General features: G+C 40.3%; 3 protein-coding genes across 3 annotated transcripts; all 3 read left to right on the top strand.

Moving 5' to 3' along the window:
• The first annotated feature begins 8,021 nt into the window (after nucleotides 1-8,021).
• LOC145391038 (cytochrome P450 2J2-like) lies at nucleotides 8,022-19,930 on the top strand. Its single transcript, XM_080265771.1, has 11 exons — nucleotides 8,022-8,106; nucleotides 8,897-9,020; nucleotides 10,022-10,152; nucleotides 11,674-11,843; nucleotides 12,669-12,814; nucleotides 13,823-13,910; nucleotides 14,596-14,716; nucleotides 16,097-16,277; nucleotides 17,859-17,977; nucleotides 18,894-19,034; nucleotides 19,740-19,930. Exons 1-11 carry the CDS (start codon nucleotides 8,022-8,024, stop codon nucleotides 19,928-19,930), a joined length of 1,497 nt encoding a protein of 498 aa, XP_080121897.1.
• Nucleotides 19,931-27,628: 7,698 nt separating this feature from the next.
• On the top strand, nucleotides 27,629-39,537 carry LOC145391037 (cytochrome P450 2J2-like). The gene is made up of 11 exons (XM_080265770.1): nucleotides 27,629-27,713; nucleotides 28,497-28,620; nucleotides 29,576-29,706; nucleotides 31,230-31,399; nucleotides 32,220-32,365; nucleotides 33,383-33,470; nucleotides 34,135-34,255; nucleotides 35,651-35,831; nucleotides 37,400-37,518; nucleotides 38,502-38,642; nucleotides 39,347-39,537. Exons 1-11 carry the CDS (start codon nucleotides 27,629-27,631, stop codon nucleotides 39,535-39,537), a joined length of 1,497 nt encoding a protein of 498 aa, XP_080121896.1.
• A 4,677-nt stretch (nucleotides 39,538-44,214) lies between these two features.
• LOC145391036 (cytochrome P450 2J2-like) lies at nucleotides 44,215-57,776 on the top strand. The gene is made up of 11 exons (XM_080265769.1): nucleotides 44,215-44,299; nucleotides 45,089-45,212; nucleotides 46,142-46,272; nucleotides 47,758-47,927; nucleotides 48,761-48,906; nucleotides 49,923-50,010; nucleotides 53,067-53,187; nucleotides 54,321-54,501; nucleotides 55,695-55,813; nucleotides 56,734-56,874; nucleotides 57,575-57,776. The coding sequence occupies exons 1-11, from the start codon at nucleotides 44,215-44,217 to the stop codon at nucleotides 57,763-57,765; spliced, it is 1,497 nt and encodes a 498-aa protein (XP_080121895.1). The 3' UTR covers nucleotides 57,766-57,776.
• The last annotated feature ends 4,418 nt before the right edge of the window (nucleotides 57,777-62,194 follow it).

The raw sequence follows: 62,194 nt of genomic DNA, 5'->3' as shown, positions 1-62,194 counted from the left end.
CGAAGTGAAACTGGGATTCTGTCTCTTTTTAGTGTCGTTTTGTTTTAACTTCTTCAGTCCACTGACGTATTTCGTTTCACTCTTATCTTCAGACAATTTTATTCAGCTTGGGAGAAACCTATAGAATGAGGGGGTTTATTATATAGCTTTCACTGACCTCCCTCACAACAAAGTTCTCCGCTAACATGAATAAAAATCATCAGGAAGTAGCAAGGAAGTAGCAAGCATAAATCAACAAAATGTCATTTGACTGAAGGGGTTTAAGTCAACTTTGTATGTCCAGTTGGGGACAAAAGTTGTGTCGGACAGTAAGTAGTGGAGGAAGTAAGGTCAGGATCAAAACCTGTGATAGTAGAAGCTCAGCTGCACTGACACTGACTTGCGACACAACTTTTGACTGCCGCTGTATTGTATATTATATACTGTTTATCTCTGTTCATCTATACAGGTTAACTGAAATATATACCGGTACCAATTAATTTTTATCAGTATATGTATAGTGTTTAGCATTCACGTGTGTGTTCTGTACACATTGTAAATTTATGGTCACAAATATCAGTTCCTTTAGTACAATTATTTGGGACAGCTGAGCAAGCTATGCTCTCAGTCTTTAACAAATGATGATTAATTAAGCGTTTTTACTTGTTCCTCAGGTTAACAGAGTGGGACTTTTTTTCATAAAAAAAAAAAAAAAAACTGAGAAAGTGGACTGTAGCCCACACCGGTAGAATGGATACGTGAGTAGGGGTAGGAAAATGTGGAAATACAGTGAATGGAGGTGTATTATCGTGATGATACGCAACAAGATGAGCGATTATTCACAAATAATGAAATGTCGAAAAAGCCGAATATAGCAGGAAGAGTAATATAACTATGTTCGAATTTTGATCTTGATAGGATCAGACATTTTTGATACAGCGCCTATCCCTGACACTGAATTTTAACCATTAACATCGACCATCTCTCGATCGACACCAACTCGGCTTCTTTCTAATTCATAAACCCACATACGTTGTATATGCCGGTTTTGGTTCCGATCGTATTAGGCACGTATGAACTACTTTATTAACACACATACATACATATACGCATATATAAAGTATAGAAATATCTGTACAGCACATAACAAACCAAATCTATCACAATACTCGTAGCTAAGTCTCTGGAAATGATTGTCAAATAGCTGAGGGAAAGCAAAAACAGTACAAAAGACGCTATCGTGGTGAATATATGCATACATAATTATATACTCACATATAAACACACACACACACACACACACACACACACACACACATATATATATATATATATATATATATATATATATATATATAAAGTTAAGAAATTCATCACGTACACAAGGATAAATGAAGGCTGTACCCAAGTCCTAACCCTATTCCGAGCTTTATTAAACAGGGCAAGGGTATCATGAGTAGAATAAAAGACACCAGATAAGATCAAGAACGCAATAATTAATCTGGGGATGGCAAGGTGCCAGCTACCTGATATGGCTGGTATGTTGTAGTTTGTATCGTATGTATACATTACATTTGTTTTATATTAAACAGCCATGAACTCTTACGGATATGCCGAGTCTTAATCCTCCATATGCCTTTAACTGGGGATTTGAGAGTAATATAGAATTACGAAGCAGCTCTCTCTCTCTCTCTCTCTCTCTCTTTATATATATATATATATATATATATATATATATATATATATATAAGCAGCATCTGGGAAAGTTCACTCATAGTTTGTATTTTGCACTTTGTATTGTGTGTATCTTGAAAGTCGTGTGTTGCACAATCATGAACTTTCTATTATATTCCAAGTCCTATTCTGAAATATATCTTTAACTAGTGCTGTGAGAATTAACTAAAATTACGAGGAAGTATAAAAGCCCGACAGACAACTTCTGCCGGAACAGCTGGATGTGGCAACTCTGACCCCTCGGCCTGTTCGGAGTGAGAGAAGTTGCTGAGTGTGGTGTTTTGAGAGGTGCACAGGGTGGAGGACGGGTGCGCAGTGGCAACAGTTGCATTCTTTGGTGGATGTGGGAGAGAATTTCATCAAAACGGTAAGGTGATTGCATTCTAAGTAGTTTGGAGATTTTTTTATACCTCTTGCAAAATGATTTATTGTGCACGTCGGGCCTACACCTCAATATCCTCTTCATGATACTGATGAAAACTTTACTTTTTTTTTTTTTTTTTTTATGTCCGACTCTGGGCATAGGCTTCACAGCCTGCTTCCAAGGCCCAGTTGTCCTCCTACATACAATACACCTCTACATGTCACCACTTCGGCGCTAACACCTACCGTCCATATTGAATACATGCTAGGGCTGTCTCATACAGGACTGGTGTATTGGTATTAGCGGGGGTATTTTTACATGTCGGCGGGTCTTCTGGTAGATCAGTAAAGTCTGATTTTTAAGAAATTCAAATCCTTAAACTGTTCCCTGCCCAGCCGGGATTTGAGCCTGGGTCCGGTAGGACTGCAGGCCACTTCTCTACCGATTGAGCCACCGCCTCCCCACTTGTATTCTAAGTGGTTTGATGGATTTCGTCGTACCTCTCACAAACGGATTTATTGTGCACTTTAACCCTAAACATCACTATCCTTTTGATACTGATGCAAACTGTGTCGATACTGGAACGATAAAAATAGCATAGATGACAATTATCAGGTGTAGGCAAAATATAACACGAGGGAAGATGTGTTACTAAGCCTCCTATAATTATATGCCACCTACAGTAGAATACAACATGACCTATTGACTACGGTAACGTTTTTCCATTTCATTCTATTCAATTCAGTGCAATGAGGTTTTTTGTTTTTTGTTCTGCTGTTATCTCCAGGTGAGTCTTGAGAAATTAGTCGAACTGAAGGGGGTAGATACAGCCTTTATTCAGCCATTCAGTACGTCATACCACTCCTAAAGTGAGAATCATCGTCAGGAGGTAGCAAGAATAATGTGAAAAGGAAATCCTCGGGTTGAAGAGATTATCAAACAAGATTAGGACATTGGTTCCTAATTCTTCAGTCTGATGGTGTATTTCAATAATTTTGTATTTTATTCTTGCTATCTCCAGCTAATTTTATTTACCTTCGAAAAGCCTTACAGAACTGGCGAGGTTTGATACAGCCTTCATTAAACACCTTCTCTATACGAGGTGGTGGTGGAAAGAGAAGAGTGTGCGTAATGGCATCGATATAACTGGGAGGCTCCGCTGTCCAGGTACAGTATAAAAACGTCCCTCAACTTCCTCCCAAACCGCAAAAATCAGGGTGGTGGGCCGCGGTAGGACAAATTTACCCTACAATTCACTGGGTTAGCTTGCCAATGAGCCGGAAGCATAAAAAATACCACATTAGACTTCTCCCAGGCTGAATAAATTAGTTTGGTAACAGCATAAATAGACCACAAATATACATGACACAAATGAAGGAGTTAAACTACGAATAGGTAAATGGGACAGGTGGATTGTGGGTGACTTTGAAAATAATAATTTACGAGAATTTTTGGAATAAAGGGTGTATAGAGTTGATCATAGGAGGCCTGCTTGTGCCCCTTCCTTAGCGATTTGTTTTGCATATTGTACCGTATTATTCTCTCATTTATTACTAGTAGTTATATTTTCCTAGCGCCTCTTCCTTGGCGATTAGCCCATTATACCCTATTATTCTCTCGTATGTTAATTATATCTTCCTGGCACCTCTTCTTTAGCGATTTATTTGGCTATACGCGTATGTAAGGTATAATCTTTTCCATCTAGACATCGAGCGCATTAATAACATACAGTACTGTATTAAAGCACATTATATATCCAGAAATAAACTGATAAGGGAGAGGTACTGTTTATTTGTATTGATTTATTTAGGAATCGTACCTTATCCGACGAGAGTGCGGTTCAAGATAAATAGTTTCCACAGCTGCGAAATATGTTGGTCATCAGTGGTAGTTCACCGATCAATACAGCCGCCGGATCTTTTGTTTGGTGCACGCTCTCCCATCCATAAGTTACAGAGCAGATTAAGACCATAAAATTAAATGACTATGTCAGACTAAAAGTATTTGTCTGTTAGGCAGCAGCAACAGCAGCAGCAGTGGAAGCAGTAGTAGAAGTAGCAGTAGTAGTAGTAGTAGTAGTAGTAGTGGTAGTAGTAGAAGTACAGTATTAGTCTATCTATCTGTATACCTATGCTGCTTCTCCCAAGGAAAGGGAGGTAGCCGAGACAGGACGACACTCTCCCAATTTACTCATCCACTCAGACACATTCATTCCCATCTTAGCCCCAAGGGGAGGAGGGATAGCTCCTCACCGCACCACACCGCATGAGGGTCAACTGCGCAGTGCAATAAGTGACCTCCGCAGCAGGGCCCGACTGCAGAGCAGGTTTACTACTAGAAGTAGTAGTAGTAGTAATATAAGTTCAATTAAAATAACAAATTTTATCATAGTACCCTAGTTTTAAGTACATTATTATTATTATATACAGTAATAATCAGAGCAATTTAAATATAAATTCAGTATAATGGGGCTAATGTATACTCCATAAAATTACAAACTAGAACTACTTACTCACCCCTCACAAAATTCTCTATCACAATCTTGTTATTAAAACCAATAATAAATAAATCTTGTTAATGCCAATGTTCTTAACTAAACAAAGGTGACTCTTCCTTATCCCCACAACACACCACAACCACACACCACATATCACCTGTCACAACACCAACACACACACACACACACACACACACACACACACACACACACACACACACACACACATACACACACACACACACATACACACACACACACACACACACACACACACACACACACACACACACATACACACTGCCGCTACGCCACAAACCATTCTCACCCCTACACCGTAACGCCTGAAGACTCAGTACCAATACACAAGGCTCCACAGTATTGCACCACACCCATTGGCCACCTATTTAGCCTTTAAACAAAGAAACGTTGTTTTACTTCATTTCAAACTTTAATTACATATAAAAATCGGTCCAATTGATTATTAGTATAAGACAGATTAGTTAGATATTTAATGATATGCAAAACTAGAGATAAACGAGCAAACTACTTCATAACTTCATCATATTATTTTCAAAAATAGAAGTAAAACAAGCACATATTTCCATTTGTATCAAATCAAAATCTAAGAATCAAAAAGTAAAACAGTAGTTCTAGTAATATTATATATTTTCATTTAAAAGTACTACAGAAATTAGCCATAATTATTATTATTAATTTGGTGGAGGATTAGTGCCCCTCCCTGTAAAACAATTAACTCTAAGCCATTGGCCACCCCGTCTGGGATACATGGCGTCTGGCAATGAATGAAAATGAATGAATTCTAGACCACAGTATAAAAATATTATTAACACCATGGCCATGCCACAGTATTGTTGTCAGTGCTCCAGTAGGCAGCATAGGTGTATCAGGTGGTCACGTGCAACAAATAGGTCGCCGTGTACATACTGTAGGCTGGGACCTTTCTGTATGAATGTGTTAGGGAATAACAGCCCACCAGAAGCTGCACGACCGCTTCCAATGCGACAGAATTGCGACATGGAAACTGATGAGTCGGTCACTGACATTATGCACGATCACACGGACATGCGTGGCGGTGAAAGATCCCGTGGTGAAGCGAGGGAAAGGGATAGAGGCCAAGATGTGAGAGATGTGGAGGTGCTGGGTGGATTAAACCTCCATGGGGAAGTGAATAGTAGTGAAGTTGGGGATGAGGAACATCATGAAGTTTATAACAGTAATGAAACTCAGGATGAAGACCACCATTGAAGAGTGCATGAAAGAGGGAATCATTCAGGTATTATACAACCCCAGAACGGTAGTCACACAAACAATGAGGAAGCAGAACAGCCTCACAGGTCTACGCGAGAAGGTCATCTCACATGCTGGATGGGTAAATCCAGAGAAAATGCAGTAACATGGTTGAATACAACATATAATGAAATTGTTGGATGGATGTCAAACACCCTTTTCAAACCTCCCAGATGCAATGCTACAACTGATATAATCAAGGAAATCACCCGCCTAATAGGCAATTACAATAATAACTCACCCATTGCCCCATTCTCTCTTTAGGTCCTTGCACTGGTACCACATCTTTTCCTCAACAAGACCAGCCCAAGAACAAGCACTACAGAAAATATGAAGGCCATCCAAAGGCGGGTTGAAACATGGAAAAGAGGTGAAATCGACAGTCTTCTTAAGGAAGCAAAGGCCTTGCAGATGAGAATAAGCAACCGAGACAGAAGAAACCACAACACCAACGATGTGGCAAAGATTTTTGACAGCAAGATGAGACAGGGGAAGGTCCCGATGGCAACAAGATCCCTGTCAGCTGGATCACTAAACGGAGTATTTGACCTGACGGGAGAAACGGTGCAACAACTAAAAGAAAAAGCACCCAACTGCACGACCATCAAGTGCCCAATCAAAGCTTGACGGGAGCTACACCCCACCCAATCCCATCATATATGACAGGATAATTGGACATATGGTGTGGAGGACGGCAATGCATACACAGGGAGATGCAGGACCGTCAGGCCTGGATGCCAAATCTTGGCAAGTAATGCTATAAAAAAAAAATAGCAGTGGTGGTAGCGGTGGTGGCTTAACGTCATCATTACACGTACTTTTTCCAGCTTACGTCAGACTGTTTACTTGATGGTGGGGGTGGATTAATCTTTTTTGCATTATATTTCAGTTAACATTTGATGAGGCTACTTTTTACAGTTTGTGTTACTGACGTGGTTCTCTTTCCTTCCCTCACTTCCTCCCGCTCTCCTTTCATCTCTCACTTCCCTCCTCCCAGTCCCATACTCTATCTCCGTCTCTGCACTTCATCCCTCCCCCTCCCTGCTTCTCCCACTCAGATATCTTTGACTGTCACACGAAGGTCACTTACTTAAACTGCTTTCTTTCTGTCGTTCTTTCTTTCCTTCTTTCTTCAGTGATGGTATGGGTGACTGAGGTGATACTGTGGAGGTGACTTAACGTTTTTAATTTTCAGCTCTGATGGTGATTTTGGGTAAACGTTTCTAATTTTCAGCTCTGTGGTGGTGGTGGGTTAACGTTTCCCATTTTCAGTTCTGTAGTAGTGGTGGGTTAACGTTTCTCATCTGCATCCTAAACGTAGTGCTGAGGTAACGTTTTTGAGTTTCAGCTCTGTGGTTGTTTTGGGTGAAGGTTCTTTTTTTTTTCAGCTCTGGTGGTGATAGTGGGTTAACTTCTTTTTTCATTTTGTTATGGTTAACGTCAGACTATCGTATCCAGCTTAGATCGCCGTGGTAACTGCCCTTCCGTTGTCCTGGTGACAATGTTTGTTTTTGATGGTAGTGGTTTAAGGTCTTTGTTGTTTATATCAGCTAACATTTTCAAACCGAGGTCCTCTTCTGATATAATGTTGTAGCTGACTTCAGACTTTTCTTTTTATTCAGTGTAGAAGACTACCATGGTGACTTCCTTCTTATTTTGTGAGGATTATTAGTATTTTTTAATGCAGGGAACAAAGAACCAAAGACTAGGAACCCTTCAAATTGTTCCCTCCAATGAAAAAATAAAACAACCAAATTCAAGAACCGTTCATTCGAGATACCTTGATACATTGCGTTTAAAAGATTGAAGGTCATAGGCAGAAAGAAATACAGACAGAGGAGGAGAGAGTTCCAGAGATGATCTGTTGCATATATGAAGGGCTGGAAGTATCGGTAGTTACGAGAACCCTTTAAGACTTTTTTTGTTGTTGTTGTTCAGGTAAGATTAGCCTACTTTTACATGTCTTCCTCACTTTCACCCTTCTTCTCCTTCCTCTTCAGATATGTTGAATCAATTCTAACGCTCATTTTCAGTCCTAGCATTTCTCTTTATCATCACAGTTTCCTCCCCTCATCCTGTTCTTGTTTCCATATTCAGAGACTGCAGAGGTGACGTTCATTTCGTGGTTCTGTGAGGATGTGGCTGACAATCGTCCTGGTGGTGGTGGTGGTGGCTGCCCTGATGCTCTGGGCCAATGCCAGACCACCAAACTTCCCGCCAGGTGAGTCATCTTTACGTCTCTTTCAATTCTATAACCCAGAGGTTCCCATTCTGAGTTACATGTACAGTCGACAACAGAAATTCACTTGAATCATTTCTGTATGACATGAACCTGTTATCCGGTAAAACTATTGCAAAGAAGTGACGAATGTGCTTTTAAAATCTATGTATAAACCTTACTTCACTACTTGTTTAAAACACATTTCTTGCATGTGGTGTTACGAAACCAGTCACCTAGGCCCATATTCTCGTCGGTTAAGGAAGCTCCGAACACTATTTCCTAAGCGATTTACACTGCGCATTACATCTTACTGTCCTCTTCTGTGTTACATAAATCCTATCAATATCACCATACACTGCATAAACAGTGTACAGACGGATGTTAACCACCCATATCTAAAAATAAATTCCTTAGGAAGATGTGCTAGGGAGCCTCCTAACTCGACGAGAATAATGGCCTTAAAATACGAAACCAAATTTAATTCAGTCTCCACCCTCGTTTCCAGGACCCATTGCGCTTCCCTTCTAAGGCAACATCATCTACATCCTCCAGATAAATAAATCGCCGGAAAGAAGAAGCTAAGGAGCTTCCTATGCCACCTAGAATCGGGACTAACTTGATCTCTACCTTCTATTCCAGGTCCCATTTAGCTCCCCTTCTTAGGCAGCATCATCCACATCCTCTCTTCCTCTACAAATAAATCAGTCTCTAGAAAGACGGTGATACAAAGCTTCCTATGTCACTTATAATCCGGACGGAAATCTAACTCGATCTCTACCTTCATTTTCAGGCCCCATTTCGCTCCCCTTCTTAGGCAACATCATCTACATCCTGTTTAAGACGCATAAGGTGGCTTTCAGTAACTACAGGAAGACTTACGGCGGAATCTTCAGTTACCAGGTCTTCAATAAATGGTGAGGGAGTTACAATTGTGGAAGGGGATTATGGAGATATGTAGGTAGGTAGGTAGATATGTTAGTAGATAGGTAGATAGATAGACAGATAGATACTTAGATAGTGACTAATTGATTAATGTCTGACAGGTAGGTCATCACTACGGCGGGCGCGCAGCACTCGTCTGGTAACAAACTCTCATCCCTTCTCTGTTCAAAACGTTAATGCAAGAGTTAATCGTTACTCCCAGTCGTTCATGAATGCAACAGGTCAACTCTGGAACTGTCTCCCTCTGTTTGTATTTCCTACTGCCTATGATCTCTAGGCTTTCAAACGAAGTGTGTCCAGGCATCTCGAAATGAATAGAACTTGAATTTGGCTCTCTGTCATCCTGTTTTTGTTTCTGTTGGAGGGAACAGACTGCGGACTCATGGCCTTTAGTTCCTTCATCCTTCTTAAAAAAAAAAAAAATCAAACTATTTTACTTTGCTTAGAAATTTTTTTACGAACTGAATGGGTTAGATATTACCTTCATTAATTATTCTCTACTCTGTAATATTTAGAGTAATATTGACTGAATATTTCTTTCACTTTTCAATATCCTAATAAATAACACTTCCGTATGGGGTGTTATTCTTCCACATTTTAATGTCGGGTGTAATTTTTCACCTTTCTTGGTATGTGGTGTAATTCTTCCACCTTTTTTCATATCAGGTGTAATTCCTCCACCTTTTTTAATATGGGGCGCAACTCTTCCACTTTCAATACGGGGAGTAATTTTTCCACCTCTTTAATATGGGGTGCAGTTCTTCCACATTGAATATGGAGTGTAATTATTCCACTTCTCTACATCCTAATAAATATCACTTCCTTATTGAGATATAATTCTTCTTCTTTTCAATATGATCCATTACGACTCGTAGAATTGTTGGGTGGGAGAAGGGCACAGGAGAGAGCCTGAATTCTTTATTTTCTCTAAAATTTCGGGCTACGCAAAACCAGTCTTCGTTATTCTTTCCAGGGCCGTGGTTATCAGCGACCCAGGCCTCATGAAGACAGCCCTAGCCGACCCAGCATTCTCAGGACGCCCTGCCCCTATATTATTCAGCAACAGAGACAAGCTCATCACTGGAAACACGTCCACACACCTTGGTGAGTCGACAGGATTACATACCCCCTCTTCTGCGACTTATTGTACGTTCTGCAGCTGATTATCAACTCCTGCTTTGTTGATGTAAAATATCCAGGTACTAAAAATGTGTAAAATGGTACAAAAAGAAGATATCAAGGTGCAAAAACTATAAAAACTCCTTAAGAAAAAAAGGCCTACGAAACCTATAGTGTCACTCAGAAAACGACGTGTGACACAGGAGCCTTCCTAGTACCTCTTCCTTAGCGATTTATTCCGCATATTACGTCTCTTTATTACCTTCTATGTCAGTGATTCAAAATTATGTCGATAGTTAAACGAGATAATTAACATACACGAGGATGGTGTTGTGTAAAATACAAAATAAATCGCTGGTAAAAGCTGCAACGAAGCTTCTATATGTCAGTGATAAAAGGTTCTAAACTATTCTTGACTGACTACTGATACTATAGCGCGTTTGCTGTACCCTGGCAATAATCCCTAACCCTCTCAGTTCAGTTGATGGCCAAGCGTAGTCAGATTGTAGGGTAGATTTAACTGTATTCTTTTTACTCTAGTTTGGCCCAAGTTTTGGTCCTTTTGCAAATAGTGTCACATACCTCAGTGGCGGGAAACGACAATATTTCAGCTCCACTTTTTTCCCGCAACATTCTTTCGTGACTAGTACCCTATTCTAGTATTAATCAAGTATTCAAGGTGGCGAGATGGCAATTTTAGGCCAAGTTAGAGTAAAAAGAGTATAGTAATCAAGGAGACTCATTCCTACTTCATAACCAAGGCTCATGTTATCGAGTTTCAAGAAAGAATGACTCAGTACTGAAGGTTTTGGAGTGGCCTTGTTACGTTAAGCGAAAAAAACAAAAAAAAGAAGCGTTGCCAAGGCAAAGCAAACCCATCCCCGGCAGTCATTTTAGTGCTGCCGCGTAAACACAACAGAATATCTAGTCAAAAATGTCACATACCAGAGTTGGACTAAATCGGGTGAAAATTTACAAATTTATGCCCATTTGATATTTTAGACCCACCAGACCCACCTGACATTGACCCCCCTTCCGCTAACTGGAGGAGTGACCCCGTGATGTAATGAGGCATGTTATGGGATGTAGGTGTGAAAGAATCACCTTTAGGTTTTGCTTTCATGTCGATATGACTAATATGAAAGGAGTTATGACGAAAAAGCAATTTTAACGCATCCCTCGCCCAGCCCCCCCCCCTTTTTTTTTTTTTTTTTTGCATTTTCTGGGCCTACAGCCTAGGCCTTGGCCCAATTTAGCCCGAACTTTAATCAGGTGATCACAAGGTCATAGCCCATCATCTGTGTAATCTTAGTAAAAATCGCACCAGGAGTTATAGCGTAAAGTTGTTAACAGACAGACAGATAAACAAACAGACAAACCGAGTGAAAACAATACCTGTCCCTGAGCCCCTCCGGGGCGAGGCCGGATAATCATAGTTACGAAAGGACAGATCTACAAATTCTGTACGTTTATGATAAACGCCTTAATCATTCAGTCCTCCTACAGGTATCTTGACCGCGAGTGGTGAGGTGTGGAAGAACCAACGTCGTTTTACCCTTAGGACGTTAAAGGATCTGGGATTAGGAAGACAGACGCTGGAGCCCATTATGCAGAACGAGCTGGAGGAGCTGCTGGAGTATTTCAAACGTAATCAGGGAAAGAAGATCGATATTGGGGTAAGTTAGTTGGCTTGGGCTGACACGAACTGTAGAAGTTCGAATCGTTTTGTAGATGGAATAGGAGGTTTTGTACTACCCCTCCGTTACCACTTTATTTTGATTTTTAATCCTTATCATTGTCGTATTATATATTATGTTTTAATATCGACGTGGTTTACATCAATAACACACAAGAGGATGCGAGAATGTAATGTGCAGAATAAATAGCAAAGGAAGAGGTGTTGCGAAATCTCCAATGCCACTCAGAGTACGATATTGATATTGACAGAAAGATTTGTAACACATTTCTTGTTGTTCCCGGGTCGAGTATTCTAGTCGGTAGCAGAAGAATATCGCCATTGGGATTAAATGAGCCTGAATTAACAATATCACTCCTTGTCGTACCCCCACCCCCAGTCAGCCTTTTTTAAAGTATGAGAGTGAGTTGGCTAGATTTGTTTTTTCAACGTTCTATTATTTTGGTCGCGTATCAGAAAAAGATCGATTACGGGTGATTTATTTGGCCTGGAATAAGCCTCAAAAAATCATGCGACTTCCTCAGCCAGAGGGAGGCATCTGTATTTCATTAGTGTTTAGTGTTGCCTCACACGATTTTAACACTCCTAAGTCTCCCAGAAGCTGCATAAAACTGCATATTATAAAATTCGTCCAGAGGTAACTTCATACAACAAAAGACGTCATTATGTTAAAAATTTGAAAACAACATCTTTCCTCTTCAAACAGTTGATGTTCAACAGAACTATCGTTAACATAAATATCCACCCTCCCGCAGCTCACGTTCAATAGAAATATCTTTAACGACAATATGTCTTATATCCTCAGCTCCTGTTCAACCGAAGTATCGTTAACGTGCTTTGGGCTATCGTAATTGGCAGCAGGTTTAGCCACAGCGATGCCAAGCTTCAGGAACTGGTGGACAAGGTGAACAAGATGTTACAGACATATCATCCGTACCACCCTGCTCTACGGTAAGTGATGGGACGACGATTAGCTATAGTATACCCTCTGTTATTTCGAAATTATTTTATTCTATGCAGATGATTTCATTAAGCTCAGTAGAGATATTTCGAACTGGAGGAGTTAGGTGTAGCCTTCGGTAATCATCTTCAGTACTATGGAAAATAAGCAAAAGAAAAATATGAGGTTAAAAAGATGTTACAGAACCTCAGGACATTCCACCTTGCTTTGCGATAAGTGTTGATACGCTTGGCCAAGCACTTTTAGAGGTTAGTTTATTTTATCTCATATGAGACATAACAAAAATGCGTTTCCATTCGGTTTTAAGATATGGAACTATGCAAATGATGTTTATAATAGAGCTGAATTCTACGTGGCATATAAGGCTTCGTAGTACTTCTTCCCAAGCTATTTACTTTACACAACATCTTTTCATCCTGTTGAATATTGCTGGGGCAGTCTACAGTATATAGATTTTCAGTATTCATAAATAACAACTGACAAAATAAAGGTGTAATTTCAATAATAAGTCACCAAGAAAATGGCGCTACGAAGCCTCGTATGCCAAGGAGAACGCATACATAGTAATGTCTATGGATTTCACAGCAAATGCCAGTTGATGTAAAGACAAGTGGCAGTATTCAGACTATAAAAGAAATCATCAGAGTCGTCGTTACTTTAATCTCAGTCTGTCTGGCCAAGTAGACCCGTCGACCATAGGTAATTAGCTCCTTCTGTGAGGCCGTCCTCCAGGTACAGTATCGTATAGTTATACACTGTGTTGGGATCCGGCGCCCCCTTTGTGGTAGACAGTGCGTCACCAGGGTTGGAGCAGGGTCTTTTTCACGGCGAGTTGCAGGGAAATAGGTCTGGTTCCCCATGTGGACGCTACAGCTGCTCCACCCAGGCCGCATACCGCCACCACGTTTAGGCTCCTCGTCAGTGCCGCGGAGTCGTACTATAGGTGAATGTCCGTCGAGCAGTGGACATTGATCTATACCTTCATTTTCTTCTTCCAGACTTTCGTGGGTCAAGAAAATCTTCCCGAACTTGGACATCATCCAGAAAACACAAGGATATATGAAAGATCTACTAGAATTCATTGAGGTAAATTGCAAAACCTAGCTAGAAGGGAAGACGAAGGATGGGGAAACTGAGGATGAAGTGGAGGGATGGGATGGAGAGGTATATGAATGAGTATGTTGTGAGTTGCAGGCAGGGCAGCGTGGTGAAGGACAGGGTGACATGGAGGCAGTTTGTTTGTGGCCACTCCTGTACGGGATGAAGGAGTCTGGTGACAGACAGTTAGACATACATAGATAGATAGATTAACAGGTAGATAGATAATGATAGTTGTAGATCACCAGATAGATAGATACATAAATAACTAGATAGACTGATAGATATGCATACATACTTACTTACAGACAAACAACCAGATAGATACATAGTTGCTAAAATAACACTACCCCCTTCCTCCTCCTTATGTACAGTCAGGAACAAAAGGTCGCCTACAACTCCAGTGCGTCTAATTCACACTTTGGATATGTAAGTCATTTTTCTCCCTTACCCATCATAATATCAGAGAATATATATGGAGGGAGAAACATACCGACTACCCCTCTCTCTCTCTCTCTCTCTCTCTCTCTCTCTCTCTCTTTGTTTAAGAATATTAGTCAGAGAAAAGCAAGACGTAGAAAAGAGCAAAAAATTTCCTCTGTGGTACTTACGACACACGATTTTTTTATATTATATCATATTATATTTTTTCATGAGGTAAAAATTCCTCCAGGGCCAGATGGCCAAGTACACCGAACAGACGGGCGGCATGGCGGACTGGGGCAGCTACATCGGCCAGTATCAGCAAGGCATGGAGGAGGCGGCGAGGGAGGGCAGGGACACGCCACTGTCCAGTAGGTCACACACACACACACACACACACACACACACACACACACACACACACACACACACACACACACACACACTCAGCAAGAAATGTCCTGTCTCCTCTTCAGCTTTTTTTCTTCGACGTACTTTAACAGCCAGCCTCATGAATTTGCATCTACCAGCATTGATATGCTTAACTATACTCCTTTTTTTTTTATTGACGCGAAGTTGCGCTTGACAGGTTGATGATGATTGGCTGAATGCAACATGTCCAAAAAATATTTACTAATCCAAATTTCCCCCTCAGATATTTGTTGTCAGTTAATTATGCTAGATTATGAAGTGATGTTGCATTCAAACAACAATCACCAATCTGTCAAGTGCATCTTCGCTTCGATAAAAAAAAAAAAAAAAACTGAGTATTAGACACACAGCATTGTCAATGGTGTCGTTTGCTTCTGTCACAATACCAACTTACAAAGTCAATGGAGAAAGACGTGACACTACTTTTGTTGCCGATACTACACTAGATGAGATTTTGTGCAGACAAGTACAATAGATGCTGACAAACATCAAACAGATAATAGTATACTGCAACACACACGCACTGGACTTTCACCATACCGTTTGGCTTTGACTTTTGACTGAATGTTCTCAAAATCAAATCTTTTCATCCTTAACTTTTCCTTAAGCCTTCCAACCAAGTTTGGCTTAAGTAAGTTAAATACTGGTTGAGCTGATCTTACCATGTGACCTTGGCCTCTGACCGATTGTTCTCAAGAGTCAGTCAACCCCTATGACTGACCGTCAGTCCATACATAAGTTTTGTTCAAGTCAATTTTCATTATTTCGTTCACACACAGACACACAGGCGTCGAATTTTTGTCTTTTTCGGTGACTTAAGGACAAACGAATGCTCACGAAATCGATTGCCTTTGTTCTTGGCCTACCTTCAACCCTTCCACTAAATTTGGTCTAAGTTGGATCAGATCTGTATAAGTTAACTTTGCCAAGTGTCCTTGACCTTTAACTTGTTAAAAAAAGAAAAAAAAAAAAGCCGATCCTCAACCCAGCCACTAAGTCTGGATGAAATCTGATAGGAAATATATTAGATACCTTGCTCCCCACAACTCTTTTTCTTAGTCTGTAATACATAGCGACACAATCAATTAGTGACATAAAATCAGATTGAGTAACTTGCCTTCACGTTAAAATTATCACTCAGGAGTGATGCGTTGTTATACTAGAAAATTAATATTATGTGAATGTGAATATGGTAAAAATAATGACCGGAAAGTGTTACAAAGGAGCGGTATAAAAAATTAAATAAATAAATAAATAAATAAACAAATAAATAAATTCCTTGAGCTGCAGGTGTTAATTGGCAACTTTTTCCTCCCCAGTGGCTCATCTCAAAGCCAACATTCTGGAGCTGTTTTTTGCCGGGAGTGAGACAACTTCTACCACTCTTTGGTGGGCCATATACCTACTGGCCAGCAATCCCGAGGTCCAGGTGGCCATGCAGGAGGAGCTGGACAGGGTGGTGGGGCCAGATCACCTGCCCACTCTTGCTCAAATGGACAGGTGAGAATAGGAGATAGAATATATATATATATATATATATATATATATATATATATATATATATATATATATATATATATATATATATATATATATATATATATATATATATATATATATATATATAACTATTAGAGAGCGGAGGTTGAAGGATGGGGAAAATGAGAGAGAAGTAGAGAGAACTGATGACTGCTTAAATGCGAGTATATGGGACTGGCTGTTACTGTGCACGAAAGCGCGAGGGGTTACTATATGTATTTATTTCAGTTTATCTGTCTGCTTGTCATTGTGTCTGCTAGTAAGATTATGGAACACTACTGGATTGGACCACCAAATCTGGCATAATGACTGACAACCAGAAGAGAGGAACAGTTGATTAGTTTTTGGTCAAAAAGGGGTCATATTGTAGGCATAATATAACACAATACTATAATTATGTAACGACTGTATATAGCTACAGGTAACAATATGTAGAAGAGGTAGTTATGTCTGAGTCCTCCAGGAAGAGTTAAAGAACACATCCCCTTGCTTAGACGAACCAGAAATGTCAATTCACACAATGTATATCCACATCCCTTGTTGTCCCAGACCATCAAGAATTCTTAAGCCATACGATGTGTCTCAAACTTCCTCGTAGGCCAGACAAACAAGAATTTCATGACTTCCAAAACACGTGGAGTAACCAGCCCTAGCCAGTTAGTCCACGTGATAGGAAATTTACCATACACATCCTCCCCACGCTCTGTATAATGTCGGAGAGAATCCCTTCAGATCAGAAGGGGGTTAGAGAGAGAAAGGGGAGAGAAGGCTGGTGACAAGGTCCAACGTTAGTATCACGCTCTACTAAAATGTAGCTCATCCTTTTTATAACTTTGTGCAATAAATATTGTAACCCAGGAGTGCTGTAACTCACCTCGTTGACACTACGTCTCACTAATTAATTCTGGCTGAGGTTAACGATCCCTAATCAAGTGCCCTATCTCACTACAAGTACCTAAAATCACGCTATCGAGATTGGTGGCCAGATAACGTTTTCTGTATAATTACTACCCTCACTTACAATATAACAAGGACAAGGTCAATTCAGAGTTTTAATCCGATTTTGACGAAACATGGTGGAAGTGATAAGAAACAGGAAAGGATGAAATTATTCAATTTTGAAAATAATTGGTCGAAGGTAAAGGTCATAGAGCAAGGTTAAATGTTTAGTCCATCAACTAAAATAGTTTTCATTTTATTTATATGAAACTTGGCGGAAAACTTGGCGGAAGGGTTTAAAGATACCCAAGGATGAATTGATTCTAGATTCAAAGCAGTAGATCAAACGTCAAGGTCACAGGGCAAGTTCACATTAAACATTTTCATCCAGTTTGGACGATAAGACTTGATAAACTGTTTTACGGTCAGGTAAGAATGAAGTAATTATTATAATTTTATTTATTTATTTTTTTTATTTATTTTTTTTTTTGAGGGCTCGGGCACAGAGATGGGTTAAAAGTTTCGTCGTAAGTGGACTAGAGTACGGGTGTTGTGTTGTATGAATGCTCCTTCTCGTTCTGACATAAAACCGTGTGGGGTCAGCCTGCCGTACTGCACCGCCACTGTCTACGAGGTACAGCGAGCGGCGGACTTCCTCCCCTTCGCTGTGCCGCACGAGACCATAGACGACGCTGAGATTGGAGGCTACAGGATCCCGAAAGGTCAGTGCATGGGTCGAGAGAGAGAGAGAGAGAGAGAGATCCGTAACCTGTACTTTCCATCTCGTGTGTTCCGAGAACGGCTCAGTCTACTTTTGTGAGAACTCATATCATTACGACTTAATCATACAGCTATTGTTCGCATGAAGACAGACACTATAAAGCATGAAAAAGGTTATGCAAGGTAGACAATGGTAACGTTGACTGAGCCGTCTCCACGATACATTAGAATTAGTTTAAGTATTATATGGATCACCTTGTACTTTGTTTACCTTACCCTTGCAAAGTTCCTCGTCCTTTTGCAGCTTTAACAAAAAATTGTCGATATTAATTAGTTTCTATGCTCTTACGCGATATTAAAGAAAAAACAAAATAGAGACAGAGCAACATAGTGCCAAATATGTCAGCTCAGTGTGCCCTTGTTTTTTTTTTCCTTTCCATCTGACGAAGTTACTCGGTTTAGGATAGACTTTATAATCTCTTCAGTGCGGTTGGCCTTTCCTAAGCTGAATAAAATCGTCTGGTAACAGTAAGAAGCAATTAAAAATGACGTCACTGGGATTCAAGTTGTTTACCTTCAGTCTGATTACTTGTTTTAAATTCTACTCATTTTACATTAATTTTTTTTTTTTTTTTTTTTTTTTTTTTTTTACCCAGATCTCTCTTAATGAAGGGGTTAATGAAGACCAGAGAAGGCTAAAGAGAACTGGTCCAGTTCGGAAAGTTTCTCTAAGTCTGAACACAATAGTCAGACAGTAGCCTGAAAATAAAAATGAAAAATAAGTCAATGGACTGAACATTTGAATAGAGATCTAGATGATGACGATTATGGTGATGGTGGAGGTAATGATGATGATGATGAAGGTGATGATGGTGGTGGAGATGATGATGATGATGATGATCTGATGATGTGTTGCAGGGACACATGTGAGGTTCAACCTGTCTCACTGCATGAAGGATCCTAAGTACTGGGAGGCGCCGGACAAGTTCAGGCCTCAGCACTTCCTGACTGACGACGGCAAAGTATTCAAACCTGACCACTTCATGCCATTTGGTTTCGGTGAGATTATGTTCAAACCAACATAACCTAATTTGACTTAATCTAACCAAATCTAACTGAACCTAAACCTAATATAACCAAACGTGGCCTAACATAAACGTACTGTAAGCAAACTTAACCTAACCTAGACCTACTGTAAACTAACTCAGCGTAACCTAAACTAGCCCAGTCTAACCTAACCTAACTTAATCAAACTTAACCTTAACGAAACTAATCTAACTTCACTTTTAACAACAGTCTTCAAGCCACACCACTTCATGTCCTTCAGTTTCGGTGAAATACTTTCCTACCTAACTAACCGAAACTAACAAAACTTGACCCAATCCAACACAGCTCAGCCAAGCCCAGCACAACATAACCTAATCAAACACAGCCTACCAGACTTCATCTTCAACCCAAACCCCGACCTAACCATGCTGACTGACAGTTTCTCGTTGTTTAGGAGACATTTAAACACCTCTTCCTAAACACTTAAATTTGTCTATCATATCGTAATTCTTTCATTCGAGGCTAATTTCTCTTGGTTCTACAGGCAAGCCTTTGTGTTCAGCAGAGTCCCTGGCCAAGCGTGACCTTTTCCTCTTCCGCACCACACTGTTACACCATTTCACGTAACTTGTGGCTTTCTAGTGCCTCTTCATCAGCGATTTATTTTGCCTTCATAACCGACAAGAGCTAACTGTAATATTTCTTGTTCCTCTACAGGCAAACGTGTGTGTCTAGGAGAGTCCCTGGCCAAGCTTGAACTGTTCCTCTTCCTCACCACGCTGATCCATCGGTTCTCATGGCGCCTATCCGACGATCCTGTGGTATGGGTGGCGAACCCCGCTTTCAACCGAGCACCAGACTTCACCGTCTTGGCCACCAGCAGGAACGACCACACTAAGAAGGAGTGAATGGTGTCAGAAACTGGACGAATAACCTTTTTTGTCCAGTGACTCCTATTAAATTTGGGCAAATGTGGAAGCATGCATGGAAAAGTTTGAGAGGAATGAGAGAATGTTTTTGATTGGAGAAATGAATGGAGAATTAGCGAATGTGAAGGTGGATGAAGTAGTTGGTGAGTGGGGTGTGCCTGCAGAAGTGGATGAAAATGGTAGAGCTCTAGTGGACATTTGTGCGGGGAAGGGGTTGGTGATAGCCAATACCCTCTTCATGCACAAAATGATCCACAGGTATACATGGCGAGTGATGAGAAGGGTGGGTGGTGAATGGAATGAACGGAAGGTAGTGATTGATTATGTGTGTGTTGATGAGAGAATAAGGTATGTAATGGATGCAAGAGGTTGGAGGAGTGGACTATCGGACCATCATTTGGTGGTGGTGAAAGTCAAGGTTCAAGTGCGATGGAAGACTAAAAGGAGGGAAGGACAGGAGGAATATTAGACGTTACTGTATGTACCCTACACTGACACTGACTTGCGACACAACTTCTGACTGCCGCTGTATTGTATATTATATACTGTTTATCTGTGTTCATCCATATAGGTTAGCTGAAATATACACCGGTACCAATTAATTTTTATCAGTATACAAATAGTGAATATCATTCGTGAGTGTGTTCTGTGCACTTTGTAAATTTATGATCACAATTATCAGTTCCTTTAGTACAATTATGTGGGATAGCTGAGCAAGCTATGCTCTCAGTCTTTAATAAATGATGATTAAATAAGAGTTTTTACTTGTTCCTCAAGTTAACAGAGTGGGACTTTTTTTCCAGTAAAAAAAAATAAAAAAGACTGAAAAACTGGACTATACCCTACGCTGGTAGAATGCATATGTGGGTAGGGGTATAAGGTTCTATCTAACGACTGTAGCTCGACTAGTCACTCCTTAGCTGAATAAAATCAACAGACATACCTTGAGTAGGTTTGAGTATGCGGAGAGAATGATGAGAGACTGACTAGGAGAGTGTATGTGAGTGAGGTGGAGGTGGGATGGGACGGGGGGACTGAGGATGAGGTGGAGGGAGAGGTAGGTGAGGGAGGGGGAGTGAGTTGGAAAGGGGGCAGCCTGATGGCGAGGAAAGAATGACAGTCATGCGAGTCGTTTGTGGCCACCCCTTCTGGAATTAAGGCGTCTAGAGATAGATAGATAGATATAAAGATAGATAGAATGAGACATAAAGACAGATAGCAAGAATAAAATACAGAATATGTCATCGGACTGAAGAGGTTAAGATCGTCTGAAGGTACTAAGAATAGTAATAGTAGTAGTAGTAGCAGCAGCAGTAGTACTAGTAATAGCAGCACTAGTATTTGCAAACCAAGGTTCGTCTCATCATGAACCCGGTGGACTGCAGACTGAAGTTGCCGTCCTCCTGCAGCCCACCATCCTCCTTTCAGAAGGGTAGGGAGGGAGCTGAGGGAAGTTTGTATAACTGGTCAGCGGAGCCGTCTGGTTATACTGGTGCCACCACGTGAAGACATCCCTCTCCAGCACTGATAATAAGAATAATGCCCAGCAGGCACCGTCGTACTTAAAGGGTCAGGTTTTCTCCAAGAAGAACATAACTAAGCGCACAGTTACTCTCATACATCTTACGTACTGCTATGCTGGGGAACTCATCATTTTTAAAATCATTTACGCTGCTCTGACCCACTCTTATAAAAGTCGTCTGGCGTCAACTGGAACAGGGTAGTAGAGTTGTCCCTAAAATAAGATTAATTGCACCAGTATCAACACTGTTAGACCCGTTTTCTCGTCGGGTGAGGGAGCTCCCTAACACCTTTCATTAGGGACTTCTTTTGTTTGTTTCACCTAACTGTCCTATTCTGTATGACCTTCCAATATCGCCACACTCTGCACAAAATAACACACAAAAAGATTTTAACCAGGCATATCCAAAAAAACATTGTGTTAGGAAGCTTCCTTAACTAACGAGAATACAGACCTTGGATTCATTCACTCACTCTCACGGTAATTGGAACAGACTGCAAAGGTGTCCTGGCCAAGACGATGGTGTTTACAAATCGTTTTCTCATAAAAAGTAGTCAAGACCCATTATCTTGATGTTTTTCCTTTAGTTTTTTTAAATACTCTCTTATATTTAATCCTTTCGGCCCGTGGACGTCATTATTTATTTAGTCATTTATTTTATTTACCTATTTATTTATATTTGCTACTACCGCGCATAGGGGAGTGTTTATACATATCATGGAACATGGCAAGTGTACTCCGCAGATTAAACAGTATATATATATATATATATATATATATATATATATATATATATATATATATATATATATATATATATATATATATATATATCACGTATACAAGGTTAAATGAAGGCTGTATCCAAGTCATGAATTTCTAAAACCTTATTATAAGCTGAATAAAATAGTGCAAGGGTAGCATGAGTAGAATAGAAGACCCCAGGTAGAATCAAGAACGTAATTATTATTCTGGGGAGGCAAAGGCGCCAGCTACCACGTGTGGCTGGTATGATGTAGCTTGTATCATATGTATCTTATATGTTTTGTTCTAAACAACCATGAACTCTTACAGATATACCGAGTCTTAATCCTCCATATACCTTTAACTGGCGGCTTGATAATAATCTACAATTACGAAAGATCTATAAAAAAAAAAAAAATAAGCAGCATCTGTGAAAGCAGTTCACTCACAGTTGGTATTTTGTACTTTGTATCGTGTTTACCTTCTAAGTCGTGTGTTGCACAGTCATAAACTTTCCATTATAGTCGAAGTCCTATTCTGAAATATATATATAACTAGTGCTGTGAGAATTAACTAAAATTACAAGGAAGTATAAAAGCGTGACAAACAACTGCCGGAACACCTGGATGTGGCAACTTTGACCCCTTGGTCTGTTCGAAGTGAGAAACGATGCTGAGTGTAGTGTTTTGCGACGCGAATGGGGTGGAGGACGGGTGGGCAGTGACAAAAGTTGCACTCTTTGGCTGATGTGGGAGAGAATTTAATCAAAACTTAAACATCTACAGTTACTTTCCAACGATTTCAGCTGTAAGGTAAGGTGACTGCATTCTAAGCTGTTTTGGAGATTTTATTATACCTCTTGCAAAATTATTTATTGTCCACGTCGGGCCTACACCTCAATATCCTCTTCATGATACTGATGAAAACTTTAAACTTTAACCGTATTCTAAGTGTTTGGGGGGACATCGTTATACCTATCACAAAGCGATTTATTGTGCACTTCAGGCCTACAACTCACTATGGTTTTGATACTGTACTGATGCAAACTGTGTCGATGCTGGAATGATAAAAAAAAATAGCATAGATGACAATTATCAGGTGTAGGCAAAATATAACAGGAAGGAAAGATCTGTTACTAAGCCTCCTCTATATGCCGCCTAGAATACAACATGACTATTTGACCATGGTAACGTTTTTCCATTTGATATTAACCAATTTATTTCAATGAAATTTTGCCGTTTTAATGTTATCACCGGGTAAGTCATGGGAAATTTGTCGAACTGAAAGGGGAAGATACAGCCTTTATTCAGCCATTCAGTACGTGATACCACACCTAAAGTGAGTATCATCGTCAGGAGGTAGCAAGAATAATATGAAAGATTATCAAACAAGATTAGGACATTGGTTCCTAATTCTTCAGTCCGATGGTGTATTTCAATTAATTTTATATTGTATTCCTGCCATCTCCAGATAATTTTATTTACCTTCGGGTGGCATTACAGAACTAGCGAGCTTTGATACAGCCTTCATTAAACACCTTCACTACACGAGGTGGTGATGGAAAAAGAAGAATATACGTAATTGCATCGATATAACTGGGCGACTCTGCTGTCCAGGTACAGTATATAAACGTCCCTCAGTTCACCGGGTTCGCTTTCCGAAGAGCTGGGCGCAAAAAATACCACATCAGACCTCCTCAGTCTGAAAAAATTAGTCTGGTAACAGCATAGATAGACCACAAATATACATGACACAATTGAAAGAGTTAAACAGTGAATAGGTAAATGGGACAGGGGGATTGTGGGTGACTTTGAAAATGATAATATACGAGAATTTTTTGAATAAAGAGTGTATATTCATCTGATGATGGGAGGCCTCTTTGTACTTCTTCCTTAGAGATTTGTTTTGCATATTGTACCATATTATGCTCTCGTTTGTTACTCGTAGTTATATTTTCCTAGCGCCTCATCCTTAGTGATTTATATTGTCCATTATACTCTATTATTTTCCCATATGTTGATTATATCTTCCTAGCACCTCTTCTTTAGCGATTTATTTAGCATATTATGCCTTATTATTCTCTCGAATGTCAGTTATAGTCTTTCCCATCTAGACATCGAGCTCATTAATAATATATAATACTGTATTAACGCACAATATATATATATATATATATATATATATGTATATATATATATATATATATATATATATATATATATATATATATATATATATATACAGAGAGAGAGAGAGAGAGAGAGAGAGAGAGAGAGAGAGATGTACACAAAGAAAAAAAACTGATAATGGAGAGGTAGTGTTTATCTTTTTTTTTTTTTTTTTATAGGAATCCCACCTTATCCGACGAAAGCACGGTTCAAGGTAATTACTTTCCACAGCTGCGAAATGTGTTGGTCATCAGTGGTAGTTCACCGATCAATACAGCCACCGGATATTTTGTCTGGTGCAAGTTCTCCCATCCTTATGTTACAGAGCATTTAAGACCGTTGAAAAAATAACTATGTGAGACTAAAGATATTCGTCTGGCAGGCAGCAGCAACAGCAGCAGCAGTAGAAGTAGTAGTAGAGTAGTAGTAGTAGAAGTAGTACTAGTAGTAGTAATATAACTTCAATCAAAATAGAGTTAATCACAGTACCCTTGTTTTAAATACACTATTATTATTATATACAGTAGTAATAAGAGTAATTTCAAGATAATTTCAATATAATAGGGCTAATGTAAACTCCATAAAATTAAAAACTAGAACTACATACTCACCCCTCACAAGATTCTCTGTCACTATCTTGTTATTAAAACCAATAATAAATAAATCTTGTCAATGCCAAAGGTACTACTTCCTTACCCCCACATCACACCACAACCACACATCACACATCACCTGTCACAACACCAACACACACACACACACACACACACACACACACACACACACACACTCCCAACACAACGCACCCCACCACTCTCACCCCTATATCATAACGTCTGAAGACCCAATATCACTAAACAACACACACACACACACACACACACACACACACACACACATACACATACACACTGCTGCTACACCACACACCGATCTCACCCCTACACCGTAACGCCTGAAGACCCAGTACCAGTAAACAAGTCTCCACAATATTGCACCACACCCATTGGCCACCTATTTAACTCTTAAACAAAGAAAAGTTGTTTTACTTCCTTTCAAACTTTAATTACACAGAAGTATCAGTTCAATTGATGATTAGTATATGAAAGACGAATTAGATATTTAATGATATGCAAAAATTAAGAAAACGAGCAAACTGCCCCATAACTTCATCATATTATTTGCAAAAATAGAAGTAAAACAAGCACATTTTTCCATTTATATCAAATCAAAATTTAAGAATCAAATAGTAAAACTTGGTCTAGTAACATTAGATTTAATTTCATTTAAACAAAAAGTAGCCATAATTATTATTATTAATACTAGACCAAAGTATAAAAACATTATTAACACCATGGCTATGCCACAGTATTATTGTCAGTGCTCCAGTAGGCAGCATAGGTGTATCAGGTACTCATGTGCAACAAACAGGTAGCCGTGTACATAATGTAGGCTAAGACCTTTCTGTATGAATGTGTTAGGGAATCACAGCCCACCAGAAGCGGCACTTGATCGCTTCCACGATGGCAGGCGACAGAATGGTGACATGAAAATTCAAGAGGCGGTCACTGACAATATGCACGATCACACGGACATGCGTGGTGGTGAAAGACCCCGTGGTGAAGCGAGGGATAAGGATAGTCGCCAAGATGTGAGAGATATGGAAGTGTTGGGTGGGTTAAATCACCATGGGGAAGTGAATGGTAGTGAAGTTGGGGTTGAGGAACATCAGGAAGTTTATGACAGAAATGAAACTCAAGATGAAGACCACCATTGAGGAGTGCATGAAAGTGTGAATCATTCAGGTATTATACGTCCCCAGATCGGTAGTCACACAAACAACGAGGAAGCAGAGCAGCCTCACAGGTCTATGCGAGAAAGTTATCCTACATACCGGATGGACAAATCCAGAGAAAATGCAGTAACATGGGTGAACACAACATATATTCACCCATTGCCTCATTCTCTCTTAAGGTCCTTGCATTGATACAACATCTCTTCCTTAACAAGACCCGCCAAAGAACAAGCATTGCAGATAATATCAAAGCCATCCTAGGCGGGTTAAAACATGGAAAGGAGGTGAAATCGACAACCTCCTTGAGGATGCAAGGGCCTTGCAGATGAGAATAAGCAACCGAGGCAGAATAAACCACATCGCCAACGATGTGGCAAGGATTTTTGGCATCAGGATGAGACAGGAGAAGGTCTCGACGGTCACTTTCTGTCGTTCTTTCTTTCCTTCTTTCTTCCGTTATGGTATGGGTAACTGGGGTGATGGTTGTGGAGGTGAGTTAACGTTTTTAATTTTCAGCTCTGATGACGATGGTAGGTAAACGTTTCTTACTTTCAGCTCTGTGATTGTGGTGGGTTAACGTTTCTCATTATCATCCTTAAGGTCGTGGTGGAGTAATGTTTTTCAGTTTCAGCCCTGTGGTTGTGGTGGGTGAAGGTTCTTGATTCTCAGCTCTTGTGGTGGTGGTAGGCTACCTTGCTTTTTCATGTTGTTCCGGTTAACGTCAGACTATCGTATTCAGCTTAGGAGATCGCCGTGGTGACTACCTCTCCGTTGTCCTGGTGACAATGTTTGTGTTTTTAATGGTAGTGGTTTAAGGTCATTATTTATTTCAGCTAACATTATCAAACTGAGGTCCTCTTTTGATACTCTCTTGCAGCTGACTTCTGACTTTTTTTTATTCAGTATAGGAGACTACCATGGTGACTTCCCTCTTATTTTGTGAGGATAATTAGTATTTTTTAATGCAAGGAAGAAAGAACCAATGCCTAGGAACCATTCAAATTGTTCCCTCCAATGAAAAAATAAAACAGCCAAATTCAAAAATCGTTCATTCGAGATGCCTTGAAACATTGCGTTTAAAAGAATGGTCATAGGCAAAAGGAAATATAGACAGAGGAGGAGAGAGTTCCAGGGATGACATGTGTAATATGAAGAGCTGGGAGTATCGGTTGTTACGAGAACAGTAGTGGTGGCTGTAGTGGCTTGACGTTTTCAACCCTTTAAGATTTTTTGTTGTTGTTGTTATTCAGGTAAGGTTAGCCTACTTTTACATGTCTTCCTCACTTTCACCCTTCTTCTTTTTCCTCTTCAGATATGTTGCATCAGTTCTAACGCTCATTTTCAGTCCTAGCATTTCTCTTTATCAACACTCTTTCCTACCCTTATCCTATTCTTGTTTCCATATTCAGAGACTGCAGAGGTGACGTTCATTTCGTGGTTCTGTGAGGATGTGGCTGACAATCGTCCTGGTGGTGGTGGTGGTGGCTGCCCTGATGCTCTGGGCCAATGCCAGACCACCAAACTTCCCGCCAGGTGAGTCATCTTTACGTCTCTTTCAATTCTATAACCCAGAGGTTCCCATTCTGAGTTACATGTACAGTCGACAACAGAAATTAACTTGAATCATTTCTGTATGACATGAACCTGTTATCCGGTAACCCTATTGCAAAGAAGTGACGAGTGTGCTTTTAATATCTATGTATAAATCTTACTTCACTACTTGTTTAAAACATTTCTTGCATGTGGTGTTACGAAACCAGTCACCTAGACCCGTGTTCTGTTCGGTTAAAGAAGCTCCTTAACACCATTTCCTAAGCGATTTACTTTGCGTAGTACACGTTGCTGTCCTCTTCTGTGTTATATAAATCCTTTCAATATCACCACACTTTGCATAAATAGTGTACAGACGATTATTAACGACACATGTCTAAAAATAAATCGCTTAGGAAGAAGTGCTAGGAAGCCTCCTAACCCGACTAGAATACTGGCCTTAAAATACGAAACCAACTTTAATTCAGTCTCCACCTTCATTTCCAGGACCCATTTCCTTTTAAGGCAACATCATCTACATCCTCCAGATAAATAAATCGCTAGAAGGAAGAAGCTAAGAAGCTGCCTGTGCCACCTAGAATCCGAACTAACTCGATCTCTACCTTCCTTTCCAGGCCTCATCTCGCTCCCCTTCTTAGGCAGCAGCATCCACATCCTCTATTCCTCTACTAACATATAAATCGCTAGAAAGACGGTGATACGAAGCTTCCAATATCACTTAAAATCCGGACGGAAATCTTACTCGATCTCTACCTTCATTTTCAGGCCCCATTTCGCTCCCCTTCTTAGGCAACATCATCTACATCCTGTTTAAGACGCATAAGGTGGCTTTCAGTAACTACAGGAAGACTTACGGGGAGATCTTCAGTTACCAGGTCTTCAGTAAATGGTGAGGGAGTTACAATTGTGGAAGGGGAGTATGGAGATAGGTAGGTAGGTAGGTAGATAGGTTGGTAGATAGATAGACAGATAGATGGGTAGTGACTGACTGATTGAATGACTGATACGTAGGTCATCACTACGGCGGGATCGCAGCACCAGTCTAGTAACAAACTCCCATCCTTTTTCTGTCCAAAACTCTAACGCAAGAGTTAACCGTTACTCCTAGTCCTTCATGTATGCAACAAGTCAACTCTGGAACTGTCTCCCTCTGTTTGTATTTCCTACTGCCTATGATCTCTAGGCTTTCAAACGCAGTGTGTCCAGGCATCTCGAAATGAACGGATCTACAATTTGGCTTTCTGTCATCTTGTTTTTGTTTTTGTTGGAGGGAACAATTTGTGGACTCATGGCCTTTAGTTCCTTTTTCCTTGTTTAAAAAAAAAATATTCAAGCTATTTTGTTTAGAAAAATTTTCACGAACTGAATGGGTTAGATATTACCTTCATTAATTATTCTCTACTCTGCAATATTTAGGGTAATACTGACTGAATATTTCTTCCAATTTTCAATATCCTAATAAATAACACTTCCGTATGGGGTGTTATTCTTCCACATTTTAATATGGGGTGTAATTCTTCCAATTTTTAAAATGAGGTGTAAATCTTTCACTTTTAATATGGGATGTAATTCTTCCACTTTTAATATGGGGAGTAATTCTTCCACCTTTTTAATACGGGATGCAGTTCTTCCACTTTGAATATAGGGTGTAATTTTTCCACTCTCCACATCTTAATAAATATCACTTTCTTATTGAGGTACCGTATACTTCTTCTTCTTTTCAATATGATCCATTACGACTAGTAGAAATGTTGGGTAGGAGAAGGACACAGGAAAGAGCTTGAATTCTTTATTTCCTCTAAAGTTTCAGGCTACACAGAAACCGTCTTTGTTATTATTTTCAGGGGCGTGGTTATCAGCGATCCAGGCCTCATGAAGACAGCCCTAGCCGACCCAGCATTCTCAGGACGCCCTGCCCCTATATTATTCAGCATCAGAGACAAGATCCTCACGGGAAACACGTCCACACACCTTGGTGAGTCGACAGGATTACATAACACCTCTTCTTCTGCGACTTATTCTACGTTCTGCAGCTCATTATCAACTCCTGCTTTGTTGATGTAAAATATTCAGGTACTAAAAATGTGTAAAATGGTACAAAAAGAAGATATCAAGGTGCAAAAACTATAATAACTCCTTAAGAAAAAAAGGCCTACGAAACCTATAATGTCACTCAGAAAACGACGTGTGACACAGGAGCCTTCGTAGCACCTCTTCCTTAGCGATTTATTCCGCATATTACGTCTCTTTATTACCTTGTATGTCAGTGATTCAAAATTATGTCGATAGTTAAACGAGATAATTAACATACACGAGGATGGTGTTGTGTAAAATACAAAATAAATCGCTGGGAAAAGATGCAACGAAGCTTCATATGTCAGGGATAAAAGGTTCTTCTAAATTATTCTTGACTGACTACTGATACTATAGCGCGTTTGCTGTACCCTGGCAATAATCCCTAACCCTCTCAGTTCAGTTGATGGCCAAGCGTAGTCAGATTGGAGGGTAGATTTAACTGTATTCTTTTTACTCTAGTTTGGCCCAAGTTTTGGTCCTTCTGCAAATAATGTCACATACCTCAGTGGCGGGAAAAGACAATACTTCAGCTCCACTTTTTTCCCGCAGCATTCTTTCATGACTAGTATCCTATTCTAGTATTAATCAAGTATTCAAGGTGGCGAGATGGCAATTTTAGGCCAAGTTAGAGTAAAACGAGTATAGTAATCAAGGAGACTCATTCCTACTTCATAACCAAAGCTCATGTTATCGAGTTTCAGGCAAGAACGACTCAGTATTGAAGATTTCGGAGTGGCCTTGTTACGTTAGGCGAAAAAAAAAAAAAACAAGAAGCGGTGCCGAGGCACAGCAAACTCATCCCCGGCAGTTATTTTCTGCCCGCGTAAACACAGCAGAATATCTAGTCAAAGATGTCACATACCACAGGTGGACTAAATCGGGTGAAAATTTACAAATTTATGCCCATTTGATATTTTAGACCCACCAGACCCACCTGACATTGACCCCCCTTCCGCTAACTGGAGGAGTGACCCCGTGATGTAATGAGGCATGTTATGGGATGTAGGTGTGAAAGAATCACCTTTAGGTTTTGCTTTCATGTCGATATGACGAATATGAAAGGAGTTATGATGAAAAAGCAATTTTAACGCATCCCTCGCCCCGCCCCCCCTCCCCTTTTTTTTTTTTTATACATTTTCTGGGCCTACAGCCTGGGCCTTGGCCCAATTTAGCCCAAAATTTAATCAGGTGATCACAAGGTCATAGCCCATCATCCGTGTAATCTTAGTAAAAATCGCACCAGTAGTTATAGCGTAAAGTTGTTAACAGACAGACAGATAAACAAACAGACAAACCGAGTGAAAACAATATCTGTCCCTGAGCCCCTCCGGGGCGAGGCCGGATAATCATATTTACGATAGGACAGATCTACAAATTCTGTACGTTCATGATAAACGCCTTAATCACTCAGTCCTCCTGCAGGTATCTTGACCGCGAGTGGTGAGGTGTGGAAGAACCAACGTCGTTACACCCTTAGGACGTTAAAGGATCTGGGATTAGGAAGACAGACGCTGGAGCCCATCATGCAGAACGAGCTGGAGGAGCTGCTGGAGTATTTCAAACTTAATCAGGGAAAGAAGATCGATATTGGGGTATGTTAGTTGGCTTGGGCTGACACGAACTGTAGAAGTTCGAATCGTTTTGTAGATGGAATAGGATGTTTTGTACTACCCATCCGTTACCACTTTATTTTTATTTTTAATCCTTATCATTGTCGTATTATATATTATGTTTTAATATCGACGTGGTTTACATCAATAACACACATGAGGATGCGAGAATGTAATGTGCAGAATAAATAGCAAAGGAAGAGGTGTTGCGAAATCTCCAATGCCACTCAGAGTACGATATTGATATTGTCAGAAAGATTTGTAACATATTTCCTGTTGTTCTCGGTTCGAGTATTCTAGTCGGTAGCAGAAGAATATCGCCATTGGGATTAAATGAGCCTGAGTTAACAATATCACTCCTTGTCGTACCCCCACCCCTAGCCAGCCTTTTTTAAAGTATGGGAGTGAGTTGGCTAGATTTGTTTTTTCAACGTTCTATTATTTTGGTCGCGTATCAGAAAAAGATCGATTACGGGTGATTTATTTGGCCTGGAATAAGCCTCAAAAAATCATGCGACTTCCTCAGCCAGAGGGAGGCATTTGTATTTTATTAGTGTTGCCTCACACGATTTTAACACTCCTAAGTCTCCCACAAGCTGCATAAAACTGCATATTAAAAAATTCGTCCAGAGGTAACTTCATACAACAAAAGACGTCATTATGTTAAAAATTTGAAAACAACATCTTTCCTCTTCAAACAGTTGATGTTCAACAGAACTATCGTTAACATAAATATCCACCCTCCAGCAGCTCACGTTCAATAGAAATATCTTTAACTAAAATATATATCTTATATCCTCAGCTCCTGTTCAACCGAAGTATCGTTAACGTGCTTTGGGCTATCGTAATTGGCAGCAGGTTTAGCCACAGCGATGCCAAGCTTCAGGAACTGGTGGACAAGGTGAACAAGATGTTACAGACATATCATCCGTACCACCCTGCTCTACGGTAAGTGATGGGACGACGATTAGCTATAGTATACCCTCTGTTATATCGAAATTATTTTGTTCTATGTAGATGATTTCATTAAGATCAGTAGAGATATTTCGAACTGGAGGAGTTAGGTGTAGTCTTCGGTAATCATCTTCACTACTATGGAAAATAAGCAAAAGAAAAATATGAGGTTAAAAAGATGTTACAGAACCTCAGGACACTCCACCTTGCTTTCCGATAAGTGTTGATACGCTTGGCCAAGCACTTTTAGAGGTTAGTTTATTTTTTCTCATACGAGACATAACAGAAATGCGTTTCCATTCGGTTTTAAGATATGGAACTATGCAAATGATGTTTATAATAGGTCTGAATTCTACGTGGCATATAAGGCTTCGTAGTACCTCCTCCCTCGCTACTTACTTTACACATAACATCTTTTCATCCTGTTGAATATTTCTGGGGCAGTCTACGGTATATAGATATTCAGTATTCATAAATAACAACTGACAAAATAAAGGTGTAATTTCAATAATAAGTCACCAAGAAAATGGAGCTACGAAGCCTTGTATGCCAAGGAGAACACATACATAGTAATGTCTATGGATTTCACAGCAAATGCCAGTTGATATAAAGACAAGTGGCAGTATTCAGACTAAAATATAAAAGAAATCATCAGAGTCGTCGTTGTACTTTAATCTCAGTCTGTCTGGCCGAGTAGACCCGTCGACCATACGTAATTAGCTCCTTCTGTGAGGCCGTCCTTCAGGTACAGTATCGTATAATTATACACTGTGTTGGGATCCGGCGCCCCCTTTGTGGTAGACAGCGCGTCACCAGGGTTGGAGCAGGGTCTTTTTCACGGCGAGTTGCAGGGAAATAGGTCTGGTTCCCCATCTGGACACTACAGCTGCTCCACCCAGGGTGCATACCTCCACCACGTGTAGGCTCCTCGTCAGTGCCGCGGAGTCGTACTATAGGTGAATGTCCGTCGAGCAGTCGACATTGATCTATACCTTCATTTTCTTCTTCCAGACTTTCGTGGGTCAAGAAAATCTTCCCGAACTTGGACATCATCCAGAAAACACAAGGATATATGAAAGATCTACTAGAATTCATTGAGGTAACTTTGCAAAACCTAGCTAGAAGGGAAGACGAAGGATGGGGAAACTGAGGATGAAGTGGAGGGATGGGGTGGAGAGGTATATGAATATGTTGGGAGTTGCAGGCAGGGCAGCCTGGTGAAGGACAGGGTGACATGGAGGCAGTTTGTTTGTGGCCACTCCTGTACGGGATTAAGGAGTCTGGTGACAGACAGTTAGACATACATAGATAGATAGATTAACAGGTAGATAGATAAAGATAGTTTTAGATCACCAGATAGATAGATACATAAATAACTAGATAGACTGATAGATATGCATACATACTTACAGAGAAACAACCAGATAGATACATAGTTGCTAAAATAACACTACCCCCTTCCTCCTCCTTATGTACAGTCAGGAACAAAAGGTCGCCTACAATTCCAGTGCGTCTAATTCACACTTTGGATATGTAAGTCATTTTTCTCCTTTACCCATCATAATATCAGAGAATATATATGGAGGGAGAAACATACCCACTACCCCTCTCTCTCTCTCTCTCTCTCTCTCTCTTTAAGAATATTAGTCAGAGAAAAGCAAGACGTAGAAAAGAGGAAAAAATTTCCTATGTGGTACTTACGACACACGATTTATTTATATTATATCATATTATATTTTTTCATGAGGTAAAAATTCCTCCAGGGCCAGATGGCCAAGTACACCGAACAGACGGGCGGCATGGCGGACTGGGGCAGCTACATCGGCCAGTATCAGCAAGGCATGGAGGAGGCGGCGAGGGAGGGCAGGGACACGCCACTGTCTAGTAGGTCACACACACACACACACACACACACACACACACACACACACACACACTTTCACGCACACACACACACACACACACACACACACACACACACACACACACACACACTCAGCAAGAAATGTCCTGTCTCCTCTTCAGCTTTTTTTCTTCCACGTACTTTAACAGCCAGCCTCATGAATCTGTATCTGCCAGCATTGATATGCTTAACTATACTCCGTTTTTTTTTTTATTGACCCGAAGTTGTGCTTGACAGGTTGATGATGATTGGCTGAATGCAACATGTCCAAAAAATATTTACTAATCCAAATTTCCCCCTCAGATATTTGTTGTCAGTTAATAATGCTAGATTATGAAGTGATGTTGCATTCAAACAACAATCACCAATCTGTCAAGTGCATTTTCGCTTCGATGAAAAAAAAAAAACTGAGTATTAGACACACAGCATTGTCAATGGTGTCGTTTGCTTCTGTCACAATACCAACTTACAAGTCAATGGAGAAAGACGCGACACTACTTTTGTTGCCGATACTACACCAGATGAGATATTGTGCAGACAAGTACAATAGATGCTGACAAACATCAACCAGATAATAGTATACTGCAACACACACGCACTGGACTTTCACCATACCGTTTGGCTTTGACTTTTGACAGAATGTTCTCAAAATAAAATATTTTCATCCTTAACTTTTCCTTAAGCCTTCCAACCAAGTTTGGCTTAAGTAAGTTAAATACTGGTTGAGCTGATCTTACCATGTGACCTTGGCCTCTGACCGATTGTTCTCAAGAGTCAGTCAACCCCTATGACTGACCGTCAGTCCATACATAAGTTTTGTTCGTCAGTTTTCATTATTTCGTTCACACACATACACACAGGCGTCGAATTTTTGTCTTTTTCGGTGACTTAAGGACAAACGAATGCTCACGAAATCGATTGCCTTTGTTCTTGTCCTACCTTCAACCCTTCCACTAAATTTGGTCTAAGTTGGATTAGATCTGTGTAAGTTAACTTTGCCAAGTGTCCTTGACCTTTAACTTGTTAAAAAAAGAAAAAAAAAAAAGCCGATCCTCAACCCAGCCACTAAGTCTGGATGAAATCTGATAGGAAATATATTAGATACCTTGCTCCCCACAACTCTTTTTCTTAGTCTGTAATACATAGCGACACAACTAATTAGTGACATAAAATCAGACTGAGTAACTTGCCCTCATATTAAAATTATCACTCAGGAGTGATGCGTTGTTATACTAGAAAATTAATATTATGTGAATGTGAATATGGTAAAAATAATAACCGGGAAGTGTTACAAAGGAGCGGTATAAAAAATTAAATAAATAAATAAATAAATTCCTTGAGCAGCAGGTGTTAATTGGCAACTTTTTCCTCCCCAGTGGCTCATCTCAAAGCCAACATTCTGGAGCTGTTTTTTGCCGGGAGTGAGACAACTTCTACCACTCTTTGGTGGGCCATATACCTACTGGCCAGCAATCCCGAGGTCCAGGTGGCCATGCAGGAGGAGCTGGACAGGGTGGTGGGGCCAGATCACCTGCCCACTCTTGCTCAAATGGACAGGTGAGAATATGAGATAGAATATATATATATATATATATATATATATATATATATATATATATATATATATATATATATATATATATATATATATATATATATATATATATAACTATTAGAGAGAGCGGAGGTTGAAGAATGGGGAAAACGAGAGAGAAGTAGAGGGAACTGATGACTGCTTAAATGCGAGTATATGGGACTGGCTGTTACTGTGCACGAAAGCGCGAGGGGTTACTGTATGTATTTATTTCAGTTTATCTGTCTGCTTGTCATTGTGTCTGCTAGTAAGATTATGGAACGCCACTGGATGGGATCGCACCAAATCTGGCATAATGACTGACAACCAGAAGAGAGGAACAGTTGATTAGTTTTTGGTCAAAAAGGGGTCATATTGTAGGCATAATATAACACAATACTATAATTATGTAACGACTGTATATAGCTACAGGTAACAATATGTAGAAGAGGTAGTTATGTCTGAGTCCTCCAGGAAGAGTTAGAGAACACATCCCCTTGCTTAGACGAACCAGAAATGTCAATTCACACAATGTATATCCACATCCCTTGTTGTCCCAGACCATCAAGAATTCTTAAGCCATACGATGTGTCTCAAACTTCCTCGTAGGCCAGACAAACAAGAATTTCATGACATCCAAAACACGTGGAGTAACCAGCCCTAACCAGTTAGTCCACGTGATAGGAAATTTACCATACACATCCTCCCCACGATCTGTATAATGTCGGAGAGAATCCCTTCAGATCAGAAGGGGGTTAGAGAGAGAAAGGGGAGAGAAGGCTGGTGAGAAGGTCCAACGTTATTATCACGCTCTGCTAAAATGTAGCTCATCCTTTTTATAACTTTGTGCAATAAATATTGTAACCCAAGAGTGCTGTAACTCACCTCGTTGACACTACGTCTCACTAATTAATTCTGGCTGAGGTTAACGATCCCTAATCAAGTGCCCTATCTCACTACAAGTACCTAAAATCACGCTATCGAGATTGGTGGCCAGATAACGTTCTGTGTATAATTACTACCCTCATTTACAATATGACAAGGACAAGGTCAATTCAGAGTTTTAATCCGATTTTGACGAAACATGGTGGAAGTAATAAGAAACAGGAAAGGATGAAATTATTCAATTTTGAGAATAATTGGTCGAAGGTAAAGGTCATAGAGCAAGGTTAAATGTTTAGTCCATCAACTAAAATAGTTTTCATTTTATTTATATGAAACTTGGCGGAAAACTTGGCGGAAGGGTTTAAAGATACCCAAGGATGAATTGATTCTATATTCAAAGCAGTAGATCAAACGTCAAGGTCACAGGGCAAGTTCACATTAAACATTTTCATCCAGTTTGGACGATAAGACTTGATAAACTGTTTTACGGTCAGGTAAGAATGAAGTAATTATTATAATTTTATTTATTTTTTTATTTTTTATTTTTTTTTTTTGAGGGCTCGGGCACAGAGATGGGTTAAAAGTTTCGTCGTAAGTGGACTAGAGTACGGGTGTTGTGTTGGTTCAATGCTCCTTCTCGTTCTGACATAAAACCGTGTGGTGTCAGCCTGCCGTACTGCACCGCCACTGTCTACGAGGTACAGCGAGCGGCGGACTTCCTCCCCTTCGCTGTGCCGCACGAGACCATAGACGACGCTGAGATTGGAGGCTACAGGATCCCGAAAGGTCAGTGCATGGGTCGAGAGAGAGAGAGAGAGAGAGAGAGAGAGAGAGAAATACTGGGTGATCAGTAACCTGTACTTTCTATCTCGTGTGTTCCGGGGACGGCTCAGTCTTCTTTTGTGAGAACTCATATCATTACGACTTAATCATACAGCTATTGTTCGCATAAAGGCAGACACTATAAAGCATGAAAAGGGTTATGCAAGGTAGAAAATTATGCAAGGTAGACAATAGTAACGTTGACTGAGCCGTCTCCACGATACATTAGAATTAGTTTAAGTATTATATGGATCACCTTGTACTTTGTTTACCTTATCCTTGCAAATTTCCTCGTCCTTTTGCAGCTTTAACAAAAAATTGCCGATATTAATTAGTTTTTATGCTCTTACGTGATATTAAAGAAAAAAAAAATAGAGACAGAGCAACATAGTGCCAAATGTGTCAGCTCAGTGTGCCCTTGTTTTTTTGTTTTTTTCTTTCCATCTGACGAAGTTACTCAGTTTAGGATAGACTTTTAGAATTGGCGGGATTAGATATAGCCTTTATAAATCTCTTCAGTGCGGTAGGGCTTTCCTAAGCTGATTGAAATCGTCTGGAAACAGGAAGAAGCAATTAAAAATGACGTCAAAGGGATTCAAGTTATCTTCAGTCTGATTACTTGTTTCAAATTCTACTCATGTTACGTTGTTTTTGTTTTTTTTTAACTCAGACCTATCTTAATGAAGGAGTTAATGAAGACCAGAGAAGGCTTAAGAGAACTGGTCCAGTTCGGAAAGTTTCTCTAAGTCTGAACACAATAGTCAGACAGTAGCCTGAAGATAAAAATGAAAAATAAGTCAATGGACTGAACATTTGATAAGAGATCTAGATGATGACGATTATGGTGATGGTGGAGGTAATGATGATGATGATGATGGTGATGATGGTAATGATGATGATGATGATGATGATGATGATGATGATGATGATCTGATGATGTGTTGCAGGGACACATGTGAGGTTCAACCTGTCTCACTGCATGAAGGATCCTAAGTACTGGGAGGCGCCGGACAAGTTCAGGCCTCAACACTTCCTCACTGACGACGGCAAAGTATTCAAACCTGACCACTTCATGCCATTCGGTTTCGGTGAGATTATGTTCAAACCAACATAACCTAATTTGACTTTAATCTAACCAAATCTAACAACCTAAACCTAATATAACCAAACGTGGCCTAACATAAACGTACTGTAAGCAAACTTAACCTAACCTAGACCTACTGTAAACTAACTCAGCGTAACCTAAACTAGCCCAGTCTAACCTAACCTAACTTAATCAAACTTAACCTTAACGAAACTAATCTAACTTCACTTTTTACAGCAATCTTCAAGCCACACCACTTCATGTCCTTCAGTTTCGGTGAAATACTTTCCTACCTAACTAACCGAAACTAACAAAACTTGACCCAATCCAACACAGCTCAGCCAAGCCCAGCACAACATAATCTAATCAAACACAGCCTACCAGACTTCATCTTCAACCCAAACCCCGACCTAACCATGCTGACTGACAGTTTCTCGTTGTTTAGGAGACATTTAAACACCTCTTCCTAAACCCTTTAATTTGTCTATCATATCGTAATTCTTTCATTCGAGGCTAATTTCTCTTGGTTCTACAGGCAAGCCTTTGTGTTCAGCAGAGTCCCTGGCCAAGCGTGACCTTTTCCTCTTCCGCACCACACTGTTACACCACTTCACGTAACTTGTGGCTTTCTAGTGCCTCTTCGTCAGCGATTTATTTTGCCTTCATAACCGACAAGAGCTAACTGTAATATTTCTTGTTCCTCTACAGGGAAACGTGTGTGTCTAGGAGAGTCCCTGGCCAAGCTTGAACTGTTCCTCTTCCTCACCACGCTGATCCATCGGTTCTCATGGCGCCTATCCGACGATCCCGTGGTATGGGTGGCGAACCCCGCTTTCAACCGAGCACCTGACTTCACCGTCCTGGCCACCAGCAGGAACGACCACACTAAGAAGGAGTGAATGGTGTCAGACACTGGTCGAATAACCTTTTTTGTCCAGTGACTCCTATTAAATTTGGTCAAACGTGGAAGCATGCATGGAAAAGTTTGAGAGGAATGAGAGAATGTTTTTGATTGGAGAAATGAATGGAGAATTAGCGAATGTGAAGGTGGATGAAGTAGCTGGTGAGTGGGGTGTGCCTGCAGAAGTAGATGAAAATCGTAGAGCTCTAGTGGACATCTGTGCGGTGAAGGGGTTGGTGATAGCCAACACCCTCTTTATGCACAAAATGATCCATAGGTATACATGGCGAGTTATGAGAAGGGTGGGTGGTGAACTGAATGAACGGAAGGTAGTGATTGATTATGTGTGTATGGATGAGAGAATAAGGTATGTAATGGATGCAAGAGGTTGGAGGAGTGGACTATCGGACCATCACCTGGTGGTGGTGAAAGTCAAGGTTCAAGTGCGATGAAAGACTAGAAGAAGGGAAGGACAGGAGGAATATTAGACGTTACTGTATGTACCCTACACTGACACTGTCTTGCGACACAACTTTTGACTGCCGCTGTATTGTATATTATATACTGTTTATCTCTGTTCATCCATATAAGTTAGCTGAAATATATACCGGTACCAATTAATTTTTATCAGTATATGAATAGTGAATATCATTCATGTGTGTGTTCTGTGCACTTTGTAAATTTATGGTCACAATTATCAGTTCCTTTATACAAGTATTTGGGATAGCTGAGCAAGCTATGCTCTCAGTCTTTAATAAATGATGATTAAATAAGAGTTTTTACTTGTTCCTCAAGTTAACAGAGTGGGACTTTTTTTCCAGTAAAAAAAAATAAAAAAGACTGAAAAACTGGACTTTAGCCTACGCTGGTAGAATGGATATGTGGGTAGGGGTATTAGGCTCTAACGACTGTAGCTCGACTAGTCACTCCTAAGCTGAATAAAATCAACAGACATACAGTACCTTGAGTTGGTTTGAATATGCGGAGGGAATGATGAGAGACTGACTAGGAGAGTGTATGTGAGTGAGGTGGAGGTGAGATGGGATGGGGGGACTGAGGATGAGGTGGAGGGAGAGGTAGGTGAGGGAGAGGGAGTGAGTCGGAAAGGGGGCAGCCTGATGGCGAGGAAAGAATGACAGTCATGTGAGTCGTTTGTGGCCACCCCTTCTGGAATTAAGGCGTCTAGAAATAGATAGATAGATATAAAGATAGATAGAATGAGACATAAAGACAGATAGCAAGAATAAAATACAGAATATATCGGATTGAAGAGGTTAAGGTCGTCTGAAGGTACTAAGAATAGTAATAGTAGTAGTAGTAGCAACAGCTGTAGTACTAGTAATAGCAGCACTAGTATTTGCAAACCAAGGTTCGTCTCATCATGAACCCGGTGGACTGCAGACTGAAGTTGCCGTCCTCCTGCAGCCCACCATCCCCCTTTCAGAAGGGTAGGGAGGGAGCTGAGGGAAGTTTGTATAATTGGTCAGCGGAGCCGTTTGGTTATACTGGTGCCACCACGTGAAGGCATCCCCCTCCAGCACTGATAATAAGAATAATGCCCAGCAGGCACCGTCGTACTTAAAAGGTCAAGTTTTCTCCAAGAAGAACATAACTAAGCACACAGTTACTCTCATACACCTTACGTACTGCTATGCTGGAGAACTCATCATTTTGAAAATCATTTACGCTGCTCTGACCCACTCTTATAAAAGTCGTCTGGCGTCAACTGGAACAGGGTAATACAGGGTAACAGAGTTGTCCCTAACATAAGATTAATTGCACCAGTATCAACACTGTTAGGCCCGTATTCTTGTCGGGTGAGGGAGCTCCCTAACACCTTTCCTTAGCTACTTCTTTTGTTTGTTTCACCTTATTGTCCTATTCTGTGTGACCTTCCAATATCGCCACACTCTGCACAAATAACATACCAAAGGATTTTAACCAGCTATATCCAAAAACAAATTGCCAAGGAAGATGTGTTAGGAAGCTTCCTTAACTAACGAGAATACGGACCTTGTACTCACTCACTCTCACGGTAATTGGAACAGACTGCAAAAGTGTCCCGGCCATGACGGTGGTGTTTACAAATTGTTAATTCTAATAAAAAGTAGTCATGACCCAATATTTTGATGTTTTTCTTTTGTTTCTTAAAATATTCTTTTATATTTAATCTGTCCGACCCTATGACGTCATTATTTATTTATTTATTCATTTATTTTATTTATCAATTTATTCATATTTGCTACTACCGCGCATACGGGGGGTTTTAATGCATATCATGGAACATGGCAAGTGAACTCTTCAGATTTATATATACGAGTGTATATATATATATATATATATATATATATATATATATATATATATATATATAAATATATATATATCCTTATTCCAAGCTAAATCAAATAGTGCAAGGGTAGCATGAGTCGGATCAAGAACGCAATTATCATTCTGGGGATGCCAAGGTGCCAGCTACCACTTACGGCTGGTATGTTGTAGTTTGTATCGTATGTATCTTATATGTTTTGTACTAAACAGCCATGAACTCTTACAGACATACCGAGTCTTAATCCTCCATATACCTTTAACTGGCGGCTTGATAATAATCAACAATTACGAAAGATCTAAAAAAAAAAAAAAATAAAAATAAGCAGCATCTGTGAAAGCAGTTCACTCACAGTTGGTATTTTGTACTTTGTATCGTGTTTACCTTGTAAGTCGTGTGTTGCACAGTCATAAACTTTCCATTATAGTTGAAGTCCTCTTCTGAAATATATATATAACTAGTGCTGTGAGAATTAACTAAAATTACAAGGAAGTATAAAAGCGTGACAAACAACTGCCGGAACACCTGGATGTGGCAACTTTGACCCCTCGTCCTGTTCGAAGTGAGAGAAGATGCTGAGTGTAGTGTTTTGCGACGCGAATGGGGTGGAGGACGGGTGGGCACTGACAACAGTTGCACTCTTTGGTGGATGTGGGAGAGAATTTCATCAAAACTTAAACATCAACAGTTACTTTCCAACGATTTCAGCTGTAAGGTAAGGTGACTGCATTCTAAGTAGTCTTGAAAATTTTGTTATACCGCTTCCAAAATGATTTATTGTGCTCGTCAGGCCTACACCTCGATATCCTCTTCATGATACTGATGAAAACTTTGATTGTATTCTAAGTGGTTTGGGGGATTTCGTTATACCTCTCACAAAGCGATTTATGGTGCACTTCAGGCCTACAACTCACTATGGTTTTGATACTGTACTGATGCAAACTGTGTCGATACTGGAGCTATAAAAATAGCATAGATGACAGTTATCAGGTGTAGGCAAAATATAACACGAGGGAAGATGTGTTACTAAGCCTCCTATATATGCTGCCTAGAATACAGCATGATCTTTTGACTATGGTAACGTTTTCCATTTGATATTAACCAATTCAATTCAATGAACTTTTTCTATTTTAATGTTATCACCGGGTGACTCTAGAGAAATTTGTCGAACTGAAGGGAGTAGATAGAGCCTTCATTCAGCCGTCCAGTACGTGATACCACTCCTCAAGTATCATCGTCAGGAGGTAGCAAGAATAATATGAAAAGGAAGTCCTCGGGCTGAAGAGATTATCAAACGAGATTATCAAACAAGATTAGGACATTGGGTCCTAATTCTTCAGTCCGATGGTGTATTTGTAATATTTTATATTTTATTCTTGCTACCTCCAGATGGTTTTATTTACTTTCGGGTGGCCTTACAGAACTGGAGAGGTTAGGTATAGCCTTCACTATAATAAACACCTTCACTACACGAGGTGGTGGTGGAAAGAGAAGAATGTGCGTAATGGCATCGATATAACTGGGAGGCTCCGCTGTCCAGGTACAGTATAAAAACGTTCCTCAACTTCCTTCCTAACCGCAAAAATGAGGGTGGTGGGCCGCGGTAAGACATAAAATGCACCCTGCAGTTCACTGGGTTAGCTTTCCAATGACTGCCTCTCCGTTGTCCTGGTGACAATGTTTGTGTTTTTAATGGTAGTGGTTTAAGGTCTTTATTATTTATTTCAGCTAACATTATCAAACTGAGGTCCTCTTTTGATATTCTCTTGCAGCTGACTTCTGACTTTTTTTTATTCAGTATAGAAGACTACCATGGTGACTTCCCTCTTATTTTGTCAGGATTATTATTATTTTTTAATGCATGGAAGAAAGAACCAATGCCTAGGAACCATTCAAATTGTTCCCTCCAATGAAAAAATAAAACAGCCAAATTCAAGAGTCGTTCATTCGAGATACCTTGACAAATTTCGTTTAAAAGAATGAAGGTCATAGGCAGAAGGAAATATAGACAGAGGAGAGAGTTCCAGAGATGACATGTTGTGTAATATGAAGAGCTGGGAGTATCGGTTGTTACGAGAACAGTGGTGGTGGCTGTAGTGGCTTGACGTTTTCAACCCTTTAAGATTTTTTGTTGTTCTTGTCGTTCAGGTAAGGTTAGCCTACTTTTACATGTCTTCCTCACTTTCACCCTTCTTCTTCTTCCTCTTCAGATATGTTGCATCAATTCTAAAGCTCATTTTCAGTCCTAGCATTTCTCTTTATCATCACTCTTTCCTCACCTCATCCTGTTCTTGTTTCCATATTCAGCGACTGCAGAGGTGACGTTCATTTCGTGGTTCTGTGAGGATGTGGCTGACAATCGTCCTGGTGGTGGTGGTGGTGGCTGCCCTGATGCTCTGGGCCAATGCCAGACCACCAAACTTCCCGCCAGGTGAGTCATCTTTACGTCTCTTTCAATTCTATAACCCAGAGGTTCCCATTCTGAGTTACATGTACAGCCGACAACAGAAATTCACTTGAATCATTTCTGTATGACATGAACCTGTTATCCGGTAAAACTATTGCAAAGAAGTGACGAATGTGCTTTTAATATCTATGTATAAATCTTACTTCACTACTTGTTTAAAATACATTTCTTGCGTGAGGTGTTACGAAACCAATCACCTAGGCCCGTGTTCTGTTCGGTTAAAGAAGCTCCATTACACCATTTCCTAAGCGATTTACTTTTCGTAGTACACCTTACTGTCCTCTTCTGTGTTATATTAATCCTTTCAATATCACCATACTCTGCATTAATAGTGTACAGACGGATATTAACCACCCATGTCGAAAATAAATCGCTCAGGAAAAAGTGCTAGGGAACCTCCTAATCCGACGAAAATAATGGCCTTAAAATACGAAACCAACTCTAATTCAGTCTCCACCTTCGTTTCCAGGACCTATTTCGCTTTCCTTCTAAATCAGCATCATCCACAGCCTCCATATAAATAAATCGCTGGAAAGAAGGGCTAAGAAGCTTCTTATGCCACCTAGAATCGGGACTAACTCGATCTCTACCTTCTTATCCAGGCCCCATTTAGCTCCCTTTCTTAGGCAGCAGCATCCACATCCTCTATTCCTCTACAAATAACTAAATCGCTAGAAAGACGGTGATTCGACGCTTCCAATGTCTCTTAAAATCCGGATGTAAATCTAACTCGATCTCTACCTTCATTTTCAGGCCCCATTTCGCTCCCCTTCTTAGGCAACGCCATCAACATCCTGTTTAAGACGCATAAGGTGGCTTTCAGTAACTACAGGAAGACTTACGGCGGCATCTTCAGTTACCAGGTTTTCAATAAATGGTGAGGGAGTTACAATTGTGGAAGGGGATTGTGGAGATAGGTAGGTAGGTAGGTAGATAGGCTGGTAGATAGATAGACAGATAGATGGATAGTGACTGACTGACTGACTGATAGGTAGGTCATCACTACGACGGGCGCGCAGCACCCGAATAGTAACAAACTCTCATCCTTTTTCTGTCCAAAACTCTAGTGCAAGAGTTAACCGTTACTCCTAGTCCTTCATGTATGCAACAGATCAACTCTGGAACTGTCTCCCTCTGTTTGTATTTCCTACTGCCTATGATCTCGAGCCTTTCAAACGCAGTGTGTCCAGGCATCTCTAAATGAACGGCTTTCTGTCATCTTGTTTTTATTTTTGTTGGAGGGAACAATTTGCGGACTCATGGCCTTTAGTTCCTTCTTCCTTGTTTAAAAAAACAAAAACTACTTTGCTCAGAAAAATTTTAACGAACTGAATGGGTTAGATATTACCTTCATTAATTATTCTCTACTCTGTAATATTTAGGGTAATACTGACTGAATATTTCTTCCACTTTTCAATATCCTAATAAATAACACTTCCGTATGGAGTGTTATTCCTCCACATTTAAATATGGGATGTAATTCTTCCATTTTTTTAAATGAGGTGTAAATCTTTCACTTTTAATATAGGATGTAATTCTTCCACTTTCAATATGGGGAGTAATTTTTCCACCTCTTTAATATGGGATGCAGTTCTTCCACATTGAATATGGGGTGTAATTATTCCACTTCTCTACATCCTAATAAATATCACTTCCTTATTGAGATATAATTCTTCTTCTTTTCAATAGGATCCATTACGACTCGTAGAAATGTTGGGTGGGAGAAAGGCACAGGAAAGAGCCTGAATTCTTTATTTCCTCTAAAGTTTCAGGCTACGCAAAACCAGTCTTCCTTATTCTTTCCAGGGGCGTGGTTATCAGCGACCCAGGCCTCATGAAGACAGCCCAAGCCGACCCAGCATTCTCAGGACGCACTGCCCCTATATTATTCAGCAACAGAGACAAGCTCATCACTGGAAACACGTCCACACAGCTTGGTTAGTCGACAGGATTACATACCCCCTCTTCTGCGACTTATTCTACGTTCTGCAGCTCATTATCAAGTCCTGCTTTGTTGATGTAAAATATCCAGGTACTAAAAATGTATAAAATGGTACAAAAAGAAGATATCAAAATGGAAAAACTATAATAACTCCCTAAGAAAAAAAAGGCCTACAAAACCTATAATGCCACTCAGAAAACGACTTGTGATATAGGAGCCTTCGTAGCACCTCTTCCTTAGCGATTTATTCCTCATATTAAGTCTCTGAATTACCTTGAATGTCAGTGATGCAAAATTATTTCGACAGTTAAACGAGATAATTAACATACAAGAGGATGGTGTTGTGTAAAATACAAAATAAATCGCTGGGAAAAGGTGCAACGAAGCTTCATATGTCAGTGATAAAAGGTTCTTCTAAATTATTCTTGACTGACTACTGATACTATAGCGCGTTTGCTGTACCCTGGCAATAATCCCTAACCCTCTCAGTTCAGTTGATGGCCAAGCGTAGTCAGATTGGAGGGTCGATTTAACTGTATTCTTTTTACTCTAGTTTGGCCCTAGTTTTGGTCCTTTTGCAAATAATGTCACATACCTCAGCATTCTTTCGTGACTAGTACCCTATTCTAGTATTAATCAAGTATTCAAGGTGGCGAGATGGCAATTTTAGGCCAAGTTAGAGTAAAAAGAGTATAGTAATCAAGGAGACTCATTCCTACTTCATAACCAAGGCTCATGTTATCGAGTTTCAGGCAAGAACGACTCAGTATTGAAGATTTCGGAGTGGCCTTGTTACGTTAGGCGAAAAAAAAAAAAAAAAGAACAAGAAGCGGTGCAGAGGCACAGCAAACCCATCCCCGGCAGTCATTTTCTGCCGCGTAAACACAACAGAATATCTAGTCAAAGATGTCACATACCAAAGTTGGACTAAATCGGGTGAAAATTTACAAATTTATGCCCATTTGATATTTTAGACCCACCAGACCCACCTGACATTGACCCCCCAACGGCTAACGGGAAGAGTGACCCCGTGATGTAATGAGGCATGTTATAGGATGTAGGTGTGAAAGAATCACCTTTAGGTTTTTCTTTCATGTTGATATGACGAATATGAAAGGAGTTATGACGAAAAAGCAATTTTAACGCATCCCTCGCCCCCACCCCCCCTTTTTTTTTTTTTTTTTTACATTTTCTGGGCCTACAGCCTGGGCCTTGGCCCAATTTAGCCCAAAATTTAATCAGGCGATCACAAGGTCGTAGCCCATCGTCCGTGTAATCTTAGTAAAAATCGCACCCATAGTTCTCGCGTAAAGTTGTCAACAGACAGACAGACAGATAAATAAACAGACAAACCGACTGAAAACAATACCTGTCCCTGAGCCCTTCCGGGGCGGGGACGGATAATCATAGTTACGAAAGGACAGATCTGCTAATTCTGTACGTTCATGATAAACGCCTTAATCACTCAGTCCTCCTGCAGGTATCTTGACCACGAGTGGTGAGGTGTGGAAGAACCAACGTCGTTACACCCTTAGGACGTTAAAGGATCTGGGATTAGGAAGACAGACGCTGGAGCCCATCATGCAAAACGAACTGGAAGAGCTGCTGGAGTATTTCAAACGTAATCAGGGAAAGAAGATCGATATTGGGGTAAGTTAGTTGGCTTGGGCTGACTCGAACTGTAGAAGTTCGAATCGTTTTCTAGATGGAATAGGATGTTTTGTACTACCCATCCGTTACCACTTTATTTTGATTTTTAATCCTTATCATTGTCGTATTATATATTATGTTTTGAGATCGACATGGATTACATCAATAACATACAAGAGGATGCGAGAATGTAATGTGCAGAATAAATAGCAAAGGAAGAGGTGTTACGAAATCTCCAGTGCCATTCAGAGTACGATATTGATATTGGCAGAAAGATTTGTAACACATTTCCTCTCGTAACCAGGATTTGTTGTTCTCGGTTCGAGTATTCTAGTCGGTAGCAGAAGAAGATCGCCACTGGGATTAAATGAGCCTGAGTTAACAATATCACTCCTTGTCGTACCCCCACCCCCAGCCAGCCTTTTTTAAAGTATGGGAGTAAGTTGGCTAGATTTGTTTTTTCAACGTTCTATTATTTTGGTCGCGTACCAGAAAAAGATCGATTACGGGTGATTTAGTTGGCCTGGAATAAGATTCACAAAACGATGCCACTCCTTTAGCCATAGGGAGGCATTTGTATTTTATTACTATTGCCTCAGACGATTGTAACTCTCTTAAATCTCCCACAAGCTGCATAAAATTGCTTATTATAAAATCTTCCAGAGATAACTTGAGACAAGAGAGGACGTCATTATGTTAAAAACTTGAAAACAACATCTTTCCTCTTCAAACAGTTGATGTTCAACAGAACTATCGTTAACATAAATATCCACCCTCCCGCAGCTCACGTTGAACAGAAATTTAGTTAACAAAAATATATCTTATATCCTCAGCTCCTGTTCAACCGAAGTATCATTAACGTGCTTTGGGCTATCGTAATTGGCAGCAGGTTCAGCCACAGCGATGCGAAGCTTCAGGAACTGGTGGACAAGGTGAACAAGATGTTACAGACATATAATCCGTTCCACCCTGCACTACGGTAAGTGATGGGACGACGATTAGCTATAGTATACCCTCTGTTATGTCGAGATTATTTTATTCTAATTAGATGATTTCATTAAGCTCAGTAGAGATATTTCGAACTGGAGGAGTTAGGTGTAGCCTTCGGTAATCATCTTCACTACTATGGAACATAAGCAAAATGAAAAATGTGAGGTTAAAAAGATGTTACAGACCCTCAGGACATTCCACCTTGCTTTCCGATAAGTGCTGATACGTTTGATCAAGCACTTTTGGAGGTTAGTTTATTTTTTCTCATACGAGTCATAAGAAAAATACGTTTTCATTCGGTTTTAAGATATGGAACTATGCAAAGTATGTGTATATAATAGGTATGAATTCTACGTGGCATATAAGGCTTCGTAGTACCTCTTACCCAACCTATTTACACATAGCACCTTTTTATTCTCTTGAATGTTACTGCGGCCATCTACAGTACATGGATATTCAATATTCTTAAATAACAACTGACAAAATAAAGGTGTAATAAGAATTATAAGTCACTAAGAAAATGGCTCTACGAAGCCTCCAATGCCAACGAGAACACATACATAGTTATGTCTGTGGATTTCACAGCAAATACCAGTTGATATAAAGACAAGTGGCAGTATTCAGACTAAAATATAAAAGAAATCATCGGAGTCGTCGTTGTACTTTAATCACTGTCTGTCTGGCCAAGTACACCCGTCGACCATAGGTAATTAGCTCCTTCTGTGAGGCCGTTCTCCATGTACAGTGTAGGGTATACACCGTGTCAGGATCCGGCGCCCCCTTTGTGGTGGACAGCGCGTCACCAGGGTTGGAGCAGGGTCCTTTTCACGGTGAGTTGCGGGGAAATAGGTCTGGTTCCCCAGGAGGACGCTATATCTGCTCCACCAAGGGTGCATACTGCAGCAACATGTAGGTTCCTCGTCAGTGCCGCTGAGTAGTATTATTGGTGAATGTCCGTCGCGTAGTCGACAGACATTGATCTAAAACTTTATCTTCTTCTTCCAGACTTTCGTGGGTCAAGAAATTCTTCCCAAACTTGGACATCATCCAGAAAACACAAGGATATGTGAAAGATCTACTAGAATTCATTGAGGTAACGTTGCAAAACCTAGCTAGAAGGGAAGACGAAGGATGGGGAAACTGAGGATGAAGTGGAGGGATGGGGTGGAGAGGTGTATGAATATGTTGTGAGTTAGAGGCAGGGCAGCGTGGTGGAGGGCAGGGTGACATGGAGGCAGTTTGTTTGTGGCCACTCCTTTACGGGATTAAAGAGTCTGGTGATGGACAGTTAGTGCGCATCTACACGTGTGCTCAAACATATGTTGGCAACACAGCTGGCAACATGTTCGGGAACATGTTTCCAGCAGTGTTTGGACAGGCGTATGCAAACATATTTCAGTGCAGCTTCGAAAGCTGGCAGCAGAGGCGATTGGACAAGTGTGTCCATACCAGGCAGCTGAGACTTCATGATGCCAGCATGATTTGGACGCTGCTGTTCCCAATATGTTTGCAGCCTGTTCGTTACTGTGTTGCTTACATGTTGCCAACACTTGTTTGAGCACACGTGTGGACGCGCGCTTAGACATACACAGATAGATAAACAGGTACATAGATAAAGACACTTGTAGATGGAGCTCCCGTTTCATCAGCCCTCGGGACTAGTTCCTGACCATCCCCTTTTGTTGAACTTTTTCAGTTTCTCAGTAACACAGACAGTAGGCCAGTATGCTCTCCAGTACAAGTTTCACTAACTATCAGCACCAGATTACATGCACAGTACACACTACATTTCCTTTTCTAAAATTCAAAAACAAATCATGGCTTCACAACACATAGCCTTGGAGTCCCCATGTGGGGGACCATAAATGCCCCCACCTTCCGCCCCTCTCCCAGTGACGACTCGAGCTGCCTGGAACCACTGTCTGACTCACTGCTTCTTAATTTCTGCAACATTCGCCGCCTTCCCTCTAACTTTCGCTCTGTTGAGCATCACCTCTCCTCCTCTGAACCTCACCTTTTCCTAACTGAGACTCAGCTGTCCAAGGCAACTGACAGCAAACCCTTTTCTGTATCCTCCTACTTTCTCTATACTCATTTCAAAGCCAAAAGTGGCTGTTTTGTATATATACGCAACGACTTATCTTGCTTTCGTTTTTCTGAACTCGATTCTTCTGAATTCTCTACACTCTGGCTTAGGGTTTCCTGTCATTCTCTGACTAAATATATCTGCGCTGTTTACTTATCCCTTAATTCTACTGACTATCAAAAATTCTTCAACTACCTTACTTCTATGATGGAACACATTCTATCCATTTCTCCTGTCTCTGAAATCTCCATTCTAGGAGATTTCAACGTTCACCACCAGCTTTGGCTCTCCTCTTCTTTCACTGATCCACCTGGTGAACAAGCCTGCATCTTTTCTATCTTTAATGACCTAGAGCAGCTTGTACAGCACCCTACCCGTATCCCTGACCGTCTTGGAGAGAGCTCCAACATACTTGACCTCTTCCTTACAACTAATCCTTCTGCTTACACTGTTAATCTTTTCTCTCCGTTGGGCTCCTCCGATCACAACCTTATTTCCAAACTGCCCTCTTACTGTTTCTATCCTTCTATCTGTGCCTTCATCTATAGCTTCCTTTCTGGTCGTTCTATAGCCGCTGTTGTAGAAGGCCATCGTTCTTCTCCTAGATCTATCAACAGTGGTGTTCCTCAGGGCTCTGTCATATGACCAACTCTCTTCCTTTTATTCATCAATGACCTTCTAAGCTTTACATCTAATCCTATCCACTCGTATGCTGATGACTCCACCCTTCACCCTTCCATTCGGTTCCCGCAACGTCCATCTCAGCAGTTGCTTCAACAAACCCGGGATGAGGCTATGGCACTCATAATGTCTAACTTGGCTCGTATCTCTGACTGGGGTAAAAATAATCTTGTTGTTTTTAATGCATCAAAGACTCATTTCTTACACCTATATACCCGGCAAAAACTTTCACAGGTGTACCCACTAATGTTTAATAACATTCAGCTTAATCCTGTATCATCCTTGAACATGCTTGGGGTTTCATTCACTCAGGACTTATCTTGGAAAGATCATATTACATCTCCTGTAAAATCTGCTTCTAAGAGATTAGGTGTGCTGAGCCGACTCCGTTCCTTCTTTACCCCTGCACAGTTGTTGACTTTATACACGGGTTTTATCCACCCCTGTGTAGAGTACAACTCTCATGCGTGGGGAGGCTCCCCACACACAGCTCTTCTCAATAGGGTGGAGTCAAAGGCTTCTCGTCTCATTAACTCTTCTCCTCTTACTGGCTCCCTTAAACCTCTGTCTCCTAGCCGCACTGCTGCATCTTTATACCTTTTCTGTCGCTATTTCAATGGTCACTGCTCCTCAACACTGTCTGCTTCCATTCCTCCATCTCTACGACGGGCGCGTAGCACCCGTCTAGCAGCGAACTCTCATCTCTTTTCTGTCCAACTCTCTAATGCAAGAGTTGACCGTTACTCCCAGTCCTTCATTTATGTAACAGTTCAGCTCTGGAACAGTCTCCCTCTGACTGTATTTCCTGCTAGCTGTGATCTCCAGCCTTTCAAACCCAGTGGGTCCAGGCATCTCGAAATGATCGGATCTTCAATTTGGCTCTCTCCTGAATCTTGACTTTTTCTCTTGGAGGGAACGGTTATTGCGGGTTCGTGAGCTTTGATTTCTTCTTCTTAGCATAAAAAAAAGAACATACATACACAGACAGGTAACCAGATAGATACATATATAATTGCAAAAATAACACTACCCCCTTCCTCATCCTTATGTACAGTACAGTCTGGAACAAGAGTTCGTCTACAATTCCAGTGAATCTAATTTACACTTTGGATATGAAAGCCATCTTTCTCCCTTACGCATCATATTATCAGAGAATTATGTATGAAGGGAGAAACATACCTATTCCCCCCACCTCTCTCTCTCTCTCTCTGTTTAAGAATACTAGTCAGAGAAAAGCAAGACGTAAAAAAAGAGTAAAGATTTTCCTCTGTGGTACTTACGACACACGCTTTCTTTTTTTTCTTTTTTTTTTTATCATATTATATTTTTTCATGAGGGTTTTAAGATTTTCCAAATTCTCTTTCTCTTTTTTTCCCTTCCAGAGCGAGATGGCCAAGTACACCGAACAGACGGGCGGCATGGCGGACTGGGGCAGCTACATCGGCCAGTATCAGCAAGGCATGGAGGAGGCGGCGAGGGAGGGCAGGGACACGCCACTGTCTAGTAGGTCACACACACACACACACACACACACACACACACACTCAGCAAGAAATATCCTGTCTCCTCTTCAGCTTTTTTCCTTCCACGTACTTTAGCAGCCAGCCTCATGAATCTGTATCTACCAGCATTGATAAGCTTAACTAGACACACAGCATTGTCAATGGTGCCGTTTGCTTCAGTCACAATACCAACTTACAAAGTCAATGGAGAAAAACGCGACACTACTTTTGTTGCCGATACTACACTAGATGAGATATTGTGCAGACAAGTACAATAGATGCTGACAAACATCAAACAGATAATAGTATACTGCAACACACACGCACTGGACTTTCACCATACCGTTTGGCTTTGACTTTTGACTGAATGTTCTCAAAATAAAATATTTTCATCCTTAGCTTGTCTTAAAGCCTTCCAATCAAGTTTGGCTTAAGTAAGTTAAATACTGGTTGAGCTGATCTTACCAAGTGACCTTGGCCTCTGACCGATTGTTCTCAAAGAGTCAGTCAACCCCTATGACTGACTGTCATTCCATACACTAAGTTTTGTTCAAGTCAGTTTTCATTATTTCGTTCACACACAGAAACCACAGGAGACGAATTCTTGTCTTTCTCGGCGACTTAAGGACAAATGAATGCTCACGAAATCGATTCCCTTTGTTCTTGCCCTACCTTCAACCCTTTCACTAAATTTGGTCTAAGTTGGATCAGCTCTGTGTAAGTTAACTTTGCCAGATGTCCTTGACCTTTAACCTGTAAAAAAAAAAAAAAAGAAAGAAAAGAAAAAAGAAAAAACTAGCCGATCCTCAACCCAGCCACTAAGTCTGGATGAAATCTGATAAGAAGTATATTAGATAACTAGCGCCCTACGACTCTGCTTCTTAGTCTGTTATAAATAGCGACATAATTAATTAGTGACAAAATCAGACTGAGTTACTTGCCCTCATGTTATACTTATCACTCAGGAGTGATGCGTTGTTATACTAGAAAATTAATATTATGTGAATGTGAATATGGTAAAAATAATGACCGGGAAGTGTTACAAAGGAGCGGTATAAAAAATTAAGTAAATAAATAAATACATAAATAAATTCCTTGAGCTGCAGGTGCTAATTGGCAACTTTTCCTCCCCAGTGGCTCATCTCAAAGCCAACATTCTGGAGCTGTTTTTTGCCGGGAGTGAGACGACTTCCAGCACTCTTTGGTGGGCCATATACCTACTGGCCAGCAATCCCGAGGTCCAGGTGGCCATGCACGAGGAGCTGGACAGGGTGGTGGGGCCAGATCACCTGCCCACTCTCGCTCAAATGGACAGGTGAGAATAAGAGATAGAATATATATATATATATATATATATATATATATATATATATATATATATATATATATATATATATATATATATATGAGGGAAAGCCAGGGAAAATGAGAGAGAATTAGAGAGAAATGACTGCTTATATGCGAGTATATGGGACTGGCTCTCACTGTGCACGAAAACGCCAAGGGTTACAATACGTAATCAGTTTATCTGTCTGTTTGTCGTTGTGTCTGCTAGCAAGATTATGGAACACTGCTGGGTGGTACACAGCAGATCTGGCATAATGACTAACAACCAGCAGAGAGGATCAGTTGATTAGTTCTTGGGCAACAAGAGGTCATTTTCTTTTTCTTTTCTTTTTTTTACGTGTCCGACTCTGGGGATAGACTTCACAGCCTGCTTTCAAGGCCCAGTAGTCCTCCTACATACCATGCACCTCACTACGTGTTACCGCTTCGGCGCTAACACTCACCGTCCATATTGAATACATGCTTTGGCTGTCTCATACAGGAATGGTGTATTGGTATTAGCAGGTGTAGTTTTACGACATGTCGGCAGGTCTTCTGGTACATCGGTAGTCTGATTTATTGAAATTCAGATTGTTAAACTGTTCCCTGCCCCAGCGGGGATATAAACCTGGGTCCGATAGGACTGCAGGCCGCCTCTCTACCGATTGAGCCACCGCCTCCTCTTTGACAAGGACAAGGTCATTTCAGAGCTTTAATTCGATTTTGACGAAACATGGTGGAAGGAATAAGAAACAGGGAAGAATGAAATGATTCAATTTTGAACCTAATCGGTCGAAGGTAAAGGTCATAAAGGAAAGTTAAGTGTTTAGCCCTTCAACTTGAATAGTTTTCATTTTATTTATACGAAACTTGGCGGACGGGTTTAAAGTTACCCAAGGATCAATTGATTCTATATTCAAAACAGTAGATCAAAGGTCAAGGTCACAGGGCAAGTTCACCTTAAATATTTTTATTCATTTTGGACGATCAGACATGGTGAACTGTTTAATGGTCAGGTAAGAATGAAGTTATTATTATTATTTTTTTTTTTTTTTAGAGCAATTAATCACTGGACAAAGGCACAGGGATGGGTTAAAAGTTTTGTCGTAAGTGGACTAGAGCACGGGTGTTGTGTTGTATCAATGCTCCTTCTCGTTCTGACATAAAACCGTGTGGGGTCAGCCTGCCGTACTGCACCGCCACTGTCTACGAGGTACAGCGAGTGGCGGACTTCCTCCCTTTCTCTGTGCGGCACGAGACCATAGACGACGCTGAGATTGGGGGCTACAGGATCCCGAAAGGTCAGTGCATGGGTCAAGAGAGAGAGAGACAGACAGACAGAGACAGATACAGAGACAGAGAAATCCGTAACCTGTACTTTCTGTCAGTCTACTTTTGTGAGAACTCATATCATTACGACTTAATCATACAGCTATTGTTCGCATAAAGGCAGACACTATAAAGCAGGAAAAGGGTTATGCAAGGTAGAAAATTATGCAAGGTAGACTATGGTAACGTTAACTGAGCCGTCTCCACGATACATTAGAATTAGTTTAAGTATTATATGGATCACCTTTGTACTTTGTTTACCTTACCCTTGCAAAGTTCCTCGTCCTTTTGCAGCCTTAACAAAAAATTTTCGATATTAATTAGTTTTTATGCTCTTACGTGATGTTAAAGAAAAAACAAAATAGAGACAGACCAACATAGTGCCAAATATGTCAGCTCAGTGTGCCCTTGTTTTTTTTTATTTCTTTCCATCTGACGACGTTACTCGGTTTAGGATGGACTTTTAGAATTGGTGGGATTAGATATAGCCTTCATAAATCTCTTCAGTGCGGTAGGGCTTTCCTAAGCTGAATAAAATCGTCTGGAAACACTAAGAAGCAATTAAAAGTGACGTCACTGGGATTCTAGTTATCTTCAGTCTGATTACTTATTTTAAATTCTACTCATGTTACGTTGTTGTTGTTGTTGTTGTTTTTAACCCATATGTCTCTTAATGAAGGGATTAATGAAGACCAGAGAAGGCTAAAGAGAACTGGTCCAGTTCGGAAAGTTTCTCTAAGTCTGAACACAAAAGTCAGACAGTAGCCTGAAAATAAAAATGAAAAATAAGTCAATGGACTGAACATTTGATAAGAGATCTAGATGATGATGATTATGGTGATGGTGGAGGTAATGATGATGATGATGATGATGATCTGATGATGTGTTGCAGGGACACAGGTGAGGTTCAACCTGTCTCACTGCATGAAGGATCCTAAGTACTGGGAGGCGCCGGACAAGTTCAGGCCTCAGCACTTCCTCACTGATGACGGCAAAGTGTTCAAACCTGACCACTTCATGCCATTCGGTTTCGGTGAGATTATGTTCAAACCAACATAACCTAATTTGACTTAATCTAACCAAATCTAACTGAACCTAAACCTAATATAACCTAACGTAGCCTAACCTAAACGTACTGCAACCTAACTTAACGTAACCTAGACCTACAACAAACTAACTCATCCTAACCTAAACTAGCCCAGTCTAACCTAACCTAATTTTATCAAACTTAACCTTAACTAAACTAACTTCACTATTAACAGCAATCTTCAAGCCACACCACTTCATGTCCTTCAGTTTCGGTGAGATACTTTCCCACCTAACTAACCGAAACTAAAAAAACTTGGCCCAATCCAACACAGCTCAGTCAAGCCTAGCACAACATAACCTAATCAAACACAGCCTACCAGCCTTCATCTTCAACCCAAACCCCCACCTAACCATGCTGACTGGCAGTTTCTCGTTGTTTAGGGGACATTTAAACACCTCTTCCTAAACACTTTAATTAGTTTATCACATCCTAATTCTTTCATTCGAGGCTAATTTCTCTTGGTTCTACAGGCAAGCCTTTGTGTCCAGCAGAGTCCCTGTCCAAGCGCGAACTTTTCCTCTTCCGCACAACACTGCTACACCATTTCACGTAACATGTGGCTTTCTAGTGCCTCTTGATTACCGATTTATTTTGCCTTCATAACCGACAAGAGCTAACTGTAATAATTTTTGTTCCTCTACAGGCAAACGTGTGTGTCTAGGAGAGTCCCTGGCCAAGCTTGAACTGTTCCTCTTCCTCACCACGCTGATCCATCGGTTCTCATGGCGCCTATCCGACGACCCCGTGGAGTGGGTGAAGCATTTCGTTTTCAACCGACCACCAGACTTCACCGTTTTGGCCACCAGCAGGAACGACCACACTAAGAAGGAGTGAGTGGTGTCAGAAACTGGGAAAATGAGGAAGCAAGCATGGAAAAGTTTGAGAGGAATGAGAGAGTGTTTTTGACTGGAGAAATGAATGGAAAATTCGCGAATGTGAAGGTGGATGAATTGGTTGCTGAGTGAGGTGTGCCTGCGGATGTAGGCTAGATGAAAATGATAGAGCTCTAGTGGACATTTGCGCGGTGAAGGGGTTGGTGATAGCCAATACCCTCTTTATGCACAAAATGATCCACAGGTATACATGGCGAGTTATGAGAAGGGTTGGTGGTGAACTGAATGAACGGAAGGTAGTGATTGCTTATGTGTGTGTGGATGAGAGAATAAGGTATGTAATGGATGCAAGAGGTTGGGGGAGTGGACTATCGGACCATCACCTGGTGGTGGTGAAAGTCAAGGTTCAAGTGCGATGGAAGACTAGAAGAAGGGAAGGACAGGAGGAATATTAGACGTTACTGTATGTACCCTTCACTGACACTGACTTGCGACACAACTTTTGACTGCCGCTGTATTGTATATTATATATTTTTTATCTCTGTTCATCCATATAGGTTAGCTGAAATATATACCGGTACCAATTAATTTTTATCAGTATAAAAATAGTGAATATCATTCATGTGTGCGTTCTGTGCACATTGTAAATTTATCGTCACAATTATCAGTTCCTTTAGTACAATTATGTGGGATAGCTGAGCAAGCTATGCTCTCAGCCTTTAATAAATGATGATTAAATATGAGTTTTTACTTGTTCCTCATGTTAACAGAGTGGGACTTTTTTTCCAGTAAAAAAAATAAAAAAGACTGAAAAACTGGACTATAGCCTACGCTGGTAGAATGGATATGTGGGTAGGGGTATAAGGCTCTATCTAACGACTGTAGCTCGACTAGTCACTCCTAAGCTGAATAAAATCAACAGACATACCTTGAGTTGGTTTGAATATGCGGAGAGAATGATGAAAGACTGACTAGGAGAGTGTATGTGAGTGAAGTGGAGGTGAGATGGGACGGGGGACTGAGGATGAGGTGGAGGGAGAGGTAGGTGAGGGAGGGGAAGTGAGTTGGAAAGGGGGCAGCTTGATGGCGAGGAAAGAATGACAGTCATGCGAGTCGTTTGTGGCCACCCCTTCTGGAATTAAGGCGTCTAGAGATAGATAGATAGATACAAAGATAGATAGAATGAGACATAAAGACAGATAGCGAGAATAAAATACAGAATATGTCATCGGATTGAAGAGGTTAAGGTCGTCTGAAGGTACTAAGAATAGTAATAGTAGTAGTAGTAGCAGCAGCAGTAGTACTAGTAATAGCAGCACGAGTATTTGCAAACCAAGGTTCGTCTCATCATGAACTCGGTGGACTGCAGACTGAAGTTGCCGTCCTCCTGCAGCCCACCATCCTCCTTTCAGAAGGGTAGGGAGGGAGCTGAGGGAAGTTTGTATAATTGGTCAGCGGAGCCGTCTAGTTATACTGGTGCCACCACGTGAAGACATCCCTCTCCAGCACTGATAATAAGAATAATGCCCAGCAGCCACCGTCGTACTTAAAGGGTCAAGTTTTCTCCAAGAAGAACATAACTAAGCGCACAGTTACTCTCATACGCCTTACGTACTGCTATGCTGGGGAACTCATCATTTTGAAAATCATTTACGCTGCTCTGACCCACTCTTATAAAAGTGGTCTGGCGTCAACTGGAACAGGGTAATAGAGTTGTCCCTAACATAAGATTAATTGCACCAGTATCAACATTGTTAGGCCCGTTTTCTCGTCGGGTGAGGGAGCTCCCTAACACCTTTCATTAGCGACTTCTTTTGTTTGTTTCACCTGTCCTATTCTGTATGACCTTCCAATATCGCCACACTCTGCACAAAATAACACAAAAAAGATTTTAACCAGCCATATCCGAAAAAGCATTGTGTTAGGAAGCTTCCTTAACTAACGAGAATACGGACCTTGGACTCATTCACTCACTCTCGCGGTAATTGGAAGAGACTGCAAAAGTGTCCCGGCCATGACGGTGGTGTTTACAAATCGTTTTCTCATAAAAAGTAGTCAAGACCCATTGTCTTGATGTTTTTCCTTTAGTTTTTTAAAATACCCTCTTATATTTAATCCTTTCGGCCCGAGGACGTCATTATTTATTTATTCATTTATTTTATTTACCTATTTATTTATATTTGCTACTACCGCGCATAGGGGAGTGTTTATACATATCATGGAACATGGCAAGTGAACTCCGCAGATAAAACAGTATATATATATATATATATATATATATATATATATATATATATATATATATATATATATATATATATATATATATATATATATATCACGTATACAAGGTTAAATGAAGGCTGTATCCAAGTCATGAATTTCTAAAACCTTATTATAAGCTGAATAAAATAGTGCGAGGCTAGCATGAGTAGAATAGAAGACCCCAGGTAGAATCAAGAACGCAATTATTATTCTGGGGAGGCAAAGGCGCCAGCTACCACGTGTGGCTGGTATGATGTAGCTTGTATCGTATGTATCTTATATGTTTTGTACTAAACAACCATGAACTCTTACAGATATACAGAGTCTTAATCCTCCATATACCTTTAACTGGCGGCTTGATAATAATCTACAATTACGAAAGATCTATAAAAAAAAAAAAATAAGCAGCATCTGTGAAAGCAGTTCACTCACAGTTGGTATTTTGTACTTTGTATCGTGTTTACCTTCTAAGTCGTGTGTTGCACAGTCATAAACTTTCCATTATAGTCGAAGTCCTATTCTGAAATATATATATATAACTAGTGCTGTGAGAATTAACTAAAATTACAAGGAAGTATAAAAGCGTGACAAACAACTGCCGGAACACCTGGATGTGGCAACTTTGACCCCTTGGTCTGTTCGAAGTGAGAAACGATGCTGAGTGTAGTGTTTTGCGACGCGAATGGGGTGGAGGACGGGTGGGCAGTGACAAAAGTTGCACTCTTTGGCTGATGTGGGAGAGAATTTAATCAAAACTTAAACATCTACAGTTACTTTCCAACGATTTCAGCTGTAAGGTAAGGTGACTGCATTCTAAGCTGTTTTGGAGATTTTATTATACCTCTTGCAAAATTATTTATTGTCCACGTCGGGCCTACACCTCAATATCCTCTTCATGATACTGATGAAAACTTTAAACTTTAACCGTATTCTAAGTGTTTTGGGAGACATCGTTATACCTATCACAAAGCGATTTATTGTGCACTTCAGGCCTACAACTCACCATGGTTTTGATACTGTACTGATGCAAACTGTGTCGATGCTGGAATGATAAAAAAAATAGCATAGATGACAATTATCAGGTGTAGGTAAAATATAACAGGAAGGAAGATATGTTACTAAGCCTCCTCTATATGCCGCCTAGAATACAGCATGACCAGTTGACAATGGTAACGTTTTTCCATTTGATATTAATCAATTTATTTCAATGATATTTTGCCGTTTTAATGTTATCACCGGGTAAGTCATGGGAAATTTGTCGAACTGAAGGGGGAAAATACAGCCTTTATTCAGCCATTCAGTACGTGATACCACACCTAAAGTGAGTATCATCGTCAGGAGGTAGCAAGAATAATATGAAAGATTATCAAACAAGATTAGGACATTGGTTCCTAATTCTTCAGTCCGATGGTGTATTTCAATTAATTTTATATTTTATTCCTGCCATCTCCAGATAATTTTATTTACCTTCGGGTGGCATTACAGAACTGGCGAGCTTTGATACAGCCTTCATTAAACACCTTCACTACACGAGGTGGTGATGGAAAAAGAATAATATACGTAATTGCATCGATATAACTGGGCGACTCTGCTGTCCAGGTACAGTATATAAACGTTCCTCAGTTCACCGGGTTCGCTTTCCGAAGAGCTGGGCGCAAAAAATACCACATCAGACCTCCCCAGTCTGAAAAAATTAGTCTGGTAACAGCATAGATAGACCACAAATATACATGACACAACTGAAAGAGTTAAACAATGAATAGGTAAATGGGACAGGGGGATTGTGGGTGACTTTGAAAATGATAATATACGAGAATTTTTTGAATAAAGGGTATATATTCAGCTGATGATGGGAGGCCTCTTTGTACTTCTTCCTTAGAGATTTGTTTTGCATATTGTACCATATTATGCTCTCGTTTGTTACTCGTAGTTATATTTTCCTAGCGCCTCATCCTTAGTGATTTATATTGTCCATTATACTCTATTATTTTCCCATATGTTGATTATATCTTCCTAGCACCTCTTCTTTAGCGATTTATTTTGCATATTACGCCTTATTATTCTCTCGAATGTCAGTTATAGTCTTTCCCATCTAGACATCGAGCGCATTAATAATATACAATACTGTATTAACGCACAATATATATATATATATATATATATAT

The sequence above is a fragment of the Coenobita brevimanus genome, chromosome 16 (genome assembly GCF_032717465.1).
Source record: "Coenobita brevimanus isolate Jiangsu-jjx chromosome 16, ASM3271746v2, whole genome shotgun sequence".
NCBI lineage: Eukaryota > Metazoa > Arthropoda > Malacostraca > Decapoda > Coenobitidae > Coenobita > Coenobita brevimanus.
This window is presented reverse-complemented; position numbering and strand designations above follow the sequence as displayed.

What these genes read in the sequence shown, in the direction of transcription:
- LOC145391036 (XM_080265769.1), top strand. Translation starts at nt 44,215, where the DNA reads ATGTGGCTGACAATCGTCCTGGTGGTGGTGGTGGTGGCTGCCCTGATG. An exon ending in AAACACGTCCACACAGCTTG is followed by an intron (nt 46,273 to 47,757) that starts GTTAGTCGACAG and finishes GTCCTCCTGCAG; the next exon opens with GTATCTTGACCACGAGTGGT. An exon ending in GAAAGAAGATCGATATTGGG is followed by an intron (nt 47,928 to 48,760) that starts GTAAGTTAGTTG and finishes TTATATCCTCAG; the next exon opens with CTCCTGTTCAACCGAAGTAT.
- LOC145391038 (XM_080265771.1), top strand. Translation starts at nt 8,022, where the DNA reads ATGTGGCTGACAATCGTCCTGGTGGTGGTGGTGGTGGCTGCCCTGATG. An exon ending in GAAAGAAGATCGATATTGGG is followed by an intron (nt 11,844 to 12,668) that starts GTAAGTTAGTTG and finishes TTATATCCTCAG; the next exon opens with CTCCTGTTCAACCGAAGTAT. An exon ending in AGGCTACAGGATCCCGAAAG is followed by an intron (nt 17,978 to 18,893) that starts GTCAGTGCATGG and finishes GATGTGTTGCAG; the next exon opens with GGACACATGTGAGGTTCAAC.
- LOC145391037 (XM_080265770.1), top strand. Translation starts at nt 27,629, where the DNA reads ATGTGGCTGACAATCGTCCTGGTGGTGGTGGTGGTGGCTGCCCTGATG. An exon ending in ACCACCAAACTTCCCGCCAG is followed by an intron (nt 27,714 to 28,496) that starts GTGAGTCATCTT and finishes CTTCATTTTCAG; the next exon opens with GCCCCATTTCGCTCCCCTTC. An exon ending in CTTCATGCCATTCGGTTTCG is followed by an intron (nt 38,643 to 39,346) that starts GTGAGATTATGT and finishes GTTCCTCTACAG; the next exon opens with GGAAACGTGTGTGTCTAGGA.